This window comes from Diceros bicornis, chromosome 1, assembly GCF_020826845.1.
Source record: "Diceros bicornis minor isolate mBicDic1 chromosome 1, mDicBic1.mat.cur, whole genome shotgun sequence".
In the NCBI taxonomy this organism is placed as follows: Eukaryota; Metazoa; Chordata; class Mammalia; order Perissodactyla; family Rhinocerotidae; genus Diceros; species Diceros bicornis.
Window position 1 is genome coordinate 75,818,924 of NC_080740.1, and position 70,577 is coordinate 75,889,500.

Genomic DNA, 70,577 nt, shown 5'->3' on the forward strand with positions numbered 1-70,577 from the left:
CGAGGATGCTTTGCCACTTTGTTTGCTTCAGTTCAATTTATTTCACAGTTCCTTTCAAATCTAGAGAACATGCCCAGCGTCGAACGAGAGAAGATGAATGACATTATGACCTTGATGGCCACAGAGAGTTTACAATCTGGCAGGGGCAGCCATGTGCCAGCTGTGGTAGATTGGCTTGTTCCACATCTGTTCAAACCTCTCTCAGGTGTGCCTTCCGATGCTACCAAGGCTGGAAAGCTAAAAACCCATTTCCTAGACTCCTCGCTGGGGTTCCCATTGTAATTTAGGTTCCACCAGTCCTGTGCACTTGTGCAAGACCTGAGTTCAAAATTGAGTTAGAAAAAAAAAAATGAGTTAGATGGAGAGGAGGCAGCAGCTTGGGAGGAATCCATTTGCTGGCGCTGACCCAAAAGGTGCAGTATGGCTCTGGAGTTCTGGCTGTAGCTCCTGGTCCCCAGATTACACCTAAGATGGTGCGTTCCTGTAGCCGGAGTCTGAGCCAGTCTCTCCTTGAATTCCTAGCTTCCACATTGTGGTAGAAATAGTCACTCCCTTGGGGCGTCAGTACCGTGGTGGTGCCCTGGGAGTCATGCCTGGAGGCCCAGGCCAGCATTTGCTCTGCAGTGATTCTGAATTCACTTGATTTTCTGTATTAAATCTTGTCTGCTTAAAATCGCTAGAAGGGTTTAGCATCTTCACTTGAACCCTAATTGTTGTCATACTGTGAACTATAGGTGCTGTGAAAGTCAGAGAACGGAGATGAGTGTGGGTCAGAGCAAGCAGGGAAGAAATTCAGAGGACTGCCTTCCCCTCCTCTTTCAATTCCCCCTCCTACCCTCAACCCCTCTTCAATCCCATCATCAACCTTCAAATTAACTAATCGATTGATTAAATGTCAAACAACTACAATGCAAAAGGCACTCTGCTTGATGTTGGGGTCACAGTAATGAACAGATAAGCAAGGTCTCTGTCTCCATGATGCTTATGAGAAGACAGATGTTCAACTAGCGCTCAAAGAAATATGAAATTCAAAGTTGTGCTTTAGAGTTATGAATGAAAAGAAGAGGAAACTGTGGGAGACAATGATGGTCTGGAGTCTGTGAGAGAACTTGTTTTGATTGGGAGGTCTGGGAAGATCTCTTGAGTAGGTAACATGTAAGCTGAGTCGCAAAGGATAAAAGAGGGCCAGCCATGCAAAGGTGGCAAAGGAGGCGTGGAGAGGTGCCAGGCAGAAGACACAGAGAGGATAAAGGCTATGCTTTCTCAACATCTTTCTCATGCTCCCCTGTGCAACAGTTATAGGATAAATCCTAAATTCCTTAGCTTTTCTGTAGCCTCTCTAACTGAAAGCCCTCTTTGATTTGACATCTCCCCAGCCACTTCTCTGTATGGCAGTGTTTCTCAACCTCAGCACTACTGACATTTGGGGCTGGATAAGTCTCCATTGTGGGGACTGTCCTGTGCATTGTAGGATGTTTAGCAGGATCTCTGGCTTCTGCCCTCTAGATGATAGTAGCAGCCCTCCCATCCCCAGCTGTGACAACCAAAAATGTCTCCAGACATTGCCAAATGTCCCAGATAGGCAAAATTGCCCTCCATTGAGAACCACTGCCCTGTGGGTAGCCTTGCTTTGGTCAGGGTGGTCTTCTTGCTGGCTCCCAAATGCACCTTCAACTTCTGTGTTTCTGCACCTCTATTTATGCAGCTCCCTTTAACTAGTCCCTGCTCTTCTGCCTCGCCACAAAGCCTCATCCATATGTCTACTAGAAACTCATGGCTTTTATCTGCCTAGTAACCCTCTGTCCATTGGGGAATTCCATTTGGATGATTCTCCTGTCTATTGCGTGGTAGGGAAGAGTGGTCCATCCTAGTGCTCTGCCTGCCCTCTGGCTGCAGGGGCAGGGCCTGTGGACCAGGTACTCTTTCCTTTTATGCCCAGTTAAGAGCCCAAACAGTGGGCATGAGACCCAAGCAGAGCCAATCAGAGTCTTCCCATGAGATTTCCACGAGATGGCATTGCTTTTCTTCTGAATTGTTAACTGTGAGGATATAGCCCTGGGCTGCCACTAGCCGTATTTCCTGCCACTTGGAGAGAGCCTGCTTGTGGCAGGAGACAATGACATCAATACACAAATAGAAGCAGATTCAAGAGGAACTGAAAGATGGAGAGAGAGTGCTGTGATGATACTATTAGAGCCCTTTGTTCAGATACTTGTGTAAAACACTCACATTCTCATATTCTTTCTCTCTTTCTTTAAGCTAGTTGGAATAGTTTCTGTCAGGTACCATGGGAAGAGTATTAAACCAGTATCCTTCAATGCCTACTTCAAGTCTCTCCTCTTTCATGAGGTTTTCTCAACACAGAACTGAAGGAAATACTTTCTTTGAATTCCTAACTCGTGGTTTGCTGAAGCCAGCAGCCAACTCTGTGCCTCTCTTCCCAACTCTGAGTTTAGTGACGTCATGTTGGCAGGTTGAATTATCATAGTGGGAATAATGACACTACAGAAATCAGCAAATGCTACAAATCAAGGCTCTCTTTCCCCGAACCCAGCTCCAGCCTGGTTACCAGCACACCACTATCTAAATTCCTTCTTCATTGTACCACCCATTTGGATATTAATAACGTAGTGATTTGTGACATCTCTTGCTTTTTCAATATGGTGAGGTTGGGAGGACAAGTGCCCCTGACCTATGCTGCATCCATAGCTTCAGACTCTCAAAGGAGGGAGGGTCCTGAGAAATAATTTGGTCTGTGGTCTTCATTTTGCACAGGAGGACAAAGAAAGTCCAGAGACCTTCAGTGACTTGGTAGTTACTTGTGGAGTCAAGACAAAGAAAGTCCAAGATCTTGACTTACATCCATTATTAAAATGTAGGTCTTCCTGGCCTTCTTCTTTGCCTTTTTTCAACCCTTTCCTTTCTCCAATTTTTATACAAAAGAGTGTTTAAAAACAATTGTTGAATCATTCCAAACAGCTAATGGCTGAGACCCAAGTTGTCAATGTTTATTTTCAACGGGGGGCTTTGGGGCTGTGAAATTCTCCAGAATGAGATCATTCTAGATGGGGTCTCACTAACGTGGCAGCACTGGGGAGACAGTTGTTGACAGAAAGGACTTGGTGCCATTCCACAGAAAGACCATGATGTTGGAGTGAGTGTTGGCTGCTCTGTGTGTTATGTCACTTAGAATGAAACAAGATGATAGTTGAAATGCAAGGAAAGCTTGCAGATTTATAATAATTAAAAATACGCAATTTATTTTTTGACATAGCTGTTCTATTTCCAGTAACTTATCCTGGAAGTGAATGTAAGGACATTCATTGCAACCTTGTTTGAACTAATACACGACTGGAAACAATCGAAATGCTTAGCTATAGGGGACTAATTAAATAAATCGTTTTACATATATACAGAGAGGCAGAACTCTATGTACTATATGGAATTATCTCCAAGATACATTGTTTAGTGGGAAAAATAAGGAGCAGAACAGTGTGTATAGTTTGCTATCATTCAAGTTAAACAAAAAGAAGAGGTGAGGAAAACGGCACACAAACACATGGATGTATGAGTACAATCTGTCTCTAGAAGGATATACAAAAAATTGTAACACAAAAAGTTGTGTGTGGAGAGGGGAACTGGAAAACTGTGGTAAGAGGGAGACTTATTTTTCACTGTAGGTCTTTTGCAACAATTTGATTTTTAAAACCATGAGTATCTATTACTTATTCATCACCCTTCCCCTCAATAAAGTAAAAAATAAAGGATATATTGTGTTGCAGTTCTTGGAAATTCTTCCTTTGCTCTTATGGATGAGTTGGATCTGGGGATATGGCAGAGAATTAATAGAAAATCCCCTACGATTATATACTTTCTTTTTTTCCCCTATGTAAGAGTATGTTTTTCTTTTCTTTTTTCTTTGAGGAAGATTAGCCCTGAGCTAACATCTGTTGCCAATCCTCCTCTTTTTTGCTGAGAAAGATTGGCCCTGGGCTAACATCTGTGCCCATCTTCCTATACTTTATATGGGATGCCGCCACAGCATGGCTTGATAAGTGGTGCATCGTCCATGCCAGGGATCCGAACCTGTGAACCCTGGGCCACTGAAGAGGAGTGCTCGAACTTAACTGCTACACCACTGGGCCGGCCCGTAAGAGTATTTTTTTAAAAGGTCTGGAAGAATACATATAAAACTCAGGACAGTGGTAACTTCAGGGAGAGGGATTATATACTTTCTTTTAAAAAAACATTTCAAAGAGCAGTCTGTTCCAATCTTGCAAGTTTGGGACAAGTATTTCTCCCATTATACAGCCAGAGGAACTGAGGCACAGAAGCAGGCCATGTCCCCAAGGTTACACAGTGAGTGAGGGGCGGAGTTGGGCTCAGATCTTGCTCAGTCATATGTTCCTTCGACTAGAGCATATTTAGCTGGGCAGAGGGCTTCAACTAGTAGTTTCCAGGGGAAGGAAAAGAAGACCCAGAGAGTTCTGAGAGGCTCTTCTGGCCTAAGGTTTGAGGAAAGTTAGAGCCCTGAGCCAACTAGAGTCCCAGAGCAAATGAAGTCAGACCAAAATAGACACCACTTATATTCAACGGGAAATGACCCAGAAAAGAGCCAATCCGTTTCCAGATGTTAATTGAAGGGCCTCAGTTGGAGAGATGTCATTTTGGAATCTGAAACAAAAGCCCTTGATAAGCTTTCTCAACTCAGTGTGTGGATCAGAAATGAACAGACATTTGATTTCAGGGAAATGCCCTGCTAGGAAGGTCGAGAGGCTTCTGTTTTATAGAATCAAGCTTTGAGAAAGCAGCCTATGAATGAGAAACCAAGGCTTTGCCATGTTTTGTCAGCATAATTTTGGGAAGGAATATGAGAAATAGAGAGTCTATTCCTGCCTTTGGCTGGGAAGAAAAGCGGAAATCCCAGGTTGAGGAAATGAGGCATGATTAAACTGTGTAAATGAGATTTAGCTTGTGGCTAAAAAATTTTTTATCTGTTAGCTGTTGTGAAGTAGAAAGAGACTAAGTTCTCTAAATCTTGTATTTCAGACTTCTACAGATTTCTTTTAAATAACACTTAGAAGAAACTTAGCTGTACATGTCCCATCCACTTAATTTATGATGGGTATAATAAAAAATTAAAAACCTCAAAGCATACAAGAGTGTGTCTAATGTGCTACCGCTTATGAAGCAGAAAGGTTACACACACAAACACACACTTGTTTATGTGTACCATCTCTTTAAAGATATGTAACCTGGTAACAGTGGCTGCCTCTGGGGAGGAGAACTGTGGAGCTGAGAGATGAGGTGGGAGGTACAGCCTTCACTGCACTGTTTCAATTTACCCTATGCCTGTATTACATATTAAAAATAAGACATATTCTTAAAAAGGCTGAAAGGGAAAAACATACCTTTACAATAGAGAGATTTGGTGGCCACCCCGTTAACCAAGTAAGGAAATTTAGCATTACCAAGGGTATAACAACCTGACATTATATGACGCATTAAGGGTTTTAACCTGAATTTCATCAAGCCTTCAGCCCTAACCTCTGATTAGCAGAAAACATACAGAATAACTAGTTTAATGACACAGGAGAGGGGGCTAGCCCGGTGGCGTAGTGGTTAGGTTCTCTCGTTCCACTTTAGTGGCCTGGAGTTCGCCGGTTCGGATCCTGGGCGCGGACCTACTCACTGCTCATCAAAGCCATGCTGAGGCGGCGCCCCATATAGAAGAGCTACAACTCTACAACTATGATACACAACTATGTACTGGGGCTTTGGGGAGAAAAAAGAAAAAGAGGAAGATTGGCAACAAATGTTACCACAGGGCCAACCTTCCTCAAAAAAAAAGGACACAGGAGAAAACAATCAATTCAGAGAGTGGGATGTTCTTCAAGATGTCAATGTCAGAAAAAGATTAAAAGGTGGTTCAAAAAAATTAGGAATAAAAGATATTTTGGGGACAACTAGAGAAACTTTGAATATGGTCTGAGTATTAGGCAATATTAGAGAATTATTAATTTTCTTGGGCGTGAGTAATGGTTTTATGGTTATATAGGATAATGTCCTTATTCTTAGGAGATGCACGCTGAATTATGGAGGGGTAAAGAGATGTGATGCTGGGAACTCACTTTCAAATGATTCAGAAAACACACGCTAAGATATGAAACACACACACACTTGATTATTAAGCTATAGTCTCTTAGCTTCAAACTAGGCTATGTGATGCCAGGGCTGGAACTTTGCAAATCACCTTTCTCCTTTGCCAGCTGGCCTTCTGCTAGTCTGCCAATAGGGGGCACTAGAAAGAGGCTGGAAGTCTAGAGGAGTGGAAAGGAACTTTGTTCTGTTTTGCTTCCTGTTACTGTCAGCCTCACTTGAGCAACAGTTCCTTACCCTGGCAATGACAGTTATTTCCCGTAGGAGCAGCTGGTTCAAATTTACATTTTTTCCACAGTCTCAGAAATAGCCTCATTATACTTCTTCAGACATACCGGTATCAGCTGGCAGAGGCCTTCTCTGTCCCAGCTCCACAGGCCCCTTCTTTCAAGCTTCTAAATTGTATTAATCCCAAGCTCTTTGTTCTCCCAGCCCTAGGATGGTAACTGCCTTCTATATTTACTACAGTATTCCTTTTGCCTTTCCAGTTCTCCAATACTTGGTTAACAATTCCTTACATTAAATTCTGAGAAAGTAACTGGTGTAGTTTGTGTCTCCTGACTGAACCTTGACTGATACGGAAATTGGTACCAGGAGTCTCAGGAAACAGACCCTCAAAGATGGAATTTTTTCAGGTGCCTGGGTTTGTCTTCACAGTCGAATGCAATGTTGAGCTCCTTGTCATGGGAAAGGGATGCTAGTAACCCATGGCATGGAGTGGCACTGATTAATCAAATTATTGACTATAGATTATTGTGATAAAGAACCTCCTGAAGCAGATGCCTGGGGGGACCAAGTGGCTGCTGGGAAGAATGATGACTACAAGGACTGTGGGGTGGGATGCCTTCTACTGAGTGCACTGGAGTGCTTACAGAAAGAAAATGACACACTCAGCTCTTTAAAGTCTCAGCTCAAGTCCCAGTCAAAGAACTAGAGAGATTCTACGGTAGTTCTAAAATATCTCAAATCTTTTGTAGCTGCAAATTCAGACACAATATTTAATTGTGAAAGTTGCAGAGTTAAATGTAAATTGAATTCACAGCCTACATCTTTCAGTGAAAGTTAGGATGAAGATTGGGAAGTGTCCGCAAGACTTGGAATGAGAACATCTGCGTGGACTTGGATGAGGCTGGAAATTTTTAACCCTAAGTCACTCTGAGCCTTCCTTGACTTCACCTTCCATGTCTAAGATTAGGTTTCCTTTGCTTGAAGTCCTTGTAATAACCTCACCTGAGGCAGGTGAGATGCCTATATTCTTCAAGACCTACCCAACTACTCCTTGTTGCCACTAGACACATAACTAGGGTCAGATCCACCATATTCCAAAGGGAACAAGTACAAAGTCTGATTCCTGAAGGACAGATTTTATCATCCAAAAGAACTACAAGATGTTTCTAATCTATATAGGCAGAAACCTGGTGACTATGTGTGGGAATGGGATTCTAAGAGCATTAGACCAAAGAACACAGAATATAACAGGCCAAATTCACTGATATGGGCATACTTATCAGCGATTCTGGGTTTAATGTGTTAGCTTGCATTAAGAATTTGTTTACTTGGATGACAGAAATTTGGACTCAACAGTGACCTAAATATAATGAGTTTGAGATCCCAGAACTTCCCTGGCATGATGCAGAGAAAGGAATTCAAAGACTTAGGGAGACAGAAATGTTGGAGAAAACTTACCATGTGTGACCTTCAAAATTCCCTCACCCACTACTCCCCACTACTCTATGGTTCAAGAGGGCCCAGAGGACACTCCTTCAGTAGGTATTTAGCAATACATTAATGAGAGATCACCAATATCCTTGACAATCTCTGTGGTGGCTGTTCTCTGTAGGCTGGTATGATGGCAGAAGATGCTGCCACTGAGATGAGTTCATTGACTGCAGCGGGGTTGATGGGATCCTAGAATGGCAGAGGCCAGCGGCAGTATCCTGTCATTAGAGATAAGATAGATGCATTTAACATAATGCACAGCAGGGACAAAATGGTAATTAGAATGTTGTAACCCACAGGGATCATTGATAATAGCTGTGATGGTTAATTTTATGTGTCAACTTGGCTGGGTCACCATGTGCCCAGATATTTGGTCAAATATTATTCTGAGTGTTTCTGTGAGGATGTTTTTGGATAAGATTAACATTTAAATTGATGGACTTTGAGTAAAGCAGATTGCCCTACAAAATGTGGGTGGGCCTCATCCAATCAGTGGAAAACCTGAATAGAATAAAAAGACCAATCTCCCTCAAGCAAGAAACAATTCTCTAGCAGACTGTCTTCAGACTGGCTCTCCCAGCTCTCTGGCTTGCTGGCTCACCCTGCAGATTTTGGACTTGTTAGCATCCATAATTCTATGAGTGAATTCCTTGTAATAAATCTCTTTCTATATATATACACATCCTATTGGTTCTAATACAGTAGCTAACTGGTACAGTGGACCTAGGAATCAAATAGATGGGCAGTCTACTAAAATATTACTTGATCTATAAAACAGGAAAAACTCTAGGTCTGGTGCTCAGAAATCTGACTAAAGTTGCTACAGAGAGAGTCACAGCCTGTCCTTTAGTTTCCAGACCTAAGCCAGTTGTAAGATCCAGAGCGCCTTGATTGACGGACATGCTGAGTTCCCTTAAGAACTCCACAACACTGCCACAAGTATATAGTATAAACCTTCCTCCAAGACTTCCCCAGAGATCTGCAGTCTTTAATAGAGTGACTATGTATTGCAGAAAAGAGAAAACCCTCAGATCTTTCGGGGATTGATTAATAGGCGCTGGTCCTGAATTAATGCTAATTCCTGGGACCCTAAAACACTACTATAGTCTACCAGTCAAAGTGGGGGCTAATGGTGGTCAGGTAATGAATGAAGTATTGGTCCAAGTATAAATTACAGAGAGCCTAGTAGGTCTAAGAACCTAGAGGTTATATCTCCAGTTCTTGAATGTGTACTTGGAATAGACATAATCAACTACTGGCAGAATCCCCAAATTTGCTCTCTGATCCATGAAGTGAGGGCTATTGTGGTAAAAAGGGCCAAGTAGAAGCTCCTAGAAATTCCCCTCCCTACCAAGGTAGTAAACCAAAAGCAATACCACATTCCTAGAGGACATTGCAGATATTAGTGCCACCATCATATCTTAAAATCTATCACATCCCCATTTAAATTCACCTGTTTCTCCTGTGCAGGTTGATGGATCTGGAGAAGGACTATGGATTATTGTCAAGTTTATCAGGTGATGACTCCAAGTGCAGCTACTGTTCCAGATGTGGTATCTTTATAAGAAAAAATCAACATAACCCTTGGTACCTCATATACCATTAGTGACCTGGCAATGCTTTTCTTTTCTCTATACCAATTGGCAATGCCACCAGAAGCAGTTTGTCTTTACCTCGCAGAACAAAGAGACCAACTTCACAGTCTTGCCTTAGGGCTACATCAACTTACTGTCTGCCATAATACAATCTGCAGAGATCTTGATCACCAGACATTTCACAGAACGTCATACAGGTCCACTTCACTGATGACACGCAGATTGGATCTGATAAGAAGGTAGTAGCAAGTACTTCAGATGCCTTAGCAAAATGCGTGTGAGTCAGAGAGTGGAAGATAAACCCTAGAAAGATTCAGGGACCCATCGGCCTTAGTGAAGTTTCTGATGTGCTGATGGTCTCGAGCATGTTTCAATAGTCCACTCTTTTTATTTTTTTAATTGAAATATATTTGACATATAACATTGTGTAAATTTAAGGTGTACAACATGTTGATTTGATACATTTATATGTTGTAATATGATTGCCATGTAGTGATAGGTAGCACCACTATCAGGTCACATAATTCTTTTTTGTGGTGGGAATAATTAAGATCTAGTTTCTTAGCAAGTTTGATGATTATAGTACAATATTATTGTCTATATTGCAGTAGTTTTTTCAAGGTGAAAGATAAGTTGCTGTACCTCACATCACCTACACTACAACAGAGGCACAACGCTTCATGGGCCTTTTTGGCTTTTGGAGGGAACACACACATTTGAGTGTCTCAGTCTGACCCATTTACCAAAACTGCCAGTTTTGAGTGGAGACCAGAGCATGAAAAGGCTCTGCAGCAAGTCCAACTGTAATGCTAGCTACTCTGCTACTTGAGCCCTAAGATACAGCAGATCCAATGACTCTCGAATGTGGCAAATGGGGATTCTGGATGGAGCCTTTGGCAAATGCCAATAGGAGAATCAAAGCACAGACCTCTAGGTTTTTGGAGCAAATCTGTACCCTCTTTTGAAAATAACTATTCTCCTTTTGAGACATAGTTTCTGGTTTGCTACTAGGCCCTGTTAAAACCAAACACCTAAAAATGGGACTGAGTGCTATGTGATCCAGCAAGCCATGAACTGGAGTATGCACAGTAGCAATCTATCATCAAGTGGAAATGATATATAAGGGAGAGAGATCAAGCAGGTGTGGAAGGCGCAAGCAACCTGCCTGAGTAGGTGACCCAACTCCTTTGACACCTACTCCTGTGCAAGGCTTCTTTTTCTCAATCTATAACTTTGGTTGCATGGGGAGTTCCTTATTACCAGCTGACTAGAAGGAAGAAATTTAGGCCTGGTTGACAGTTTATTCTGCCCAATGTGCTAGGACTAGATGGTTGCTGTAAAAACTGCTGCAGCATTACAACCCCAACCAGGTATGTCTCTGAAAGATCTCAATGAATGGAAATCTTCCTAGGGAGCAGAACTTTGAGCAGTACATTTGGTTGTCTCCTGTGTCTGAACTGAGCACTATCCAGAAGTATGCGTCTAAACTCTAGTGTTCAAGGGCAGTTACTAATGGTTTGATGGATGGTCAGGGATTTGGAAAGAACAGATTCAGAAGACAAGTGACAAGAAGGTCTGGGGGCAAGGTATGGATGGACCTCTCAGAGAACTGGAGATGATTGCACTCCAGGTGAATGCTCACCAAAGGACACTGTGCAACCACGAGAATGTACTTTGCAGACAGACAACTACAGGGAACATAATTAACCAAGAGCTCTGGCAGCTGCACTCTGAAGTTCGTCACTGCACATGGGCTGACTCACACTTCCCATGGGCTGCTTCCAGCAAATAACTGAGCATGACAAGAATACTAAGGCATGCATGTTCATGGGATATATGGCTCTCCTGTGACAGCAGACTTTGGCTTGAAGACTTCCCCATGGCCCTGCTGAACCTAAATTAACACAGAGGAGGCTCTCAATAATTAGGAGGACACGATGACATACATTCTAGCTATTAGTCAGCCTCTTTCTCCAGCCATCCTAATGATTGCCCAATGGGCCCATGTATGCGAGTGGCCGTGCTGGCAAGGATGCAGGCTTTTACATAGAATACAATATGGTCTTCCCCTCACCAAGACTGACCTACTGAGTGCTCGACCTGCCAAAAGCAGAGACCAGAGACCAACACTGAGCCCCTGATATGGGCACTTGGTGGCAGATTAATTACATTAGACCTCTTCTATCATGGAAGGGGCAGCAATTTACTCTCATTGGAAAAGACACATCACCTGGATATGGCTTTGCCTTTAGTACTTCTGCCAGCCTTATTAACTGTCATGGTATCCTGTACCACATTGCACCTTATCAAGGAATAGCAAAGGAGTTGTGTTATTCTGCTTGGGCTGCCACACCAAAATACCACAGACTGGGTGAAAATTATTTCTCACAGTTCTGGAGGCTGGGAAGTCCAAGATCAAGGCGTGGCATGGTAGGTTTAATTCTGAAGCCTCTTCTCTTGGCTTGTAGGTGGCTTCCATCTCTCTGTGCGCTCACATGACCTCTTCCTTGTGCACCAGAGAGAGCGAGCAAGCTCTGTGCTGTCTCTTTTTATAAAGGCACTAATCTCATTGGGCTACGGTCCCATCCTCATCACCTCAACTCACCCTAATTACCACCCAAAGGACCATCTCCAAATATCATGTTGGGGTTTAGGGTTTCACCATACGAATTTGGGGGTGGACACAAACATTCATCCCATAACAGAGTGTGGCAACAGACTGATGCCTATAGAATTTATTGGTCTTGTCACGTACTTCACCACCAAGAAGCAGCTGGTTTGTTGGCATGACAGAATGATCTACTTAAGACTCAGTTGCTCACAAATGGGAGAAAATAACCTAAAAAGCTAAGGTCCTATTTTATAGGATGCAGTATGTGCTTTGAATTGGTAACCAATGAATACGTTTTTTTTCCTAAGTCAGAATACATTGGTCTAGGAATCAAGGGGTGGATGTGAGAGTGGCTCCTCTTACTATTGTACCTAATAACTCACAGAAATTTTGCTTCTCATTGCTGCAACTGTGAGCACTGATAGTTTGGGAGTCTTGGTTCCCAAGGAATGCTTTCCAGAGGACATAACAGTGGTTCTACTGAATTGGAAGCTGAGGCTTGGGCGTGTGCTGTGAGGGTTAATGCCAGTGGGCCTGATATTGGCCTGGTCAAGGTGTGACATGTCATGATGAATAGCGTTGTATTGTAATCATATGTTTGAGGAGTTTCAGGGTGGTTTGTACCAGTTTGTCATCACTGTTTATTGTTGCAGTGAGACGGATGATTTATACCTGTAGACCTCCTCCAAATCCACCCCCCTCACCCTTCCCGCAAACTTGGTTGTTGGGGCTGGTTTTCAGGCAACAGATAATTAATGGGACTGCTACTAAATTGGAGAAGTGAGTTGAGACTTTGTGTCTTCTCATTCTGGGGAAAAGGTAGAGCGTCTTTATTTTACAAAGGGTAGTTAACACCTTAAGAGAACCACAAAGCTATGTTTATTGTATAGAAATTCAAACATGGATAAAGGGTAGGAAGGGATGCTGAATAGCCAAAGGGGTGAAATGTGCTGGTTATTAAGCTATTGTCTTTCAGCTTCAAGTCCATCCTTCCATACTTTCTATAGTCTGCTTTGTGATGCTGGGGCTGGGACCCCACAAAGTATATTTATCACCTAGGTTTTTTAGGATCTGCAAATAAGGGGTGCGAGAGAGAGTGGAAATCTAGAGGAAAGACCAAGGACTTGCTCCTTGCTCTTTTCCTTCCTATTGCTGTCAATTTCATCTCTGCAATGATTCTTCACCCTGGCAGTGAGAGTTAGTTCCAGTAGCAGCAGCTGCTTTAAGTTTTCAGTTTTTTCACACTTCCGGAGCCAGCTTCATGATGCACTCTCAGAGACGGCAGCACCAGCAGCCTGGCACCCCTTCTTCAGACTTTTGAGCTCTTAAAATACCAGTCAAGCAGGGCCCCTTCCTCAGACAACTGAGTCTCACTTCCAAGGGATGCCTCGTCCAAGCTTCCAAGTTTCAGTAATCGCAACTCTTGTCCTGTTCACCCAGCCTGGTGATGCTAGCTGCTTCCTGCATTTACTGTCTCTGTGACCCTTCAGTACCCCCTTTTGCCTTTCCAGTTCTCCAAGACTTGGTTAATGCTTCTTTATTGTAGAGTCTATTTCTTTAAAAACTGGTTCGGTTTCCATTTCTTACTGGACCCTGTTTGATACATGAATACCTATACATTTATAGAACAGATAGCTACAGCAAAATGTTAACAAGTTTTGAATCTAGAAAATAGGCATATGGGTGTTCATTTTATTACTCTTCCAACTTCTTGGTATGTTTGAGATCTTTCATAATAAAACACTGGGGATAAAGGTCTCCTGGAGATTTGAATAAATATCAGTTCCAAAATAAAAAGGTAAACCGATAAAGGGTGAAAGTCTCCTAAATTATAGGTTAGGGCTTTTGTTAGTAGAAGGAAATGATAAATAAAAACTATGCTTGCTCCAGAAACCAAGCTGGTGCCATTACAAAAACAAACAAAAAACCCAAAACAAACAATAAAAAGTCTAGTTTTCTGTTTATATCTAGGAAAAATTCTTTATACTGTCAGCACCACCAAAATTCCAAAATCAAGCAAATAAAATACGGTCTCTGTGGAAAAAAATGAAAACGTTCTCTAGAGAAAACCTGTCCAACTGTTTCATCTTATAGGGGAGAAAACTGAGGCCCAGGACAGGTAAGAGCTGTCCAAAATCACATAAAATTAATGGAGTCAAATCTTTCCCATTAGTCATTCGTAACAAGTCTGGAAACCAAGTATGTGAAGCAGGTCTCTTGGTTGCACGTGTCAGGAAACAGACTTCAGCAAAAGAGGGAATTTGTTAGCTCATGTAACTGAACGGAAAAAAGCATAACTGCACTCAGGTGCTGAAGCAATGTCATAGAGAATCTGCCTCTTTCCTTTTCTTGGCTCTGTCTCTGCTGGCTTTCATCCTCCGGCAGGAAAGTTGGTCACTGGAAGCTCCAGACTCACATGCTGCTAGTTTAGCACGTATAACATCTTTCCCATTAAGTCCAACAAAAGTACTGGAGCTGCCTCCAATTAGCCAGGATGGGGCCATACATACTGACAGGGGTAAGGACAGTGCCTCAAGGAAAAGTCAGGGTGCTATTATTTAAAGAAGCAAGTGAATGAATGAAGGAATGCTAAGCAGGCCAAAATAAGAGATGATCTGTATTGCTATATGCTGAGGGGTATAGAATTTACACAGCTAGTACGTAGCTGAGCCAGAACTGGAATCCATTTCTGTATTAGAGAAAGATTTAGAGTAAAACTGTAAAACAGAAGAAAAATAACCGTAGGTCTTTCTTTATTCTCAGAAGATAAATAAAGTACAAAATACAATGAATTAGACAATTACCTTATATTGCCCTTCAAATTAAGGTAGACTGCAAGCTTCAAATTGGACTTTTCCAAATGCTTGGTAGACATTAAAGCCAAGCTTACAATATTTTGATATAATTTAGTGCTAAAAAGGTTCTATACTCTAATTTTTTAAAAACTGAGATATAACTTACATATCATAAAATTCACCCTTTAAAACTATATGTCTATTTGGTTTTGATTCCCACTGGATCATGTCTGAAAATGCTGACCCATCCGCTCACGTCAAGCAGCTTTTGGTAGCTTACAAGAGCAGCCAAGAGGTCAAAAATCCACATGTTCAAGTCAGTTGTAGAGAAAAAGCCCCTTATATCTTCTCTTTCCCATCCTTGTTTCCCAATGATTTCTTGCAGTCTGGTAGTTACTGGCTCCACCAGAGTTCTGCCTGCTAATTTTGTAAGAGGCTCAGGTGGGGCATTTTAAATCTGAACTAATTCTTTTCCTAGTGATGTTTAAAATCAGAAATTTGGCAAAATCTGTAATACAAGTAAGTTTGCTTTCAACTAATCATGCACAGAGAGTGACATCTGCTGGTCATAAAGATTACAACTTTATCCTGCCTTGATTCCTTTTTGCAATTGATCAATGACCTTAATTACATAGTAAAAATATAAGAAAAACAATGATCTCTTCCTTGGGAGAAAAAGAAACCTACATATAAGACGTACATGTGCCAATATTATGTACCACAGTGGGAGATTATTTAAACTAAAAAAAAAACATCTAAGTTTCTTCTTCATTCAGCAGACACTGCACCCTCTTTCATTTGATCAGGGGAAAATAAACTGCTGTAGAATTTGAAAATGAATTAAAAACTCAGTTAGCCATGGGGCTGGCCCAGGTGGCGTAGTGGTTAAGTTCCCATGCTCCACTTTGGTGGCCTGGGGTTCATGGGTTTGGATCCTAGGCGTGGACCTATGCACCGCTCGTCAAGCCACACTGTGGCAGCGTCCCACATACAAAAAGTAGAGGAAGATGGGCACAGATGTTAGCTCAGGGCCAATCTTCCTCACCAAAAAAACAAACAAACAAAAACGCTCAGCCGTTTCCTACAAAAACCTTTGGATTTTTGTTTCAGACCAGAAATTAATGAATTTAGTCTAAGAGAGAATTCTAGTGGACTTAATGAAAGACTGGCTATCACAGGTCATTTGCTTCTGGCATTTCATCCTAGTCTTGCTGTTGTGTTCTTAGCTCCCAGGCTGCACACACGCCCTTGCTCCATCCCTACTTCCTTCCCATCTTCAGATATGCATACTCATCCAGATTTATTCCTACATTAGCTCTGGAAATTTTCCCCACTGCCCTTGATGTTAGATTATACTAGGAAATCTTACAATTTATATGCTGTAACTACATTTTTAAGTGAAAGGCATATATTCGTATTTACTGATAAAAGTATTCGATGGTGATAAAACTGAGTTTTATGTAGAAAATATAAACTTCAATTTGCGGTACTCAAGTAGCATCTAAATTTGGTAATCAGATTCCATTCTCTTTCAGGTTTTTTCAGTCTTTCACTATTATAAAAATGCTGTGATTACCCACCTTATAAATAAAACTTTGTGGACATCCCTGCTTCTTTCCATGTGATAAATTCCTAGACAAAAAAATCCTCAATCAAAAGGCTACAAACAATCAATAGAGGAACTAAACTTAGTACTATTAATAAAAAATTGGTAATAGCAGGAGAGGAGATGTTTTACAAATTCAATCCTTGTCTATTATCTAGGGAAGTAAATATATAACTTCTAAAGCTGATAAATCAAAACTGGTATATGTGTTTGGTATGAACATATTACTTAGAGATGTGGGTGGAACCACAAAAAGTTAAAGCAGAAATAGTTAAGGTGATTGGTCAGGAAGGGGACTGTGGCTTTTCATCATAGGACTCATTTTTTTCCCAGCCTTGAGGATACAGTACTTTGATAAAACATTAAAGTTTTGAAATAAAAATGTAAACTTATTTAAATTAAAAAATTTATTTTGCCAAATTATCATCTGGAAAAAGTATATTCATTTTGATTTCCATGGGGACTTTTTGATGGCCCTGACTTACTCTAGTGATTTCTTGTCAATTTATTTATTATTTATATTCTGGTCCATTCAAAAGTTTTGAACTATTTTAGAAAAATACATACAGTATAAAATGTAAAATAAGTGAGGAAACTGGGGTAAAGGAAAAATAAATGTAGGAAAAATAAGATGAGGCCAGCGAACCAAAGAATCCATCAGAACCATCTGGAAACGTAGTTAAGAATGAAGATCTGTGATCTTATCCCAGACCTGCTGAATCAGAATCTCTAGGACGAGGCTCTGGGATCTCCTTTTTAGCAGCCTCGATGACTTGGAGTCCTGATGTAATTTAAAAGACGACAAAGAGTGATAATAGGATGTTAGGATGTTTATTAATGTCATGGTATTTGGAGCACGGGAGCTAGGAGAATGGACAGTCTGAGACTGACTCCAAAGAATGCATTTAAAAATAAACATGGGGGGGGGCCCAGCCCAGTGGCGCAAGGGGTTAAGTGCATGCGTTCCGCTGCGGTGGCCCGGGGTTTGCCGGTTCGGATCCCGGGCACGCACCGACACACTGCTTGGCAAGCCATGCTGTGGTGGTGTCCCATATAAAGTGGAGGAAGATGGGCACGGATGTTAGCCCAGGGCCAGTCTTCCTCAGCAAAAAAGAGGAGGATTGGCAGATGTTAGCACAGGGCTGATCTCCTCACAAAAAAAAAAAAAAAAAAAAAGGAAAAAAATAAACATGGGGCCGGCCAGGTGGCATAGCAGTTAAGCGCGTGCGCTCCGCTGCAGCAGCCCGGGGTTTGGATCCCGGGCACACACCATCGCACCGCTTGTCAGGCCATGCTGTGGTGGCGTCCCATATAAAGTACAGGAAGATGGGCACAGATGTTAACCCAGGGCCAGTCTTCCTCAGCAAAAAGAGGATTGGGACGGATGTTAACTCAGGGCTAATGTTCCTCACACACACACACACACACACACACACACACACACACACACACAATAAATGTTATACAAACTAGAATCATCCCTTCTCCTGCTCTAACATTTCATGATCCTCTTCTGATGTCATTAACCTCCCATAACAACCCTCACAGAGATGGGAGGACTCAGTCTGTCATTCTGTCCTTTGACTTTTACCCTTAACATGATGATGTGTGTTCTGGGAGGTCTTCTCTTTTCTCTAGGCTCCATTCCTAGCCTATTGCACCATTTAGCTGCCTATTCTAGTGCTTGGGTGTCTTTTTCACGTGTTGCATCAACAGGTTAGACAGATACTTAGAATTAGAAAAATCCTAGGTATCAACTAGGCAGTGGTACTTAATCTTTTCTGCTGCTTGTGTTCTTATTCTCAAAATCTGTTTTCACATGCCTCATTAAAAGTTAAAGTTGCTAAATTTTTAAACATAGGATTCGGCAGACCATAAATATAAAAGGAAAGACACAGAATTATAGCTTAATTTTACAATGGAATTAAGAATATATTAAAAATTATACATTAAAAAAGTTCATCAGCTTACAGTGACTTCTGCTGTAGCTGTAGCTTTTGTTCAATGATGTCTGAGAAACGAGGAACTTTTTTTGAAATAGCCACACGGATGTCATCACTCATATTAAAGCAGCTTCTGGACTTTGTTTTAAAATGTAAAAGTGATGAAAATCCCAATTCACAAAGATATGTAGTTGCAAACGGCATAAGGATTTCCAGAGCTGTCTTTGCCAGGTTTGGAAACGCTGTGAATTGAGCACACCAGAAATCCTCAAGCTTCATTGTCTCAAATTCCATTAGGATTTGGCCACTAGCTCGTAATTCAGCAAGATCATTTTTCATTAAATAACCATCGTCGACAAAATCCAGGTTAAAAAGAAATGGGTCCAGTATCCATTTACTTGCCTCATCAAGATCTCCGACGGAAAAATACCCGTGGAAGAAGCTGCTCAACTGTTGCAGATGCAGTGTTATGTCAGCGGCAATGCATACTGCTTCCTTATCTGAAACGATTATTTCTTCAAGAAAGGGAAAGTTGGTAAAATTCCTTTTCTCAATTCGCTTTAGCCAAAATGGAAACTTCCTAACAAAAGCAGATAACTTCTCTCTGGCTGATACTGTGTTCATCCCAGTCCTCTGCATAGACGCGCTAAGTTCATTTAGGTGTTTGAATAAATCTGCCAGGTATGCTAGGTGAATTTTAAACTCTTTGTTTTCAAAGCCATCAACTAAATTACTGCTTTGGTGGTGAAGAAACTGATTTATTTCTTCATACATTTCAAAAATATGAGTAAGTATTTGGCCTCGGGAAAGCCACCTCCTTTCAGTATGGAAAAGGAGGACACTATACTCTATTCCAATTTCTTCAAAAAAAGCCTGAAACAGGCGATGATTTGGAGCTCGCCCTTTGATGAAATTTATTACCCTCACCACAGTAAACAGAGCATCCCTCAGTTTTGCAGGCAATGTCTTTGTGACAAGTTCATGAGGGTTTAACAAACAATGTGTGATCACGATATGAGGCACCTCTTTTTTCACATAAGCAACAAATTCTGAATTTTCTCCTAGCATAGAAGAGGCACCATCAGTACAAACAGAGCCACATACTTCAAGTGCTATCTTATGCTTCAAAAAGAAGTCTCTGAAGAGATTGAACACATCTATTCCTTTCATTGTTAACTGCAAAGGTTCACAGAATAGGAATTCTTCTACGATCTCTCTTTCTTTTATGTATCGCACAAATGCCATTAGCTGACTGCAGTCATCCATGTCAGTTGTCTCAGCAAGCTGAATACCCACTTTAAGAGGACTGGCTTTGATATCTTCTAGAACTTGCTGTAAGATATCCTGGCTCATTTCATCAATTCTAGAATGGATCACATCATCTGATAAGGGTACCTGCTGAAGCTTCTTTTGTGCATCTGGTCCCAAAACTATTTGCGCTATTTCTAATGCACAAGGTTTCACTAATTTTTCAGCTATTGTATGAGGATTCTTCTCCTTGGCACATAAATATGCAAACTGATAAGACGCTTGTAACAAGGCATCCTCATGAGATGCAACTCCAAATGCTTTCAAGGTTTCACTCTCATCAGAACGTGCTGGCATACGCTTCAGGCTATTGAGATCATGGCCACCTACACCACCATGCTGTCTGTTAAAATGGTCAGACAGTTTTGATGGTCTGAGGTCAGCATTTGAAAATATCGAGTTACACAATACACATTGTGGGCGCTGAGTTCCATCAAGCTCCGTTGAACAGGTGAACCAGTAACGAACATAGTCGTCATCCCATTTGCGTTTCTTCGACATGGCAACCCAAAATTCACAGGTAGTATTCCAGAGATGCTGCAGAATTTTGCTTTGGGAGTAAAATATAACCCACACATTAAAAATCAGTGGCTAAGCAAATTAAAACAAAGCCACATCACATGCCATCCTGTCATCTGTGTACATTTCAAGAAATATCCTGTAACATGTCAGTTCAAAGTAAGCCATGACAGCATGACAGTCCAACTTAAAGATAGCAACTCACACAGCTAATGCCCTGGAAGAAATGACTTGTCAGCAAGTTATATATGAGAGATTTGGGCTTATGCAAGTTATGAATACCCGTAAGTCCTCTATTGGTGAACTGCAGTTACGGCTTAATTTGTTTTCAGTGATGTATGTTCCAAACAAATCTGGTACATTTTGTATCTAGAAAGGGCATCTCACTACCATACCCTCCTTCCATCCTGTGCCAAGAAGGTATGCACACCCCAAGTTATGCACCAGTGAACAGAGAAGGGGGTAATTCACTAAATACGGAAGGGCAGAGTTGGACACGGTGGCTAGTTCTTTGTTAGTTAAGGATTAATCAGGTCTATAAAACTATTTGATCCTTGCACAGCTTTGACTCCAACTTGAGAAATTCAAACAGGTCTGATTAAGCCACCCTTGACACTGAAGTAGGATACAAATTTGGCTCAGAGCTTTCCTGCTGCTAAAGTGTAACACACATCAGTCCATGATTCATACGGTCCATACAGAAAAGCAAAACAAGTTGCTCAGGGGAAACACAACTATTCTTATTACCAAGACTTCAGAAAAATTTCTTTCATAGGACACCCTTAATTACAATAGGAATTTCAGGATGCTTTTTCATATAACTACCCCTCAGTAAAAGCAGTCAAGAAAGAAGCTGAAACAATGGAATGAAAATAAGCAGCATTCCTAAGATTTGGCTTAATCCAAGGACAGGATGTAGAAGGCAGTGGTTCTCTAGTTTAGTAAATGGAGGAATCATCTCACTCTCTTGCTAAAATACGGATTCCTGGGCCCAGATATTCTGATTCTCTAGCTGTGAAGGGCCCAGAATCTGTATTCTAAATAAGCAATTGAGATAATTCTTATGAATCCTAACTAGAGCAGTAATCTTTAACAAGATGCCCATCACAATCACTGGGAACCTCTTTGAAAGTACACGTCTCTGTATTTCCTTAGAAGTAATAAATCATCTTTTCCAGAAGTAGGACAAAAGAATCTAAAATAATGCTGTCCAGGTGATTCTGATACATATTCTAGTAAGTAGTGGGATTTAGAGGAATGAAACATATCCTTCAGGCCAATCCCTCGCTTGCAGGTATTCTAGGTTGCTAAGTAAAAAGTCTAGGCATTTCAGTTTTCTGAGTTGACGACAACCTCCCATGAAAGCTGAGGGACCTAAAAAGAAAGGCATGCCTTTTTTCCTCCCTTCTTAGCAAGAGCAAAGGTATAATCCACAGGAAGGCTCCAATACACCTTAGAAAACAATTCTATCTCCCAGATAAATAAGTAATCCCCAAAGTTTCCAAAGTTCTATGCCACAGAATGTGGCTGAAATAACAGGGGCACATTTAAACCCAAACGCCCACTTTAGCCATAAAAAAAAAAAAATCACAATAAGCAAGCCAAGAATATTTACTTAAAGCACTAGTTTTCTAGCCACTCTGCCAAGATTAACTAGTTGTAAAATGTACTACTATGTACCTAATAAGTTGATCTGCCATATGGTTGTTAGGAGCCAGTTAAAAAAATGGGAAGATGTCTGCCAATCAACAAAGACGATTTTAAGTTTAACGAGTTGATCTTAAGCCTTCTTTTGTCAAGTGATGAGACTATAGGGCCAACTGTGTTTAGAATCTCTCCTAATTGAAAGCAATAAAATGATAACATCAGCATCAAACATGCTTATCTTTCTGTATTCTGTTACGTAAATTTACCATGTATATTTTGAGGGCGAGAGGGAGTGAAGGAAAAAGCTTTGTTTCAGTCTCATTAGAAATCATTATAGGACCAGTTAAGAGTCTATTCCTATCCATCTTGACTATGCTACTGAAGTATACTTTGATTGAAGATTTACCTGTTTTGAACAAAAGAATTTTTAGAAAAAGTCATTTATAGTTTTCTTCTCCATCCCCCTCAAAAGGGAGAACAGACAGCAAGAATTTTCAAGATCCTCAAAGATGAACTTACCGCCCAAGAGGCTTTCTTGTGTTTTAGAACCTCACAATTTTCACTTGCTCCTTTGTGGTATTTAGCAATCACAACATCCTAAAATATGTAAACATTAAAAAAAGCATCATCTTATTAAGGAATTATTGTTAATCTAAACACGTGTGAAAAATGGTATGGCTGTGTTAAAAAAAGTTCTCATTTATTAGAGATACAGACTTATTTACAAGTGAAATGATAAGATGTCTGGGATTTCCTTTGAAATACTGTACTTCAGCACACACACACACACACACACACACACACACACAAAGTGGGGCGGAGACAGAAGAAATAAGATTGGCCTTGACTTGTCACTGTTGAAGCTGGATGATGGGTACACATTTCATATACCATTCTCACTTTTTTCTGTACGCTGAAAAATTTCCATAATAAACAGTAAAATAAAAAGCATTATCTTATTAAGATAGACACAATTCGGTTTTAGAATGATTCTTTTGAATTCGTTGAGAGATCTTAAGATGCAGAATAAAAGATCTGATAGAACAACGATCTCATATAACAAAGTAAAATGTTTTTGCAAGTTTTTGAAGTATAAGGGTAGATATGAAAAAGGATCACAATTGGGAGACAAAAACAGTTAAAAGTAAACATTCCCATAACAGAAATATTTGGAGAATGCTAAAACATCTATTTCAGCAGTGACAACACAAAAGTGCAGTTGTAAACCTAAACTCCAAACCAAATGCAATTCAGCTTACATCTAGCCACCGCCTATGCCAGCCCACGGTAGGTGCGGTGTCTGGGGAGGCAGAGGATTTAATCATTACATTTTACAGTTAAAAAGCAATAGCCAGGAGAAAACGGACGGGACTGCAGCAGCAGAGGCAAACGCCTGAGATCCTGGCTTTGTCACTTAGAGGCTGGGACCTTTCCAAGCATCAATTCGGCAACTGGGGATGACAATGGTACCTACCTGACAGGGTTGTTGGGAGGTTTAATTATGAGCATGCATGTAAAGAACACCAGCTCGTAACTGGTAGGACTGTTGGTGGATTATTAAGGACGGAACGTTTACCAGGAGGCCCGGGCGAGAGGAGGGCGCCGGCGGCGAGGAAAGAAGACTCTGCTCCGTCTCCACCCGCCCGTCGCCGAGCCAGGGGCGCAGGCCCAAGGGATGCTCAGGCTTCTTTTAGGCGCCCGTTTCAGGCTCCAGTTCGCTCCGTGCTCAGGTTGGGGCTTAGCCTGTAGGCGCCAGAACAAGTCTAGGCAGCGGTTCCTCAGGTCCGACCCCAGAGCAGGAACGTGGGGAGCAAGGTAAGACTGTAGCGCCCGCAGCGACCTCCGCCCAAGCCGCGCCGGGGCTCCATCCGGGTTCTCCAGGCGGCTTCCCGCCCGCAGCCCGGGCGAGGTGGCTCCCCGCACGCAGGCGCATTAACAAAAGGCTGGAAGCCCGGCCGGCTCGAGTACGGAGCATGCGCGCTGGCCCTCCCCAATTTTTTTTTTTTTTTTTTTTTTAGATTTTGTACGCGGAGCTGGGAATTACTTGCTTGTTGTGTCTGCCAGAAACGATGAGTCGTAGACTCTCAGGAATGGAAGGCATTGTGAAGTCCACATAGTTCTACACTTTAACATTTAGAGCACTGGTAATAAAGTTTTGTGTCAGGCTTTTTGCTTGGAGATTATAATGCTCCAATAATCACCATTTTCTATGAGGAATCAATGAGGAAAAAGAGAAGGAAGCTCATTCTACTCCCAAATTAAACATTCAGGCAAATGGGACAAGCTGTACATTCCATTCAGATATTAACGGTGGAGGATGAGCTTGCGTCCGCTTCCCCATGCAGGTTGCCCCTGCTTCCCATGAATCAGCATGTGGATGAATTTCCTAAGAATCATCCTCCATCTTAGAGAGATTTTAAATTTTATTTAAAATTCTTTTTAACAACAGGATCTTATAGTAATAAATCCATATTAGAGAGAGTTTACAGAAAAACTCCAAAGTAGAAACTAGAAAACATTATTGAAAGAAACAAACCCAAATATAGCCCTCTTTCCTATTTTGGGGATATTTTCCTCCAGAATTCTTATAAACTTAATGAAATGACATTTTATTCATGTTTGTATAGTCACTCTTGTGAGAAACATCCTACAAGGCTGGGGGAGGGGCAAGTGTCCAAGAACGTTGGTCAGGTGCAACATTTTCAGGTGTTGTGGGTGAACCTGATGAAGACGGAGAGTCTGCTTAAGGTTTCTGTCAATGGAAGAAATGGCAAAAGACCAGCCTTCCTGGTCCACAAACCTGGGCCTTAAATACCAGAGAAAGGAGTAGGCTTTAGAGGCAGAGATACTTGGCTTTATGTCGGGGCCCCAACACAAGTTACCTGGACTCTTAAGCCCATGTGCTTATTGTAAAATACGAATATCGTCCATTACTCACCCCATGAAGCTCTTTTGAGGAGATAACATACGAAAATTACAGCACATAGTTCCAGCACTCAAACGGCAGCTATTATTGAGATAATAAAATCAAAGCTCAAATCTTGAGTAATGTTCTAGATGTTACCTTTTTTTCAAAATGAAACAGAAATTAGACATGATTTCAGATATTACAGAACTCTTCCTAAAATCAGAGTAACTTAGGTTTCACAAAAGAGAGAAAAGAAGCCCAGAACGGTTAGGTGACACGTTTTTCGAGTTAAAGAATCCTGAAATTTTCTAGTTCAAACTCACAGAAGCTAACCTAGGCTCCCTGCCAGTCCTATAAACTACTTTTCTGCCAAATATTTGAAATAATGCTACAGACCACTCACAGTTAATTCTCAATTATGTCTTTATTAACAAAAGATAAATAAAATACAAAATAGACACCAATGTCAGACTTTATGTTGAACCATCCTATGTTATGGTAGGAATCTGAAAACATAAATTTGTGACATTCTTAAAGTAGATAAGAATTAGACCTATTTCCATGGCTGTTTTAATTTCATAGTAGTCTGAATCTAGATACCACGTATATCTATAATACTTCACAATTTGACTCATTTACTCTCCCACGAGCACTATTTCTGAGATGCTAACTTAAGACAGTATCCTAGTGGGTTTTGGTAGCTTAGAAAAGCCAGTGAGCTGTTGAAAGTCAATGTACGATGTACAGGTTTCACTGATCCCACTCTCACTGTCAGTGTTATCTTCACAATGTTCTTAGAAGAGGCCTGAAGATCATGGCAATCTCAGTTACTAATATCCCTATAAGCTATCCTTATAATTCTTCAAAGAAACCTTCCATTTGAGGTCTTTTTGCAAATTTTACAAAGTGACACCTGCTGGCTATAAAGATTAGGTGCAATGGATATTCTACAATCTTATAAAATCCAATATTCCTGATTGTTACATAAAGGCAATCACAATCAAAACAACAAACAGTATCAGAAACTATATCCTCTGTGATAAAGGAAAGGATTTCTGTATCTAAAGACTCATGCCCAGAATGGTAAAACACTGAGTACTGATCAATCAACACTGACTCAAGGAAGACAAAAGTTATTTTTCCATTCCAAGGCTAACAGATTTAGTTCTGGGTGTAAGGTATGGGGAAATATTTAAAAAATCAAAATTTTATAACCAAGTAGAAAACAGAATTATTACTACACAGATTGACATTGGGGATAAAGTTATTCACACGTTCTACAGATTTCCTTTCAGTAACCCAAACCCCAAGATAGAATAATTTTTTTTGCTTCAGACCAGGAAACCCTTAGAAGGCAAAAACAAATGACTATCAAATAACTACAATTATAGTTACTAGCAATTAAAAAAAAAATGAAGCCCTGGTTTTAAGAAAGAGTAATTAATCTGTCTTCAAGATGTGTGCTAACACTAGATAAAGCGCCATAAAAATTGAGGAAGTAAAGTTTGAGACATAAATGTTGAGTGGAAGATATTCTTGATAGGTAGAGAGACAAGGTCTCTTTCCACACAACTAATATAAAATTGGAAATGAAATCTTAATCTGCATTAATATAACTGTTTTTCTTCTTTGTTTCTTTTGTGTGGAAAGGAATGAATTTACTATGAGACTTCTGGAAGCTTTATTGTACAGTCAGGCAGCAAGAAGAGTAGACAGAGATTTTCCCATCCATAATCACTGGCAAGAAGCTAAAAGAATCTATCAGCAGCGTCTATCTTGGGTGACTGTCTATGACTAGTTACTACTGTCCAAGGAAGGAGGCCATGGGGTCATCTGGCCTCTGACGTTTCATTCTATAGGCCTCCATTTCCTCTTCCGTGGGTTCCCGAGTTTCATATATGCTATTGTAGGGCCGCTTCCTCTCATCAATCTGCATGATCTCCTTGACATGAAGAAGGCGGGCCTCCTCTGCATTCAGTGCCTACAGTGAGAGGAAAAACATGAGTACCATGGCTCTACATCAGATCTCTTTTGTTCAAAAGTGGCAGAGTACCAAAAGACCTCACTGAATACAAATTGCCGCATCAAAAACCTAGATTGCCTGAGACAGTTGGGAGTTAGCCCTTCCACTGTCAAGCTACAACTACTCACTATTTGGCTCATATATTTTCATAGAGTACAAAACATTCTATGACATTTCCAATGTGAAAGAAATTTTATTTAATAACAAAAATTGAATGAGGTCCATTTTACTGACAGAAGCCAGCAACTGATAATTCTGGTGGAGACTGCAATTCTGATTTTTCCCCAAGGACTTGTTGAAACTTACAAATTATAGAGTTAAAAGGCAATTCTTCCTGGGCAACATGTCAATAACTCTAAAATAACAGCTTTCACAAGCACAATTCTTCTGTGCATTAGTGATATTTAACAAATAATCCACGAAGCAGGCAATACCAAGACACACAAAATCTCCATTTGCATTCTAGACCAGATGGATACAATGTGACCTGAGCAAATCACCCAGACTCAAGCTCGTTTCCTCATTTTTAAAATGAGCTTGGAGACAGAACCAGATAATTTCCTAAGGTCCCTACAAATAAAGAATAGTGTTGTCACTTTAATATTTATTTAGACTTCACAAAGTACCTTTTTTAACTTTTCATGTTTGTTTTCTTCATCATCACTATCTGAACTGCTCTTTCGATGCTTCTTCTTCTTCTTTTTCTTCTTTTTCTCCTCTTTTAGTTTTTCCTGGTGAATCTGACAGGGAGGATTCAAATATAGTGTTATTAATGTAAAAACAAAGCGCTAGTGCAAGTTTTAAAGTCCTCCCTCCAGGACTTAAAAATTTAGGACAAATGATTATAGACTTACCTCCATGAGGGTCTGAGGTTTTTTCACAGATTCTTCTCCAGTGATATCATTTATAATACATTCCTCTGAATTCTGTGGGAAAATAAATGTAATTTGACTTGAGTATCATAGTTACCAATCATCTAAGAAAAAATTAAAACTTGAAACATGAGAAGATATGTTTCATCCAGACTTTGACTTAAGAGCTTTGGCTGTTTTACATCAGTAAGAACTAGAGGACAATTACTTACAGCAATCTCCTTCCCAGCTTCTCCAGTACAATAGGAATACTTGAAAAAAGAGTGACAGCATTTGTATCCCCATCGGCCTTCTTTCCAGTAAGATCCCCAGATATGCTGCAGAGAGAGACAGAGGTTACTTAAAAAGGAACCTGAAACTAGGGACTCTCATATACTGTTAAGAGTATAAAATAATACAGCCCTTTTAAAGGTGATTTGGGAGGAAAATTATGAGGATTCTAGGGCTACCTAACAGGGAGAGGGTGGCCTGACCTCAAGTGTGAGAAGCAGGCATTACAGTTATAATGGTCTAAAAGAAATATTTAGGATATCTGATTTCTCCTGAAAGATTTAGAAGGACTCAGAAATTCTGGGTCCACATTCCCACTTGTCAATAATTGGCTGTTGCTGACGAGTGGATGCCCCTATTAGACAGGGTTTGTCTTCACTAGTCGACACAATTTGCCCGGCTCACTTCATTCATATACGATTAGTGGCCTAGCTCCTACAGGTAGTTAGGTTTTTGATCCCTGACTTGGAGAGACAATTGTCTGGGGGCATCAGAGTACAGCAGGTGACATTATATGCTTTTTGAGGTGATGCAATATGAAGTATAATGCATCACCTGTGAAGTGTTCTTGTCAAAATATTTAACTTATATTCAATCAAGCCTTTAGATCTGAATTCCTGTTTATAGGAAATACAAGGGACAGAGGAATAAGTTATACGATATCACTAGGAACCAGTCAAATACAGAATATGAGACAGTTTACAAGATAACTGGCCTGATCTGTTAAACAGTCACTGTCATGAAAAAGGAGAGACACACTCTAGAAAAAAAGAGATATAACAACCAATAACAATCAAAATAAACTTCAACTGGATTCTGACCAAAAACAAAAACAAAAAATAACCAAAACCAAACAGCTAGTTAAAGACATTTTTGCGTATTTTTTGGAAAATGTGATTACGGACTAGAGCTTAAGGAGTTAACATCAATTTTCTGAAGTGTGATAATGGTACTATAGTTATAAAGGAGAACATCCTTAATTTTAGGAGATACATGAGACGGTGTTTATGGGTGAAATGTCACGATATCTGTAATTTTCAAATGTTTCAGTCAAAAAATATATAATATATAAAATATATATATATCAGCACACATACACACACATATACACACCTAGACAAAGCATATATGTCAATATGTAAAAAATTTTTGAATCTAGGTGGTGGGTATATGGGTGAACATACTAGTATTGTTTCACATTTTTTCTATTTTTTACACAATTTCATAAAGTTAAAATGTATAACAAAACAAAACAAAAAAGTTCAATAATGATTTGCTAATGAAGTTGTAACAGAAAAATACAATCTAGAGCAAAATGGTTCTGGTTCAACACATACTGTGTGATTGTGGATCTTCACATCCTCCTCATACTTAGAGCAGGCGACAGCCCGCTCCTGTCCCTTGATGACTGTCCCATGTCTTGAGTACTCCACATAGTCTTCGGTCTGAGCTAACAGCAACTCAGCTGGAGGGGCATCCAAGTGTTCTTGGCCACCATACTAAAAGAATATTCAACATGATTAAATACATTTTACAAAGATTTGCATTCAAATCTCTACCGAAGGGTTTATTTCCAATCAGAATGATTAAAGGAATATTCTTTATGGGCTTTGTTATATAAAACACAGTGAAAAAAAATGTCACCAAATTTTCACAGGCAAATAAAAGATGTCTCAGTTGCTATTCATCTGTTTAGTGTGGTAGATTACAAATTGGCCATAAATTCCTCTTATCCTTGTATGCATGCTCATTTGCTACATGACTTTGCTGCTCCTCCCCTCAAGAGACAGAGTCTGCTTCTCCATCCTTTGAATCTGAGCCTGGCCATGTTACTTGTTCTGGCCTATGGTAAATCGGCAAATATGATGCAAACCAAGGCCTAAAAGCACTTGTGCACTGGAGCATACTTTTTGTTGTTAGTCTCTGGTTTCCTGAGAATGCCATGTAAAGAAGCTGGGCTAGACTACCAGAGGATGAGAGCCCATGTGGGGCAGAGATGAGCTGTTCCAGAGAAGGGCTGCTAACTGACAGATACCAGAGTGAGGCCATCCTAGATCATCCAGCCTCAGATGGGCAGGCTCAGACCAGGAGACCCAGCCGACATATAAAATGGTGAGAAATAAAACATGTTTATTTTAAACTACTAAGTTTTAAGGTGGTTTGTTTTGCTGCAAAAGCTCACTGATACAGCTATACTGATACTGTATACCAACTGATTAAGCCAACAGAAGGAATGCATATTCCTGATGGATTAAAAGGGACTGTATATTGTATTCCAAATGTAAACTGAATGCTTATTAACTGGTAATTTCTCTTTAAGGAATGTTCTTTAGCATTAGGGTCAAAACTACCTTTTCCAGGATGCTTTCCTTCTGCTGTTCTTTGAAGTCTTCTTTTTTGACTTTGAAGGACTTATACAACAGCTCAAGTTTTGTAGGATCAGCTTGCAGATGCACTTCAGATCCCTTGTCATAGGCTTCCCAAGCAAACACTAGAGTAATTAAAAACATCTTAATGAGCTGTCAGCTACATTTATTGCATGCGTCCTGAAAACAAGCCCCCAAATTTCTTATGAGCTGGTATAAAATACCTTGACATAGAGCAAACACTTACATTGTGTCTGAGCCATTGAAATGGTATCACCTGTGTATCTAACAAAGTTATCTCCTGCATAGCTCACTCTGTAAATACAAATTAAAAAAAAATTGTTTCAGAGATTGATTTCTTTAAGGAAAGTTAATTCTTTTCTAACCCAACCATAGATGATGCTCATTTTAATTCAGATTCAGTTTTATGATTACAAACCCCTCTCCCCCATCTTGAAATCTACACATTTAACTTGATACTTACTCATCTGGATTCTTTCCTGCATTGGCATAGGGATTCTCTCTCATTGCTCTAGTTTTGGGATCATAGTAAGCAGAATTTGGATCTAAATTCCGCAAATACTAGAAGGGAAAAAATGTTATAAGACTGCATGAATTTTTACTTTCATCAAAAAATACTTGAGCAAAGTGTAGGAGGAGTTGATCATGATCAATTAAGTGCAAACGTGCACTTGTCGGTTACAGATGAAGAGAAAAAAACAGAATGGTACTTAATCTTGGAATGATTGACTATACTACCCATTTACTGCCCAGATACCAAACGAGTAGACAAAATTTAGGGTGGGAAGACAAATATTTTTCAAATATGTATGTCAAGTGCGCAAGGCTTACTTTTGCAATATCTTCTCGAATCCTGAGATTCCGGACAGTAATTCGTCTCTTAGAGTCAAAGTTCTGTCCAGGCATGTCAATATCATCTGCATATTTATCTTCATCCTCATCTTCACTATTATGATCTTTTTCCTGAAAGAGGGAGGAGGGAAAAAAATTGTAAGGAAAAAAGAACAGCATCTAGTACTTGTTTGCCTTTCCTTGCCCTTTAACCAAACCCGTGTTCACGTGTGTTCTTTAAAGCTACTATTATTAATTATATATTATTATTAATATTAGCTATAAGAAATTTAAAAATTTAATGTATGCCCAGATAGGGCAAATATTTATTACCGTCTGAGAATTTGGTTCCTCTTCTCCCCACTGGTGTTTTGGAGAATTCTGAGTCATGAAATAAGGAAAAGAATTTGTAATTTTATTTCACCAAATCAACTGATTATTTAACACTTTAAAAACATGGTTAAGATAATATAACTTCCATCCAACAGAACAAATTCTCATATTTCTCACTTGTAATGAGCACATAAGTTCTGAATACAAGTATGCCATTGTGAATAGTTAATTTTACTAGACTGTCTACAAAGCCAGAAAATTTCTAGAGAACTTGCACTAATATAGGATTATAATCACACAAAGGTAACAGGAAGATGAAGCTGACCAATGTACCCAACAAATATTCATTTCACATGTGTTCATCTTCAGACATACCCTTTTCATTAGACTTCACTAGTTTTCTATCAAGGCCAAAAAGAAAAAAGTTACTAGGATCATATAATAAGTATCTTTAGAGCCAAAAGAGCCTTTGTAAAATTTGGGCAATGAAGAAATCTACTCAGGTGACACCATATTGTGATTTAAGGAGACTCTGAAATCCTTGTCACAAAGCCACTCTTTCTTCATTAGCAATTGGTCAGGATATTCTCTAACTCCACAAAATGCTTAGAGCAAAGTGGTCAGTACATCATGTCCCTTTAAAAAGACTTCAAAGGTTAAAAAGAATACCTTACAGTATTAGTGGGGGGATGTGGAAATGCATGTCTGTGAAAAAAATATATATGTTGGGGGGTGCATAAATTTGTATAACCTTTCTGAATAGCAGCTAAGTGATATGTCATCAAAACTTTACATATACACATTCACTGCATTAACAATTACACTTTTAGGAATTTATCCTAAGGAAACAGTATGTCAATTATATAAAGTATGTGCAAGAATGTGATTTACAGTGCTGTGTATAATATAAAAAAATTGGGAAAAAAATCAAATTAACAATAGATGATTGGTTATATAAATTACTGCACTCAATGAACACTGAATAACCACTAAAAGTAATTCTATCCAGGGCCGGCGCCATGGCTGAGCGGTTAAGTGTGCGCGCTCTGCTGCTAGCGGCCCGGGTTCGGATCCCGGGCGCGCACTGACGCACCGCTTCTCCGGCCATGCTGAGGCCGCGTCCCACATACAGCAACTAGAAGAACGTGCAGCTATGACATACAACTATCTACTGGGGCTTTGGGGGGAGGAAAAAAAAAAAATAATTCTATCCAAGGTGCAGAAAAATACATATAATTTGCTACCTTTTTTTGTTAAAAAAATGAGGGAAAGATGGGAATAAGATTATATATTTATATTTGTTTGTATTTACACAAGAAACTCTGAAAGGATCTACAAGAAAAATAAAAAAGGTTATGGGATGGTGAGGTTTAGAGATAGGACAGATGGAAGCAGGGGCAGGAGACTTTTCACCACATATCTTCTTAAATTGTTTTGATTTTTGAACCATGATGCATTAAATATGATGTGAACAAGTCCTCATTGCATTATTTATTGTTTAATTAAAAAAGTAGGTGATAAATGAGTATGTAAAGATGAATCCATTTAAAAAACATGTTGTATTATAATCACGTGCATATATAGATACATGTGGGGAGTGGAGTGGGACCCAGGAAGGCCTACTTCAAAATGTTAACAGTTAACATAGGGGATATTTATTTTCTTCTTTATAATTTTCTAAATTTTTTTCTGAATATGTGTTAACTTTCAAAATCAGAAATGTTTTTTAAAAATCAATTTTTTTCAGAGTTCCCACAAGTTGCTAGTTCAACAAAGGACATTTATATTGCTATATAGACAGCTAAATCTCTACAGTAGAGACTGCTATACTATATGTAGTTAATCTTCATATCCAAGTGGGCAAAATTCATCAGTCCCCTCTATACATTTAAGTGTGTTTACTGGGGAAATAAATTACACTATGTTTACAATAAACAACAGAGAATATGTTGGAACCAGAGAAACAGGCCCTCTTCCTTTTGCCAGGGTTAGTAATAATTAACAATAACCAACAGTAGTTACCACTTACCAAGTGTTTATGTGATACATATGCTAAGCCTCCTGGGGAGTAAGTGGTGTTATCTCTACTTTAGAGATGATAAAATAAGGCTCAGAGACGCAAATTAATTTTTCACGCACTACCTAGTTAGCCAGGGGCAGAGCTGGATTTTAACATCTATCTGTTAACTTGTGCTGTGAACCTGCCTGATAGGTGGCCTCAGTGACTGCTTTCTTGGTGATTACTTAGTTCTGTTTGCTATATAGTGTATATATATATACATACTATACTTGCTAAGAATCTCTTTTAGGAATTTAAACTCGAAAACTCCAAATGTTTAATTTATCATTTATTCATGCCATGAATTTGTTAAAAAGGAACTTTCACAGCTCTAATAATCATAATATACTTTAACTGTTAAGTTGACATGATTTAAAAAAAAACAAAAAAACTCTGGCTGCAACACATCTTTTTTTAGTATGAAAATTTTTTTGCCCAGCTATAAAATTATTACATGTTCATTATGGAAAATGTGGAAAACAGTAAAAAAAAATAATAATAATAATAAAAAGAAAAATTCACTAATTCTACATTAAATGAGAATTGGCGTTCTGACATTTTTCCTATGTGATAAAATACTTTCTCCTGTGTCATTAAAATATAAGTCCAGTGTTGTTACTAAATCTTGATAAAAGTCATTTTAAGAGCTAGGCAACATTGTATTACGCAGACACAGGAAAGCTTACTTTTCCAATTCCTTATGAGGCTATTTAAATTTTTTGCTACTGTAAAAAGTGCTGCAATGAATATCTTGGGACATAAGGATTTTTCTGAATACTAGAAAATTCTTTAGGATTGATGGATCTACTAATTTAATTCCAGAAAAGGTATATAAATGTTTCATGGCAATATTATTTCCAAAATAACCATTTTATATTATTATTTATATTATTATATAATAATCAATTTATATTCCCATGAACTGTATAAAAGTGTCAGTTTTACTCTTTCCCCTCAATAGCACTTCTCTCTCCTTAAAATCTTTTCTAACTGGAGAGATATAAAATGAATTCTTGTTTCAATCTTCATTTACGGTTTACTAAGAGTTTGAATTTTTTTACTGATCATTTTTATTACTTACAGCCTGTTCCACTAATTTTCCTGAGGCCAACTCTTCTTGGAGTTTCTGGGCTTTCAGTGTTCGTTTTGCCTAACAAAAAAAGAAACATTTGAAATTTACTTACAACATTCAAATGAACCTTTAATTTTTAAATATTTAAAGTGAGTAAGTTTATCATTTTCAGAAAAGGTCACTGGACAAGGTCATGTCTTTGAGATTTCTTGTAGCTCTAGACTTATGGCTCTCCAAAGAACAAGAGTTACAAACTCCTGTTTGAACCAGGCATCAACGTGAGCTGAACTAGCCAGCACTAGTGGTAAAGCGCAGAGAGCAAGCCTTGTCTAAAAGGGGCAGCTGCCTCCTGACTCCAGATGACTGACTCTTGCCAGCCAGGCCCACGATTAGCATATATTTCATTGTTCAAGAAAAGATGAAATTCAGATTTTTATGTTTAATTCCATGATTTTTTAAAAATGTTAACTCTACTTAAAAAAATAAAAAGGAAGTGTGACTATGGTTTTTAAGGAACAGGGGTGAGTAGGTGAAATCACAGAAAAAATTGAGGTCGAATTAAAATAAAATGCAATTTCCTGCAACGAATTACCCTATTCCCCTTCCACCACCCTCAAATGCTATGTGAGACAACTATAAAACAGGCAAGATATAGTCTGTGGGCCAAGAGTTTATAGCCTCAAAAGGCCAAAAGCTCGGGGCCGGCCTTGTGGCGTAGTGGTTACGTTCATGCACTCGGTGGCCCAGGATTTGCAGGTCTGGATCCCAGGCGTGGACCTACGCCTCCCTTATCAAGCCATGCTGTGGCAGGCATCCCACATACCAAGTAGAGGAAGATGGGCATGGATGTTAGCCCAGGGCCAACCTTCCTCAGCAAAGAGGAGGATTGGCAATAGATGTTAGCTCAGGGCTGATCTCTCACCAAAAAAAAAAAAAAAAAAAAAGCCAAAAGCTTTTGATACTAATCTGTTCTGATGCTTCCACTATTTCTTGCAACCTAAGTCAGGGAGTAAAGGACAATACAAGAATCAAATAAAAAGAAACTGCTGCCTAACAGGGCTAGCACACTGTTTGTTTTCACTATTCCATTAGGTTATTGCTACTATAATAAAAATGCACCATTTTTATACTGCTGAAGATTCAAAAAATAGAGTTGTTAAATTAAAGATACAGCAAAATGTACATTCTTTAAGGATAGTAGCAAAGCAGGGAATTTTGCTCACCAGATCAACTTTCGCATATTCTTCTACAATTTTCATGTGTTCTTCTGGATTGTAGCCATTCCACCGATCCCTCTTCCCATCATAGTCAAACGTCAGCTGAGGCTGGATATGTTCATCTGGAGCTATGTTAGTACCTGTAAATTTTGCTCCAACTCGCCTAGGTCTCTGGAAAACAGAATAAGATTAAATCTTTTCCTAAGTATCCATAGCCCAGAGGAAAATTTCATATACTCTTTACAGAGTGGGTATGAACACACCAGGGGACTTTATGTTCTGTTCAATTATCAGTTGGTCTTCCAGCAGAAAATTTTGATGGTGCTAAACAATTTCACTCAGATTAATTTTTATTTAACTTGTACCTAAATACAGTAATTTTAGAAAAATAGAATTAACTTCTCTGACAAGGATAAAAAAAGACTCTCTGACAACAGTTTCCAAAATTCTCAAAGGTGAACTTACCTCAAAGCAGTCTTTCTTTTTGTGTGTCATGGCTCCACAATTTTCACACGCTCCTTGGCGGTACTTAGTAGTTATGGAATTCTACAAATGGATATAACGAAAAACAAAGAAAATGTTTTATTTATCTGAATAAGTTAGAAATAACTTTGGCTCCCATTACTATATTGTCTAGTGAAATGATTTATTCATTAAGAGGAAAACCAGTTAGTCACACTTTTATAAATGAGAAAGTTTAAGGACTTCAGCAATATAAAATTTATAACAGAAAATATAGAAGCTAAAGTAATACGTATGGTGAATTTTAATACCAGATAAAAGGTTATACAATCTGTTTCTACTTTATAGACTACTGCATTAAAGGTTCTCATATTAAGTCTTAAAATAAAATCTCCATTTCCACATGGATATATACAGGTTGCCTCCATACCTCTTTTACACCCCTCTTGTACCATTCTCCAGACGAGCTGTACTGCTTTTGTTTCTCTGGTTGTGGCCTCTGGTGCTTTAAAGTAGGTCTTTTTGATGGATCAATATACCATGGCACTGAAGAAATATACTGAGGAATATGAGGGTTGATGTCTCTGTAACAAAATTAAAAAATTTTTTAAAAAATGAAGTTTGAAAATAATTGATACTATAAAGGCAGTCTATACAGAATCTAAGAATAGAGTTATTGCCGTGGGAGGGGGGAGGGAGAATATGCTTGATATTTCTAAAATATAATAAAAAATAAGTAAAAATAAAGTAATTTATATTAGAGTGAAAAAACTTCCAACAAAGAAACTAAGAATAATGCTATAACTGAAGGGGAAGGAGAGATGAAGGAAGATTGGGATGTACGTTAGTGAGATAAATCTTGTATCAGAGCAAGAAGTTAACTAATAATGTCTAGAGTTGATTAATGGTGTAGGTATATTATTTAGAGGTGTGGCGATATCAACCAGAAAAACTCAAAATAGAAAGATTTAAAAGCAGCCACTTTTGCTGAGTGGGACACAGAGTGGGAAGGGCTGAAAGGCACTGCAGCTGTTCATTATAGGCCCTTTGATATTATTTGATTACTAAACCTTACACACAAGAGTCTGATAAAATTAATAATAAAAACAAAAAGGATGTAAATGGTAAAGATAGCTTCCTGTCAAAGCAAAAGATGAGAAATTGATGAACTAAGTAGACATAACTTTGAATTTTGAGTGAACAGATCATGCAAATAATTAAAGTACTTACTTCCCTTCTTCATCAACTTCTGCAGGAGCATTACCCAGTTTTCGCTGTTCTTCTAGCTCCTTCTTCTTTCTCCAGTCCTCTCTAGTCATCTTCTTTGGTTCCTCCAAACTCATTTCTTTGGACCCCGACAGGGAGGCAGCATTAACTGCATCCACAGCTGCAGCCGACATGGTTATCTGGCCTCCTCTATGAAAAGGAAGAAATATGTATTAGTATAAACAAGGCCTTCATGAGTTTATCAGTGAAACTATCAAAAGTACGTCCTAATAACACATACTGTGGGTTAAATATAATGCTTCATACGTTCTTACTCTTTCATAATATCTGTAAGGGAAGCATCTCTTTCCCCTCTATATACTATTGCAGTTTCTCCCTGAACTCTCATTTACAAATGGAGAGAGACATATACACATGTATTTAAAATTTCATAAGACTCTTTCTGTCATATATATTCCTGAATTCCTCTCTTTCTATGTACGTGTCTCAAACTTTTCTACCACACTAACCCTTAATGAGTAAACGGGGTCCTATCTCTGTTTCTCTTAAAGACTGAATGCCTTAAGAGTTATATTGTCTCTATTTCCTCATCTTCTCCTTCCCTCTTCAATCACTCTAATTTAGCTTCCATCCCTTAGCACTTCAAAGAGTCACCAGTAAGTTATCAATGATCAATGTGCTAAATCCACTGGACATTTTTCAGTTCTGTTCCCTCTCATTTTGATATATTCTTATCCCTTGGCTTATGTGACACTATACTCTCCTGGATTTTCTTGTACCCCTTTCCCTGCTCCTCCTGTCTCCTTTGCAGGTTCATCTGTTTCTGCCCAGTTATTTAATTTAGGATTCCACAAGGCTGAGTCCTAGAGCATCTTTCTTTACTCTGAACTCCACCAGTGGACAAGCTCATCTATTTCCAAGGCTTCAATAGCCACAACATACCACTGTTGGCTCTCCAACTTATTTCTCTATTCCAGATCTTTTATCCGAGCTTCAGATACACAGGTCCTACTGCTTACTTCACAGCATCTCCACAGAGGTCCCAGAGACACCTAAACTCAACAAATTTTAATTCAAATTCATGATCTTCTCCAAGAAATCTAGTCTCCTTCCACTGTTTCCTCTCTTAACAAAAGACACCACCATCCATCCTTTTACATAAGTGTTCCAGCAAATCTCCATATCTATTTTATCATTAAGAATTGTTATTTTCACCTTCTGAATGTCATTCAAATTCATCTACTTCTCTCTTTCTCAATGCTACGAGCTTCACGTTATTTTTTCCTTCTAGTTTCCTGCTAGCCCATCCAATCAATTCTCCACACTGCAGCATTATTTTTTCAAAACACAAATTTTAAATACAATCATAGCACATCCCACTACCCAAGCTTAAAACCCTCCAATGCAGCGCTGTCCAAGAGAAATATAACGCCAGCCCTATATACCATTTAAAATATTCCAGTAGCCACAGTAAGGAAAAAGAAACAGGTAAAATTACTTTTGCACTATCTAACCCAATATATCCAACATATTATCATTTCAACATAAGAAAAAATAAACTAAGTCTTTAATATCTTATCTGAATAAGTGTAAAATAGATATTTTACACTTATTCAGACTAGCCACATTTCAAGCCCTTAAAAGCCACAAGCAGCTAACAGCTATCATACTGGGCAGTGCAGCTTCAATGGCATCTTATAACTCTTACTCTAAAAACCGCTGAGACACAGTCCTGGTCTGGCCGGGCCCAAGTACCATGTCTGAGGCCTAGGACGGCGGCTTCTTTTTCGGTCCCTGGTCCCCGGTCCCCATTCCCTCCTCAACCTGGCGTTCATCACCCCCGTGACCCATTTTCTGAGGTTCCCCAGCTTCACCTACCCCCCACCGCCAACTTCTCACAATATTTCCTTACCTAGCGCGCCGCAGCCAGCCCCAAACCCACGGCACAGTAACGAAGCCGATCTGTCAATGTTTACTTCCTGGCTTTCCGCCCCCTCCCGGCAGCCACTGCGGTACCTTCCGGACGATCGACACATGCGCACTAACAACTCTTTGAGTGGCTCCTTTGCGACGTTGGTCTCGCGAGATCTCAAGCGGTGCCTATTTCTCTGCCCCGGGTCTGTAGGAGGGGCTCAGCTTGAGCAGCTTCTTTTGGATTCCCTGCTTCTCCGCTCGTGTTTGTTTTAGAATCGCAGAGACTTATGATGTACAGAAAAAAAGAAAAAAATTGGCACCGAGAACGGACCACAGCTTAAGCCTCACTAGAGCATTATGAAATGAATGGGGAAGTGCGTTACGCGTTAAGTTAAAAAAAGCAGTTAAAATTAGTATTAATTAGTAGCCAGGTACTGTGTTACACGCTGGGGACGTGGTGAACACCGTCTCTTTCTCTCCTCGAATTTACATCACACAGAGTGAGAAAGACACTAAAGTAATTATTCAAGTAATTTACAGTTGTAGAGAGTCGCTATGAAAGGAATGCCAGGTGCTATGAGAACGTAAGGCTATTTGGTAATTGTGACACCTCGCCTTGAAGTGATCTTGTATTTTATGATTAGGGAAAAAAATACTATAAAACGATCTCCATTTTGGGAAAACACTGGTATCCATGACATCCCAACCCTCCTTTTAAAGAATACTTATGAAATGAAATACTGGAAAATAAACAGTGCTTTTGGTAGTAGAATTTCCTCTGATTTTTTTTTTCCCTATCTGTTCTGGTGACTTTTTTTTTGTTTTTCAAAATAACATGCGTGAAGATATCTACCGTTTTTGTCTCAGTAAGAGAGCCCATCATAATATAATCTATTTTTTTCTTAAGAATTTGCAGTGCCTAGAGTTTAGGAATGGTAAATATTAATTTTGATTTTTACAGGGCAATAGATGAAGGAATAGAAAGTGTCAGGAAATAGCCTGAAAATGAATAGTCTACGAATCACCCACAGTTTGTTTTTATCTCCTTAAAACAATTCCTGAAATTTGCTTGGAAGTGTTGAGGCCTATTTGGTTAAAACCACCAGGCGCAAGCCAGGGAGCACATCTCCCAGAAGAATCAAAGAATGTGCTGGACAAGCGGGAAGAATCTTTTGTAAGGTTTGAGTTCCCCGTGAGGATTCTGATGAGGGTCTAGGGAAGCAGGGATCAGTTCTGGAAGGGTTGCTGTTTGTAAATAGGGATTAGGATAAACTGGGATTGATTAGGATCTAGGTGCTGTCATGAGGTGAGTGTGGTTTTGCAACTGGGTATCCCCAGTAATAGTTTGGAATAGCAAAGTGGGTCTGGGGCATCATTAGTTAGAAAACAGTGGTCACTCAAAGAGGGGGTGGTTATGGCATTTTACACTTACTGCATGACCTAGGGAGACACGATGCTTCCTGTTGTAAGGGGAAGATTTACCCTAGGGAGATACAAACCTTGCACCCAAAGACTTAGAAGATAGAGCATCCCCACTTGGAAGCTGTAGGTGTTGTACAGATTTGGTTTCGAAGTGAACACTTCTTCACTTTGAACTGATGGTGATGATATAATATGGAGCTGAGACATATAGAAGGGGACACAGAGGGAAAATAAGGGGAGAGGTGGGAATAAAAGAAAAAGGACAGAGAAGGGGCAATAAAGGTATGCATGATTTTTTGTCCTCCCTCTTTTCTTCGCTTTCTTGAGTAGGATCTTTTCTTGATGCCTAGCACAGTGTCCAGCATGTAATCGGCATTCAATAAATACTTGTTCAATGAATTAATCATTCAATCAATTTTGGTCCTGAAATGCCAAGGAAGAAGGGGCAATGAGCTGGCATATAGTAAGAACCATGTCTGTGCCAGGTGTAGTGTTAAACCTTTTGTGAAAGAGTAATGCGGAGTCAACTCCTCTGTCTTGATTCATCTGCAGGTTAAAATCTATCTGGTGACCTGCGGGGAGTAGGGTTTGCATGACACCGGTCAGCTTTGGTCTTTTGAATTTATTCGTTTATCGTGTATTTGTTCAATATATTTCCATTTACTATAGAAATAGGCTAAGTCCATCAACTTTTTCATAATTTCTTTTCATATCTTGAAATTGGAATTCCTTTTCTATATCTTTATTATTCCTCTAATCTTCTCTTGTTGATCCATCTGCCTTTCCGCACCAGGGCCTTCCAGGTGGCTTTCATGAATATGTATATTGTTGAGATGTTAGATGTTTAAAATAAGTCCCTATTAAATGATACAATTTTAAAGGAAGCCTGAATTATGTATTCATTAGGATCATCATTTTGTTTCTAAGTCAGATTCCTGATGCTGTAGTAGAGACAGCATCCTAGCCTGAAATGTTGAGGATAGTCCTGCAATTAGGGAATAATCAGTTCATTCTTAATCACAAGCACAACAGAATGACTCGAACATTGCTGTTTGATCTATCTGTACTTACATTTCTTCTTAATTCCTCCCTGCTAGTGTTCCTTAGACCTAATATGGATTGTCCCCACCTGACTATATATGTATTTTTTCATATCTCTAATTGAGATCCAACTATTAAATATCCATTTTTCCTCAGTGATGACAGTTTTCCAATGACTAAAATGCCTTTCCTGCAGTCTGTTTCTTCTTTTTGTTTGATTTGATCTGGTCTATTTATTCTCTGGACGAATAGTTCATTAGTTGAAGACTTTAGGAAAATAGTTCTGTTGCCACCTTGCCTTGACCTTTTTGAACCTCACAATCTTTTCATTTAAGCACGTCTTGGTCACCCAAGTGTCTCGAAAAAACCCAAAACTCTCTGTCTTGGTATCATAATAATCATAATAATAATTTATTTCTTGGAATTGGAGACCATATTCACTCCCTTTTTATCTATATGAGGAGCAGATTAAAAAAACACCTACAAGTCCACGATCAAGGTGTCAGCAGGTTTGGTTTTTTCCTTCCCAGCAAACAAGCTACAAACTTTCCGGGAAAAAGCTTTCGGGGGCGGAACCCAGGGAGCTTAGAATCCTCCCATTGGTTCTTCCTGAGCCCACCCCGGTCCCGCCCCCTGGGCGGATGAACCAATAGGGGCGTGAATTGTGGTTTAAACACGGATCCTGGCGCGACCGCTGGAGACCGAGTCTTGGGTGATTTTGGCTGTTGATCCCAACGTGGGTGAATGGGAAGGTGGCGAGTGGTTGGAGGAGCGGGGTCCGGCGAGGAAGGAGCCAGGGCGTTGGGGCTTGGGGCCCTGGGGGCCAGGGCTGGCGTCGGGGGTCGGGAGCCGGCAGCCAGGGCGTTGGGGCCTGGGGCCCTGGGGGCCAGGGCTGGCGTCGGGGGCCGGGGGCCGGGAGCCGGCAGCCAGGGCGTTGGGGCCTGGGGCCTGGGGGCTGGAGGCTAGGGCTACCCTGGGTTGTCTATGGCGCCAAGCCGGGTTGAGCCGCGGCCTCGGACTGCATCCGCTACCCACGGCGGTTTGGTTTTGATGAGTACCAGCGCCTGTGCCAGTCCCAAACCGCCAACTCTTCAGGGTCTTAGAGCCCCTGACGCAGGCTTCAAGAGTTAACAGCTGGATTAAGTGCCTGTTCGCTCCGGATCGGGCTTCTCCTTGCGCTTAGCTCTCGTTTTTGCGTGGACGAGCCCAGGGTAGAAAGTCTGGTCTGTGCTACACCATAGCTTCTCTCGTCTTCCCTAACCCCTCAGGGTCTAATATGTATTTCACATCCCTAGCTTAATCCAGAATGGCTACTCTGATCTTTGTTGATAAGGAAAATGGAGAACCAGGCACCCGTGTGGCTCCTAAGGATGGGCTGAAGCTGGGGCCTTGTAAGTATACAGGCTGCAATCCGAGACACAGGTATTGTGAATCAATTGTGAATGCGGCCTGGAGCTGGGGGAGGCATTTAGTGTACTTGGTTGGCCGTTGGAATTAAGTTTACCCAATACTGTTATTGTAACATGCTTGTTATGGGTCTCTTTTTCAGGTTCAGTGTCTTAATGAGATTATTTAAGAGGATACTGGACTGCAGTACTATTAGGCATATCATGGCCATGCCACTGTCAAAAGTGGGGGTTGGGTTTGGGGGTAAAAATTAGGCCAAGTTTACATACAGTCAGCCTTCGAGTTGCACAGGTGTTTACTGTCTGAATAATCTTATGGTAAGACTTTTTCTTCAGCAGTCAAAGCCTTGGATGGGAGATCTCAGGTTTCAACACCACATGTGGGCAAAATGTTTGATGCTCCACCAGCCTTACCTAAAACTGCCAGAAAGGCTTTGGGAACTGTCAACAGAGCTACAGAAAAGTCAGTTAAGACCAATGGACCCCTCAAACAGAAACAGACAACCTTCTCTGCCAAAAAGGCAAGTGTTAGCTATAAAGACATTATTGAAACACTTCACTTCTGACTCATAAAATGACTATTAGCATCCTCTCTGGCTTTCTTCCCTGTGAGCAGAAGGAAATATAGATAAACACAGATAGCAGAAGAGAGTCGTACTGTTTTTGTGGACTTCCTCTGTACCTCAAAACCAGAAGTCTCAGAAGCAGCTGGTGGGGCCGGCCCCGTGGCTTAGCGGTTGGGTGCTCGCGCTCTGCTGCTGGCGGCCTGGGTTCGGATCCCGGGCGCGCACCGACCCAGCGCTTCTCTGGCCATGCTGAGGCCGCGTCCCACATACAGAAACTAGAAGGATGTACAACTATGACTATCTACTGGGGCTTTGGGGGAAAAAAGGAGGAGGAGTGGCAATAGATGTTAGCTCAGAGCTGGTCTTCCTCAGCAATAAAAAAAAAAAAAAAGGATTAGCATGGATGTTAGCTCAGGGCTGATCTTCCTCACAAAACAAAACAAAAAAGAAGCAGCTGGTGAATATTTTTGCCTCACCTGCCTTTAACTAGTATCTTGAGGAAGATTGGTCGGTAGTGTCGACTTACGGATACATGAAGTAGTAAGAGCAAGGGTGTGCTTTGCAAGAGGTCACGTTCCTAATGTAATAGCTCAGGCGCTGCCATCCTCCTCCCCGCCTCCCAGAGCAAGCACCAGCTTGTTGGGTGATGATTTGCTAAAATGTTGACCTTTGTGTGCACGAGCTATAGGTCAGTGCATCCCAGAATAAGAGGACTTTGCTGTGAAAGATGCTTCAGCATGTAGATTAACACTTTATTTGAATAACTGTTTTAATGTGTATTAGGAAAAAACAGCTGCTACTTTACATCAAACCCATGACTTACGTGTAGTGCAGCTTAGGACAAGGATGTCTTTAAAAAACTGAGTTGACTTAGAAACGTTAAATACATGTATTGCAAGGATATGGCAAAAATAATGAGAATGTGACAGAACCGAAGTGTAGGAGACGCTGCGGTAGGGATTTGCTCTAGGCGTAAGATTAAATTCGGTGTAAGATTAAATTTGGAATACACAGGCTTTAGTTTTGGCCTACTACTGTCGTAGATTGCCTACCTGTCAGTTCCAGACTAAGGATTTATCCACGGTGGGCTTCTCAAGTCCTTGACTGTCTTTTGCTGCCTCTCACTCAGTCTGTGTATTTGAGAAATACAAACTTGTTTTTAATATTAACCAAGCAAATAATGAAGGTAATACTGATGGAAAAAATCACACTTCCAAAAGCCAAAAATGGCTTCTAGGACTAGCTACTATTGTGGGTGACTCATGCCCATTTTTTCCTCTGTTAGGTTGAGTGACTGAGTTGATTAGCTCTGAATTAACTCCACTCTGTGTTCTTGATAACTTATGCTGACAGGTGCCAATACTTAAATTTCAGACTTAACTTTTGAGCCACGCTACTAGAATTGCTTGCTGAATTGTATTTGTATGTAATCATGAGAACTAAGGATTATGGTTTCTTAGAAGTCAGCATGAAACTGAAAAAATTTAAACTGTGGCGAAGTGGTCACACGTCTTGAAGAAGCCCTGTGATCTCTTGTACTAATCAGTTGACAAGCCTTCCACTCTCACTAATCCATATTTTCTTGGGTTGTTTTAGATGACCGAGAAGACTGTTAAAGCAAAAACCTCTGTTCCTGCGTCAGATGACACCTATCCAGAAATAGAGAAATTCTTTCCCTTCAATCCTCTAGGTAGTATCTTTTGGTATAACACAAATGCTTTAGCCTTGAGTTTCTCTTAGAATTCAATTCAGCTGTAACTTGATATGGATATGACCCCAAACTGTAAGGAGACTGTCTGAATCTGGGGGTCTTTGAACAAATATAATTGTTGGTGGAATTGTTTGTAAGGTATCATCTTTAGGTCAGGAGGGGGAGTTGGAACGAAGATGAGGAGAACATTGTTCCTGTCCTCAAAAGCTAACCACCTGGGGGAGATATGTTCACTATCATTGAACAAGTCTAAAGTGGACAGTGTTCCTGGCAAGCCTTTTAGATAGTGGGCTTTATGTCAAGTTGAACAATGTCTGAAAAAGCTATATAGCCAGTGAAAATGTTTTTTTTACTCCTTCAACCTGCTACATATATCTGAAATATTTTCTGTTATAGAACCAGCTTCTCAAACTTTGACTCACATTTGAGGAGAGGCTACTGTATGCCAGGTACTATTAGGCCTTGGATGAAGTGGTTAACAAGTCAGGCCCCACCCTGAGGGAGCCCACGATTTGGAGGGAAAGTTAAGCACTGAACAGATCATCTCACTGTGAGTGTGAGCCAGGAGAAAAACAGGGCCTGTTAGGGGGCACTGAACCTACCCTGGAAGAACAGGGAAGCTTTCTTTTAGGAAGTGACCTGAGGTTGTCTTTTTTTCTTTTTAATAGCATTATTATTTTTTTTAGGGTAGTAACATTGGTTTATAACATTGTATAAATTTCAGGTGTACATCATTATACTTCTGTTTCTGCATAGAGTACGTCATGTTCACCACCCAAATACTAATTACAATCCATCCCCACACACATGTGCCTAATCATCCCTTTTGCCCTCCTCCCTGCCCACCTGAGGTTGAGCCTTGAAGCATATAAAGAGGTAGCTAGGTGAAGAAGGGGAGGGGCAAGGCAAGAGCATTGTACATAAGTGTGCGAAGATCCTGAGGCAGAAAAAAGGCCTGGAGTGATTCTGGGAGGCTAATTGAAAGCCCAAGTGAAAGATGATGCTGGTGGTTGGGGGCAGATTATGCAGGGCCTTATAGATTTCTGAGCTGGATTTTTTTGCCTTTTTATCCAAAGAGCATTTAGTCGTTCTACTAATATACATTTCTAGGTTGTTTCTGGCTTTTATATATTACAAACAATTCTGCAATTAGTGTTATCGAAATTATATTGTCCAGAGTTGGTGAGTATATCTGGAGAGTAACCTTGAAGAAGGATTGCTGGGTCTCAAAGGATGTGTAATTAAGTTTTGATAAAATGTGGTGCATCCGTTCTAGTGATTACTATTCAGGAAAATGAGGTAGATTTATGGATATTGAGACCAGGGAAGAGGACTACAATATGCTGTGTTTGAGGAATGAGATGTTGCTAAATTGCCCTCCATAACAGGAGCATAAATGAGCAAACCCACCTGCAGTGGCTGAGGATGTCTGCTTCCCCCGTGTTCTCTAACTGCAAATGTTTTAAAACGCTAATCTTTGTCAGAAAGGCGGTGGATATCTCATTGTCTTAAATTGGGGGATGTATGTGTGTCTGAGCATGTTTGATGGCCATTTATAGTTTTTCTTTTTTAACTTCCTGTTTGTATCTTTGTTTTCCTTTGATTATGTGGCTTGCTTATGGATTTATTTATTTTTTTAAGAGCTCTTTGTGGATAAAGGAAGTTAGCTTTGTAATGTGGCAGACTTCTTTCCTCTTGAGTCTTTGTTTATGGTTTCCTTTACAATTCAGTGGTTTTAAACTAAGTAGTCATGCATTACTCAATTTCTTTTTGACTTTTGGGTTTGAACAGACTTGAAAAAGAGCAGACCAATTCCTAGTATTTAGGCCTTAGAGAACTTGCACGCTTCAGAAAATGATGGTTCTCCCTCCATCTTTGTTCTTATCTTGTGAGAAGACACTTAACCTCTTTGAAAAGAGGAAAGACTCAATATTTAAATACTACTTCTGTTAAGAAGAATCAGTTGTTTTAAATGATTTCTGAGAAGTAAGGCACTTGCTTACTTAATAATTTCTTCAGAAGTAAGGCACTTAACATTCCTTAAGAAGGAATGTTACTTAACACAGTGGTTCTCAAATTTTTTGTTTTAGGACTCTTTTACACTCTTAAAAATTAGCAAAGACCCCAAAGAAGTTTTGTTTGTGTGTTCTGTTTATATTTCCTGTATTAGAAATTAAAGTTGAGAAAAAAAAATTGATTAAAAAATAATAAGGCAACTACATTAATATAAATAACTTTTTTTTTTCCCCTAAAATAACTCTTCCAAAACAAAACTTATGGAGAAGTCTGGCATGGTTTTATATTTTTGAATATTTGCTTAATTTGGCTTAATTTAAGACAGCTGGATTCTCATCTGATTCTGCATTCAGTCTGTTGCATCTGTTTTGGTGAAGTATGAAGAAAATTTGGTCTCATGCAGATACGTAGTTAGGAAAGGGAGAAGCATTTTAACAGTCTTTTCAGATAAGTCTGGATAGTTTTCTTTGATACTACACTAAAAGTCAACAAGTGGCCGGTTGGGAACCTGTAGTTGCAAGGTGGAATCTGAAACCATATGTGAACATTTTATACTCTGATGATAAAATCCATTGGTCTATTTTGCACTTCCAGTGTATCTTTTATCCTTGCATTGGTCATTTAGAAATATTGGTTCACTGAGAAATATAGATCATCCAAATGTTGCAATGTTTCATTCTGTGATATCAAAAACATGTATCACCACTGATCTCATCAGAAAAGTCTAAGTATTAGGAAGCTGTCAAGCTAATGATTGCAGATAATTTTTCTAAAATTCTAGTTTTTTGCCTTGAAATTGTGAATTATATCGTAGGCAACAAATACTGTTTTCATTGAAGTGATAGACTTCTTTCATTCCTCTGAGAAAATGTGTGGCAAATACCCAAGTCTGAGTAACTACGGTTTCTTTCCGCTGTTCTTTCATCTACATAGTGTTCCAGGAGAAAGGCCTCTAGTTTAGCTTGCAGATCAAATCATTGCACAAATCCTTTTTCTTTGAGATCACTGTGGCACTTCAGTATGTGGCAGAGGTGCTTTATGGCATACTTCTCATTTTATCATTACAGAATACTAAAAAGATATGTTTTCAAAGGTCAAGAGCTAATAAAATTAATAACGTTTACTGCATATGGTAAAGTGATATGTGAAACTGGCATTTTTTACTGCAAGTGAGTGGTAGTGAGGAATAAAGTGACTACTAAATATAGTTTATTGCCACTGCCTTGATCCGTGCTAAGGCACAGCAGTTTTATCCACTGTTGCTTTTGTACCATCATTGTAAATATCAACAGTGGGAAAAGGTATAAATATTATTATGAAAATAGTTTGACCTTGTGGACCCACTGAAAGGGTCTCAGACCCCTAGGGGTCCACTGACCACCCTGACAACCACTGCCCTGACGAAACACTTTCTCTGTGACAGATTTTGAGAGTTTCGACCTGCCTGAAGAGCACCAGATTGCACACCTCCCCTTGAATGGAGTGCCTCTCATGATCCTCGATGAGGAGAGGGAACTTGAAAAGCTATTGCATCTGGGTCCCCCTTCACCTCTGAAGATGCCCTCTCCACCGTGGGAGTCCAGTAAGTGAACTATTGACCTTCTAGAAGGGCTGCAAACAATTTGTGTCATAACACTTTCATTACTGTGGGCACAGAGTTGTGTGGAAGGTTAGCCTGCAAGTAATTTCTATCCTTCAAATTTCAGGGATAAGGTTTCAGAATTTTGAGTCCCAAATGCCCAGGTAAAATTAAGGCATTCTGGAATCTGGACAGTCTTAGATACAGCAAAACAAGATTAAATTTAGCATATAGCTTCTTAGATTATAAATTGAAATACAATAAACTTGCTTGGAATGAGAATTCTAAGTTATATCCAAAGCTAATATAGGATCAAGACACCTGTGTAATAGCATAGAATAACAAAACCTTCTTACTCAGAAGGTTTGAGGATTTGGTTCAAACTGGTGGTCAAAAGCCATCATCAGTATGTTTTCTATTTATTCTGATGGGATAACTTACACTATTTTATAAATTACGTTAGTGATATTGTTGGTTCTTATTTAGGTCCCTAAGAACAATCGTTGCAGGTACTTCTAAGATTTATTTCCTAATGAAAGTTAATTCTGGGACCACAGCCACATTCCAAGAAGTGAGAGAGAATGTATGTGCATATGTGTATGTGTGTGCATATGTGTGTGTGTGGGGCGGGGTAGGGATTCATTAGACAAAGGGAAAACAAGAATTTATAATTAAAAGTGACAGCTAATGTCTATGTTGAGATGGACAATGACTCAAGGATTTGCGGATATTGAATAAGAAATTCCTGTTTTCTAGATGCGCTGCAGTCTCCCTCAAGCATTCTGTCCACCCTGGATGTTGCATTGCCACCCGTTTGCTATGACTTAGACATTTAAATTTCTTAGCACTTTATAGTTTGTGTGTATGTATTAATAGTTTGTGTTAATAAAGCAATTCTTTGTTTAACAGACTCTTAATATTTTGGTTGGTATTCTTTGGAATCTGCTTGAAACAGTATGAAATCTAGTGGAAGTATTTAACAGACAAGAGTCTCTAATCTGACAATAGAAGTTTGTCTGATTTGAAAAATTTACTTTACAACTCTTTGGTTTGTTAACAGCTTATTTTAGAAGCTACCACTGTTTTCCCTGAAATATATACCCCTCAATGTGTACTTTATTGCCTTTTTGTAGCCATTAACTAGTGACAGTTATTAGATCTCTTAATTAGAGGAGCCGCTTCCAGCTCATTAAGTATCTATTGCTGGGCGTTCTTTATTGCTGGTTCTGTTTAGTTTCTAATGACTTGAATACTCAGTGTTCAGTAATCAGAATTTGAAAGGCTCTAAATCTCCTGAGAACTCTACCGCCCTGGGATCTTCAGTTAGGTTCTTTGAAGATCACACCAGATAGTTTACTGATAGTAAGATCCACTCTTCACCTGTAGGAAACTGTTTACTTGCTTACCCTGTGTTGGACATTATTTTAAGTATTTGATAAGCATTGTGTTTCATGTTCACGACCCTATTTTTCAGATGAGAACAGTGAGGCTCAGAAGTTCATTGAGGGGGCTGGCCCCGTGGCTTGGCAGTTGAGTGCATATGCTCCGCTACTGGTGGCCTGGGTTTGGATCCCGGGCGCACACCGATGCACCGCTTGTCTGGCCACGCTGAGGCGGTGTCCCACATACAGCAACTAGAAGGATGTGCAGCTATGACATACAACTATCTACTGGGGCTTTGGGGATAAAAAGGGGGGGAAAAAAAGAGGAGGATTGGCAATAGATGTTAGCTCAGGGCCGGTCTTCCTCAGCAAAAAGAGGAGGATTGGTGTAGACGTTAGCTCAGGGCTGATCTTCCTCACACACACAAAAAAAGTTCATTGATATACTAAAGACATGAAGAGCTAGAAAATGATAGAGCTGGTATATTTTGATTCCAAGTCTGAGACTGGAATCAAAATATCAGAGATTGCAAATGGTTGCCCATGGATTTTCTTTTTTGGGGGGCAGGGGGTGGATGATATTAAAAAAAAAAAAATTGTTACTACCATTTAAAATTCCAGAGTTTCACATACTTTTGGTTTTGAATCTTGTCTTGGAAAAGCAGACCTGGCAAAACCAGACCTGGCCCTGGTTTCCAACAGTGGTGGACTGGTGATGGGGTGCTGGCTGCCTTTTAGGTGGAATGTGGGTTTTCTGTCCTACAGACCCTACCTGAGATGGCCTGAAGGGAGAGCTGAAGTGTCCTTTTACCCTTTGTCTCTTCTCTGACCCCGCCTACTTCACTCACTTTACTTGCCTGGGCCACGCAGTCAATTGAATTTGATCCTTGCTCAGTACTAACCTATGTAGGAAGCCTTTCCCCGAAATATCTGTAGCATCTATAGTCAAGTCAGAAGGTGAACCCTTTCTTTTCCATCATTATTAGACGAAGCCGCAGATATTAGGCTTGAAGTACTAGGAGCACATACAGACACTGATCTTGACTTTAAGATTTTTACCCTCTAAATATAACTGAATCAGTCTGAATTTGTGGAATTAGTAAAAACACTTCTAAGAATAAGATGACAAGGGCACTTTTCTGTAAGGGCGAGTATTAGATCTAGCATCCTTGGGTATAACTGGGCTACTTTGAAAAGCAAAACATAATTCTGAATGGCTCTTATACTCTACGGAAATCCAGAAACTTTGGAAGGTGGTCTCTTGTGGTGGAGGGAACAAAGGGCTGGGAGCAAGGCAACCAGTCAGTCCTTTACCATTAGTTACTGTCCTCGGCCAGACCTGAGCACGGAGTGATCTCTCTTCATCTGCTGTTAATCTGGATGCAAAGTGCTTCATGTTTGTTGAGACTGAGAACTTGACACAGATGCTTCTACATTAATAGAGATAATTTTCCATTTTGTGGGCATTGTTGCTGTTTGTATACAAGTTACTAAGTATAATGTGTTTGGCTTCATTATTTAAAAAAGCTTATGAGAAGCCCCATTTGGAATTCTAGTCTGTCCAAGTGATAATACTCTGGGATTAAAGTTTCTTTCAGGTCAGACAGTTGCCTATGCTGGACCTCGAGGGTGCTCTTGTCTGTAGGTTCACCCACACCTAGCTTGCTCCTCTGATGGCATTTTTCAGGCTTCAAATTCCAATTAACCTTTTCAATATATTAATGTTAATATTCTCTATCAGACCAATACTAAGCAATAGTACCAGGTCACAAAAGGGTCAGCACTACCACAGAAATTCCCAAGTTGACTTTGTTCTTTCATTAGTTTAATTGTAGATCCTTCACTGAGGCCCCACTGTGCCAGGGACCAAGCCTACGATGGTTAAGGCACGCATCACCCCCATCCTCAGGTGCCTGTGGTCCAGTGGAGGAGGCAGGCAGGAAACGGAAAATGAGTGCAGGGGCGGGAAGGACCAGGCACTGGGGAGTGCTCCCCAGCCCAGTGTAGGGAAGGGCGGGGAAGGCTTCCTGAGGAGGGACGTGTGGATGGAGACCTGGTGGAAGAGAAGTGTTCTGGGCAGAGGGAACGGCTTTTGCAAGTTTGAGGAAGCAAGAGAACATATCTTGTTAAATGAAAATGGCCTTTTTTTTTTTCTGCTTTAGGTTTGGGCAAGGAGTGTGGTTGGCAACAAAGGAGTCTGGTGAGTTAAGCAAGGGCCAGATGGCTTTGTAAACTATGTAAGGGGGTTTAAGTCTGTCCTAGGTTCAGAGTCTGTCCTGTGGGTGCCGTGGAAAAGTTTTGAGGAGGGAGTGACAGGGTCAGGTTGCGTTTCAGAGCCTCACTCGAGAGGCAGGGAGACCGATTTGGAGTCTGCTGCAGATGAACTTGATGAAATGACCTTGAGGTGACAGTGGAAAAGAGTAGGGCTTCAAGAGGAATTTAGGAGTTGGAACATCAGGGTGGCAAATGATGGGGAGAAGGCACAAGAAAGAATCAAGGATGCAGGGGAAAACCCCTCACACGAGGGTCTCCATGTGTTTACAAAGATGTTTGTTGCCACATAGTTTATAAGGGGAAAATATGATACAGATATACAGTGGAATAAAATGTATTCTTTAAAAAGGACAAGGTAGATCTACATATGTGGACGTGGAAAGGTAACCACAGAACTTTTTCAGTGTAAAAAGTGGGTTATAGAACAGTATTCAAGATCACTTTTATTTAAATACATATATACTTATATGCCACAGAAAAGCATAGTGGTGGGGAGTGCAGCCTCCAGACTCAAATCCTGGCTCAGCAACTTAGTTGCTCTGTGACCTTAGGCACGTTGGTTAACCTCTCTGAACTTCCATTTTTTCATCTGTGAAACCCATAATAGAATTTATCTTGAAAGGTTGTCAGGAGGATTATATGAGCTAGTGCAGAAACACTCAAAACAGGCTTGGCATGTTACTATTATGCTTAGGTTTATTTTTGAGTATAAAAATATCTGTAAAGCTATACGTTTGTCTCTTATCAGGGTTATCGTGTGTGTGCATATGGGAGATTAGCATAGTTTAAGTTTATAGGGATTTGTATATTAATAGGATTATACCATTTAAAGAGAGAGAAAATGCCCTTCCCTCTGGAACCTTGAGAACCTGGAGGTCAAAGAGATGGCCTTCCTCTTGCAGATTTCCCGCAGACCTCATTGTGGGGTTGGGGGCATCAGGTGTAGCTTACCTTGATAACCGCTCCTAAGGTTCTGGGATGTCCAAACATCCTGTTTGTGACTTGGGTCCAGGCTGGTGCAGCTGATTCTGCAATAGCCTCAGAAGAGGCTAGGGGTGGGCTGTGGTCCTTTGGTATTAGTGCCTTTTGGGAACTGAAGATCATTCCTGGAGAAAATCACCCAGTGGAACCAGTTGACATCCCTGAGGATTCAGGATTGACCAACTTTGTGAGTTGAGCTGGGCATGCAAAACTGTTGACAATTTTACACTAATACTCATTCTCCCACTTTGAGTCAACTGTTTTCATACCATCTCTGCTCTAAACTTCTCTCCACCACCCCTGCCTCTCAGGTCCTGTACCTCGTCCCTAGTGGAGGATGTAGGAGCCAACAGTCAGGAATGCCCTGAACTTGCTACCGTTTATCCTACAAGCTTCCTGCATCTTGTGACAGAGGTGTCCCTCCTGCTGTCATGGGCCAGTCCCTCCACACGTGCTCTGGGTCACCTCCCCTCTTCAGTTCTCTCCTTCCTCTGTCTCTTTTTTTTTTTTTTTTTTTTTTAGTCTCTCTAGTCTCCACTCCACCATCACTAAAAATCCTTCCTTGTCTCCACATCTTTCTTAAATGTCAGGTTGTCTGTTGCCAATCTTCCCCTCCTTTTTTTTTGCCTCCCCAAAGCCCCAGTGCATGGTTGTATATCCTAGTTGTAAGTCCCTCTAGTTCTTCTATGTGAGCTTCCACAGCATGGCAACTGACAGACAGTGGTGTGGTTCCGCAACCAGGAAATGAACCCAGGCCACTGAAGCAGAGCACACTGAACTTCAGCCACTAGGCCATCAGGGCTGGCTCCAGTGTGACATTTTAAAATGCAAATCTAATCGTCAGTCCCCTGCTTAAAGCCTTCCAGTAGATTCCCGCTGTGCCTCGGGTAACATCTGAACTCATCTCCCTGGGCCTCAAGGCCCTGCATGATCTGGGCCCTGCCTGGTGCTTCAGTGTCACTCTGTTCCACACTGCCTCTCCCCAGAAGCCAACTGTACCTGCTTTTCATTCGCGATGCACTATTCCTGCCCGTGGGTGGCACCCTGCAGGGAGCATGCGTCTGGTTTCACGGCTGTTGCCTCCTGAATTGCATTTCAGATTCCTCTGCCCGTCACTGAGTCCACTTAAGGCATCGGTTGGTTCTCCTCGACCTCACCTCAGGTTGAGGAACTAAGGTGGCTGTCTCACCTGGTCATCCTCAGCTCCCTCACCCCACACGGCTGAGCAGTCACCTCGTCCTGCCAATTCCACCTCTTCAGTATCTCAGCAAGCCCCGATTCTTCCAGTGCTAGCCATCCTGTTGCAGGCCACCATCATTCTCACCTGGGACGTTCTACAGCTTATTCTTCCTGCTTTACTATTATCTCCCCAAAGCCGTTCTCCAGGTGGCAGCCAGGACGGCTTTCCCCTTCAGCGAACGTGATGCTATCGTTTTATTTGAGACTGGAGTTTTCAACTCGAGAAGTTTGATTTCAGTCCTTTTTCATATCTCCATGTTTCTACTCAACTTTTTGAACATATGAAATACAGTTATAATCTCTGTTTTGCTAATTCTGACATCTATGTCTGTTCTGGGTTGGTTTCAGTTGGCTGTTTTTTTTTTCCCCTCATTATAGGTCATGTTTTCCTACTGCTTTGTATGCCTGACAGTTTTTAATTGGATGCCAGACATGTATTTTACCTTTTTTTCATGCTGGGTATTTTTACATATCTAGAAACATTTTTTTTTTTTTTTTGTGAGGAAGATCAGCCCTGAGCTAACATCCATGCTAATCCTCCTCTTTTTGTTGAGGAAGACCGGCTCTGAGCTAACATCTATTGCCAATCCTCTTCCTTTTTTTTTTTTTTCCCCCAAAGCCCCAGTAGATAGTTGTACGTCTTCGTTGCACATAGTTGCTCTATGTGGGACGCGGCCTCAGCATGGCCAGAGAAGCGATGCCTCGGTGCGCGCCCGGGATCTGAACCCGGGCTGCCAGCAGCGGAGTGCACGCACTTAACTGCTAAGCCACGGGGCCGGCCCTCTAGAAACATTCTTAAACTTTGCTCTGGGATGTAATTAAGTTACTTGGCCACAATCTGATTCATTTGAGTCTTGCTGTTCAGGTTTGTTAGGGAGGACCAGAGCAGCCTTTGGCCTCAGGCTAAATTTCCCCTTCTCTTGAGGAAAGACTTTTTTTCTTCCAGTTTTATTGAGATATAATTGACATACAGCACTGTATAAGTTTCAAGTTTATAGCATAATGGTTTGACTTACGCATATTGTGAACTTTTCTTTTTTTTACACCGTATCTTCCATTTATTTTTATGACAATCAAATGAATCCCTATCTTACAGATGAGGAAACACGCTTCCAAAATTTAAATGATGCAGCTGGTAGGTTGTTGGAGCATGGACTCAAACCCATGTCTGTCTGGCCCCAATATCCAGGCTCTTTTTTCTTTTTTCCAGCTTTATTGAGATATAATTGACATATAATATTATGTAAGTTTAAGGTATACAATGTGTTGATTTGATCCACTTATATATTGCAAAAGGATGACCATCATAGCGTTAGCTAACACCTCCATCATGTCACATAATTACTGTCTCTTTTTTGTGATAACATTTAAGATCTACTCTCTCAGCAACTTTCAAGTATATAATACGGTGTTATTTACTGTAGACATTATGCTGTACTTTGGATTCCCAGGACTTACTCGTCTTATAGGTAGAAGTTTGTACCCTTTGACCATCATCTCCCCATATTTCTCCCCCTCCAGCGCCTGGTAACCACCATTCTACTCTCTGTTTCTATGTGTCGGCTTTTTTAGATTCCACAAATAAGTGATACCATATAGTATTTGTCCTTCTCTGTCTGACTTATCTTACTTAGCATAATGCCGTCAATGTCCATCCATACTGTCACGAACGGCAGTATTTCCTTCTTTCTCATGGCTGAAATAATACTCCATTGTATATATAACCCCATTTTCTTTATCCATCCATCTGTTGGTGGACACTTGGCTATTGTGAATAATGCAATGAACATGGAAGTGCGGATATCTCTTTGAGATCCTGTTTTCATTTCCTTTGGATATGTATACCAGAAGTGGGATTGCTGGGTCATATGGTGGTTCTATTTTTAATTTTAATTTAAGGAACGAGGTAAGACTCTTAGTTCTCTATCCACTGTTCCCTGAATTATGCAGTTTTCCAGTCTGGCTGTTGGGGATGGACACTATTCCTGCCCGTGTGTGGTCTGCGGGTCTTCCCTCTGATCCTTTCGGGCGGTTTTCTCGCGTGCCTGTAATGAGCAGTGCTCTTCTGAATACTAGCGGGAGGCCCTCTGCAAATTTTCCCGGTTCTCTCTCTGCTGCTCTCTCCTCTCCAGGGCTCTGCCCTACAAACTGGCTGCCTTGGTCCCCGCCCACTCTGCGGTCTCCTCCTCTCAGGGAGTCGGCTGGCTGTGCTGGGGTCCCCTCCCTTCCCCACTCAGTGGCAGTCTCTGGGCTCAGCTCATTCATTTTCCATTCCTCGGGGATCGCTGTCCTTGGTGGTTTAACATCTGTTCTCTCAGAAACCATCATTTCATGTTTGCCCTGTTTATTACTTGTTTCAGGCAGGAGGGTCCAGTGGTCCTTGTTAGTCCATCGTGGTTGGAATTGAAAGTCCTCTCCAGGTGTCATTTACTATTTTTTTTTTAACTGAGGTAAAATTCATGAAACATAAAGTTCACCATTTAAACCATTTTAAAGCGTACAATTCAGTGGCTTTTATTATAGTCACAATGTTGTGCAGTCATCTATCTAATTTCAGACCATTTTATCACCCCACTAAAGAAACCCATGCCCGTTAAACAGCCATTCCCCACTTCATTTACTTTTCAGTGACGCCCCACTGCCCTCGGGATAAAGTCTAGTGGCTCCCACGGTGCGTGGTGGCTCCCAGGGAGACGACGTCTGATTCACTCCTGGAAAGCTCTTCTGATTTGCCTGACTCCTACCTGCCCATCCTTTAGCTCTCCGCTGAGACTCTTCTCTTGCCGGCAGCCTTTCCCGAGACCCCGAGGTTGGACTGGCTGCCCTCCTATTTGCTCAGTTAGCCCCAGACCCTTCAACTTATCCTGGCACTTACCACGCTGGGCTGTGTCTGCCTGTTGGTCCAGCTGTCTCTTCAGCCACCCTGGGAGCTGCTGAGGCCTGTCCTGTGTACTGTTGTATCTTCATGCCTGCCATGTGGCAGCTACTCGGGTATTTGCTGAAATGAATGAGTATGTCATCAGTCCCTGGGGACCCCGTTTCCTGGACACCCAGGGACTGCACTGTGCCCACTGTTACATCAAGCAGAGCCAGGCAGGGGGCCCGTCTTCATCACAGTTTTCCACAGAGAGAGTGGTGGGGGCAGAGCATGAGCAAGGGGGCCGGCTTCCCGCCTCCCCTGCTAGATAGCGCTGGTCCTATTAGCGGTTTTTCTTACAGCGCCCCTTGCCTGTTTACTGAGATGACCCAAGTCGCCAGGGTGGAAAGTGAACTGGTTTTCTTTCTGCAGTAACTGCTGCCTAACGTGTTTTGTTGACCTCTCCTCCCTGCTGGGTGGTGGGTGATGCTTCACAGCATCTCAACAGATTGTTCAGCTTTCCAGTTACTTTGGGTTAAAATTCAGTTTTGATTTGGAATATAAGCCCCAGTCCTGTTCATTTTAGAGCTTCCATCTGAAACTCATTGCAAGCTCTTGCCTGCAGATGTCGGGTCCTCGTGGGCCTTACCACAGCCCAGTGCCAGGGAGGACAGCTGGAGGACGGAAGGATTCTGCTCAGGGAGCAGGCCACATCTTGGCTATGGGGAGTGTCCTGGCTTCATTCTGGGTGTTGGGCTCTGTGATGCTGGTGGCCAGTGCTCTGTGTAGGGTGTGTGTGACCACCCCTTCCTCTATGGCTGCAGACCTCCGTTCCTCCTGAGAATGGCAGCTCTGCCTTTTCCCACACCTTTCCCAGGTGGGGCCTCCTATTGCTTGATCCAGGGGCCATCCGTGGCCTCTGCCTCTCCATTAATAACCATTGGGGTCCTTTCCAGACCCTGTAAGGGCCACAGAGAATGGGATGGGGTGAAGGTTTCCCAGGTACACCACGTCAGAGGATCTGCAGGCCCTGCAGATCTGGGCTACTCCGGCAGGTGAGAAATCCCTGGACCGGGAGCAGGCACCAGTGTTTAAGTTCAAGTCCCACATGCCGGTGATCCCCCTTTTCTCTCCACAGTGTGTTAAGAAGACTGAAAAGGACACACACCGTATTCTCAGGCTCCCGGAATGCTCCCCCAAGAGCCCTCTCTCTCACCCCACTTGGCTCTGTTGGTGGCACCAGAGTAAGCCTACAGTTTCTGAGATGCCACTCTCCCATCCTTGCAGGTCCATGTGGTTCGTTTAGAGCTACTCCTGGCTACAGGAAGGGGAGGAACCACTCTCTCCCACCATGGACGTGGCTTTTCCCTGCAGACACCCAAAGGCTAACCACCTCCTCTCTCAGGCCTCTTTCCTTTCCCAATGGCTGATGCTCACAGGGCTAGTTCTGGCATCTCTCGACAAGCCCAGAATTAACTAGAGAACATGCTGTGCCTAGTGGCTTTTGGAACCTTAGCCACATGTACTCAAGGAATAGGAGCAATCAAATGGCAGATCTTCCGTCCCTCTCCTCCAGCTAGAGTCAAACCCTGCTGAGGGGTTGTTTATCTTTGTGGTCTCCAAGTTTACAGCCTTGCCTGGGGTAGACAAACAGGCAGTTTGTAGAATTGAATCACAGCAGGAAGTACCACAGGCAGATGGCTGCCTGTGGCCCTGTGTGCACAGGCTCCTGGGAGGATTCATGCCTATACTCCCTGTGAAGAGGCCTCTCTTTCCTGCAAGAGGAGCCCAGACTGACGAGCCACTTCTCTTCTTGGAGCACACAGTGGAACAGACTGCAGGTCCTGCCTTCCTCTGGAGCTCGAGGATGGAGGGGGTTTCCATGGCGATGGCACGCACCATCCCTCCCCTCTGTCTTGCAGCCCCACTGCAGAGGTGGTAGCTGCCTGCTGTTGGTATGCTGCTCAGAGCCCAGGCTACAGCTGGCTTTTATCTTCCTGAACACTTGCACTGATGCACTGGAAGGGACAGCCCATCGGGGCCACTAACCCAGGGGTGCGGTCAGGGGCAGGGCACAGAGTTAAGAAGCATCTTCATCTTCCAGAAAGATCAAAAGCTAATTGAGCACAATGTTCTGCATTCCTAGGTTGAAAACTGGGTATGTCACAAGAGCAGTAAAACAGATTGTTTTTCAGTCCTGCACTGTAGTCAGAGGCAGAGGGGTGAGGCTGGCATGGAGAGAGGCTGAGGGGACAGTTGTGTGAAGAGGGACAGAGAAAGCAGGCGTGGATTCATGCCTTGAGAAGGAGCCAGAAAGAACTGGGAGCTAAGAAGGCAGCAGACAACACAACACAGTGCTTGGCACCTCGCAATACTGGAACACAGGATTGTTGAATTTTACGGGAGGGATGTATTCCTGAAGACCTTGCATAAATGCTAAAAATTTACATAATTTAGGACTAGTCCTGACACGGATACTGCATTAGTGTGCTCGGGCTATCATAACAGAACACCACAGACTGGGCGCTTCAACCACAATACTTTATTGTCTGACCATTCCGGAGGCTGGTAGCCCAAGATCAAGGTGTCAGTAGGGTTGGTTGCTTCTGAGGCCTCTCTCATTGGCTGGCAGATGGCTGCCTTCTCTCTGTGTCCTCACGTGGTCTTCTGTGTCTGTGTCCTAATCTCTTCCTGTGAGGACACAGGTCACACTGGATTAGGGTCTACCCTACGGACTCCATGTTAACTTTAAAGGCCTTGTCTCCACATAAGGTCACATTCTGAGGTACCAGAGGTTAAGACTTCAACATATGAATTTTGGGGTGTGGGCGTGGGGGGAGGTAGGGTGAGGAGAGACACAATTCAGCCCATAACAGATGTCATGTATTTCTGTTAAAGAGGCGACGCTGTACAGAAATGGCATGAATATAACTTCTTTTAAGCCTGTTAAAACATTGAAAGATAATTCTTGATAAATTGGTAGTGGTTTGTTGTTTAAAATTTTATGTAAATGACTTAATAAACATTTTTATTTTTATTGTTTCAAATCTGCATAATCCAATTTCCTTCATTCATGCAGAAAATATCTATTGAATGGTCACTATGTGCCAGGTGCTGTTCTAGGTACTAAGGATACATCAGTGACCAAAACAGGTAAAAATCTCTGCCCTCATCTTTGCTGGAAGAAACAGACTGTCTACAAAATAATAGTAAGTTATACCTTACACTAGAAAGTGACAGATGCTGTGGAAAAGATAAAGTAGAGAAGGGAGTATGGCCCGTGGGTGGGTGGGTTGAAATTTTAAATAGAAAGGTTACAGGGGGCCTCACTGATAAGGTATTTTGAATAAAGATTTGAAGGAGGTGAGAGAGGAGCCCTGAAAACATCCAGGGCTAGGACTATCCAGATAGAGGACAGAGCAAGTGCAAAGGGCCTGAGGCAGGAATGGACTTGGTATATTTGAGGAATTGCAGAAAGGTCAGCAGGGCTGGAGAGTAGTGAGTGATAGGGAGAGGGTTGGGAGACAAGGCCAGAGAGGCAGGCAAGGGCCATATCATGTAGGATCTTGAGGGCCATGGAAATGCATTTGGATTTTAAGTGTAGGTCCTTAGGGGGCCAAAAAATTGTTGGGGACAGGGTAGTGTTGAGCTGGGAAGATGGAGAGTGGGGTGCTAGAATATCAGGTTATGGGGAGTTTGGAGTTGTTGGTAGTGATCATGTCTAGGAGATGACCACAGGAGTGAGTGACTGAGGTAGACGGATGACAAGCTCATTGGGGAGAATTGTCAAGGAATTTTGAGAGTAGGGTCTTGGAAGGAATAGACAGAATGAAGAAGTGGTGGTGGAGAGAATGGTAGTGAGTGAGGAGCCAAAATCTTCAAGGAGGGAAGGGAATGACCCGAGTGTTTGCAACAAGACGGGCAGTGTGTGGCGTAGTCTGATGACATGAGATTCCGAGCTGGAGTTTTAGGGCAGAGAGGGGAGTGTGGTTGGGAAGCAGCAGCGAGGATCCCTGTTGGGGATGGGGTGGAGCAGGGGCCCCTCTTCATGGATGCTAATGGGAGGCCAGGGGAGAGCTGGCGACCAGGGGAAGGATGGCACCCAGGGAGCCAACGTTCCCTCTAGGTGGGAAATGTGACTGTCTTTTAGGATACTGCAATTAATGACTCACATTTATTTATTTTAATGAAACAGGAGTATCACTTCTTAATCCTAGGTTTCTTAGTCTAGATGAAATTGAGTGAGGAGTTTTCAGAAGTTCCTTTCCCTAGAAATGGAGTAGTAGTTAGGAATTAATCGTTTATGCTCCTTGGTCTTTATACAGAGGCATCTAGGACTGAGACAGCGTCCCTCTTTATTGCTTGTAGGGTTCTGTCTCAAGGTTCCTCGTTGCCCTGACAGGCTGCATCCAGAGCATAGAGGAAGAAAAAATTGACTTAGAAGACATGCAGTTGCCAGGAAAAGAGCAAGAATGGAGGGAAAGGGAAGACAAGGCATTTGAGGAGTCCATAGGAATGTTTCAGGTGGATTAACTTCCCCAGAAGTGACTCTAGGAAGGCAGGGCCCTTGTTCCTTCGCCCTGTGGACAGCATCTTATAGAGCACTGGTTCTCCAAGGGCGTCTGGAGACCCCAGGCGTCCCCAAGACCCTTTCAGGGGTGCATGAGCTCAAGACTGTTTCAGTGATAGCACTAAGATGTTATTTGCCTTTTCCACTCTCATTCTGTCATGAGTGTACACTGGAGTTTTGCAGAAGCTACATGAAGGGTGATATCAGAGCATATTGGATGCAGAAGTAGATATGAGAATCCAGCTGTCTTCTTTTAAGCCAGATATTAAAGAAATCTGCGAAAATGTAAAACAATAACAGTTTTCTTACTAAATATTTTTTTTATTTGGGAAAACAGTTAATTTTCATGAAAATATGTTGATTATATTAACATTAAAAGGGTTATTGCAATGTTTAAATTAATTAGTAAATTTAAAAATTCCCATTTTAATTTCGAATACTGTAAATATTGATAGATATAATCCTTGTAAACAAAAGCTCTTTGTGGTCATTAAGAATTTTTAAGAGTGTAAAGGAATTCTGAGACCGAACAGTTGGAGAACTTGTGGTCTAATGGATAAGAGGCCAGGCTCTGGAGTTAGTGTGCTTGGGTGCAAATCCAGGCGTTGTGATCATAGGCGAGTTACTTAACCTCTCTGAGACTTAATTTCCTTATCTGTAAAGTGGGCTACCTCATACTGTTATTGTGAATAACAAATGAAATAATATATTAATGGCACTTTGCACAGTTCTGGGCATAGAGTGATCGTTTCATAAATGTTGATTATCATCAAATAATTGGTTTGATTTCATCAAATAATTGATGCATATATTTTTATGCAAAGTGCCATGAAGGATGTCAATGCATAAGTCACAGCTCCTAGTCTGAAAGGGTTTGCTTTCCATCATGGGAGAGATTTCCAGATTTGTAGTTGGCACCTTTGGGTTCAATTGCCAGCTCTACCCTTGACTAGCAACCTGACCTGAGTGAGCCACTTCCTGTGGGGTAAAGTCAGGTGATAAAGGCATCCATGCTAGTAAGTTCCCACTTATATCTTTCAGTCATCACTGCCTCCCACCTCAGTCTAACACTTGGTTTTGTCCTCCTTGAAAATTATGCTAAATCCTCTGCCTTCTGTTTCCAGAATCCACTTTTCTTCCTGAGATAATGTAACCATGCCAGTAGGGGGCACCTCCTGCCTTCTTATTCTTTCATCTGCTGCTTTCTCTAATTTGGAAATGTTCTTTTAGCTGAGATGGGTGGCAAGTCCAGATCTTATGTCTTCAGGACACCCTCAGCTTGATGAGTGTGGTAAGCTTTGTTGGAGAATCCTGACTCTATCAGTCAATACACATTTACTGAGACCTTTTTAAATAAAACTGGGTTGGAGGGGAGATTGGGGGTGTCACCACCACCATCTGACATTTACCGAGCATCTACCTCATGCCAGGACCGTGCTAAGTGCTTCACGAGCATCATCTCATGGGATCTCAGAGCAGTGGCGCAGGGTGTGGGTAGGGGTACTCATTTTTACTAGCTGGAGACCTAGGCTCTGCCTGCTTGAGTAACGCATGCGAAGTCCAGTGTGGTGGGGCTGATTCAAACCCAGGAGAAGTGAGCTGACTGCAGAGGAGGGTGTGATGGCTGTGAGCTGGAGGGAGGCCTGGGCCTGGTGGGAGGCAGGATTTGGACAGAAGGAGAAGACCAGAGAGAGTTTGGTCAGGTGGGGAATAACACGTCGTACTATGAAATGCTCTCCATAGAGGCTCATCCTGCCCTGGCTGTCAGCCTTTAAAGCAGGGAGCAACAGTGGTTCTTAACCTTATTAGACACAGAAACCCCTTCTAACAAGTATTTTGGAACACCCCCTTTACTATCGTGAAGTGAAATTCAAAAGCAGTACATATCTATGTTTACATGTGGCACAAAGGCAGGTACATTTTAACAGTTGAGTATCAAGGTTGCCCGTTTGACAAGAAGCCTGAGGCACAAATTTCCAAACTGTCCACCAGGGGGCGGCATACCTCTTCTGCTGGGAACAGCTCACACAGTCCCTCCGCGATGACATTGGGCTGTTTCTCTTCCTCGTTGTAATTGCCTCGTCTTAGACTCCTCCTAGGGTGGCATGATTGTGTCCCTGAGGTCCCCTGAGTGTTAAGGGGGGTGGGGAGTGAAGAGAGGAAGTCACAGAGTGTGGAGCTGACCCTCAAGTTAGTGTGATAAATTTCTAGTCACATGAACGGGCCATGATTAGAGTCATATGCTTTCAAGTTTTCAGTTTTGTGATTGAGTCATTTGCTTAAAAAGTGATTATAAAGTAACATGTCTGTTGTATTTTCTTTGAAATTATTTTTGAGGTTACTTTGTATTATAGCAAGCAATAAGTATTCATCTGACAATTTTCTTTAAATTGACTCATTTTTTCTTTAACGTAAATACATATATTTAAATGGAAACTTTAATGTATAAATGGAAAACTTACATCGCTTGGCATAATTACAGGGTAACCCCCCCCCCCCAAAAAAAAAGAACCAAAGAAAATAAAACAATGTTACTACATTCTTACTGGTACTTATACGGTGTCCACCGAAGGTCTGTTCTCTCTCCATAAAAAGAGAGTTGAACAGGGTTAAAGACATATTCTCACTGAACTGAGACTGTCCTTAGAGTAACCAGAACGACTAAAAGAGAAATGAAAGGGAATATTTTTCTCATTATTTAAGAGAAGTCACTTTATTTAAAGCTTTCTCTGTGTACCCCTAAAATCATCACTCATACAACAGTGGACAAAATGTCTCTCACTCTGGAGACATTGGTTCGCCAGATGGCTTCCTGGACTTGGAGTCAAGGGACCGACCACTTACTAGCTGTGTGTCCTGCCCATGTCACTTGCCCTCTCTGGGCCTCTCTGTCTGGGCTTGTACAATGAGGAGGTTGGAAGACATGGTCTTGAAAACTCTTCTGGCTCTAATAGTCTCAGACTCTCTCAAGCCCTGATTCTCATTGGAAGGAGATCTAGGACTTGAGGAGGGCATCCTCTTGTTTTGTGCTTAGAACCTTTGAAGGGGACCAGGGAATGGTATGGATTCTCGGGAATCCCAGCCAGCACCCTCTCTTCCGAGAGGCATTTTAGGCAAACATAGCAGAGCAGCTACCGGTTTAGAACCTGGAGTCCAAGAGACCTGGATTAAAGAGTTAGCTCTGCCTCCTATAGTTTTAGAACTTTGAGCAAGTTACTTAACACTCTTTTGCCCCAGTTTCCTTATTATAAAATAGGGACAATAGTAGTATTTATCCTTACTGTGAAGATGGAATTATAACTTGGTGTCCAGTGCTTAGTACAGTGCCTGGCCCATATGTTAGCAGTTACTCCTGTTTGTGGTGGTCATCCCTAAGATTTTTTTTTTTTTTTTTTTTGGTGAGGAAGACTAGCCCTGAGCTAACATCTGTTGCCAATCCTCCTCTTTTTGCTGAGGAAGACTGGCCCTGAGCTAACAACTGTGCCCATCTTCCTCTAGTTTATATGTGGGACGCCTGCCACAGCATGGCTTGCCTGGGATCTGAACCCTCAAACCCCAGGCCACTAAAGTGGAGTGTGCAGGCTTAACCACTAAGCCACCAGTCTGGCCCCCTAAGATTTTTTTTTTTTTTTTTAAATGAAACTGGCATATCCTGGAAGGAAACCATTGGGAAAAACTATTTGGTGGCCCCGTCCCCAATATTTTTAAACTGAGGAAATGAAATGAATATTATAGGCACCCAGGAAAGGGAGGCCTTGTCTGAGAAAGGTGAATGTGAATGTGAAGGCCGTCCCACCTACATGTGGCCTTGGTGGTAATGTGAGGGCCCAGTCTGTTGTGTGGGTTTTGGGACTTGAAAAAAATATTTTGTTTTAAAGCACTAGCTGAGTGACTTGTGGCTTTCCAGCCCACAGGTTTCCTGCGCCTCTGCCTGGCCCCGAGGGGCAGGTGCCTGCAAGTGTGAGCGTGGGACAGGGGAGAGAGGGGGGAACAGTGGAGGGACAGAGTTTGCCCCTGGCGGCTCTTGATCTGCTCCACCACCAGAGCTGGCCTGTCCTCGCCCGGGTGGGGCTGGGCCAGATGGCCAGAGCAGTGGGAGCCTGAGGTTTGGAAAAGCAGCACTGCTCATGTGGGGACACCTGTCTGTGAGGTCTTGCTGCCGCTCCTGGGACATTCCTGACCAGGTAGAATTCTCTTGATGAGGAGATCTCGGCATGATCGTGTGACTGCTGCCTAAGGCATGAAAAGGGTTCTGTCATTTGAGCTGTGGACCTGGGTTTTCATCCTGGCTTGACCACTAATGAGCTCTGTGACCTTTCGGAACATCTGTTTCTTGCTTTCCTTATTTGTAAAATAAAAGGTTAGATCATACCAGTGGTTTTTAAGTCACAATTTATTTGCGTGTGTGGTAGGTAGATCACGGAGCCTTTAGACAAACTGATGAGAGTTAGAGACCCTCTCTCCAGAAAAATGTAAGTCCTCACAACGTTTTATATAAAATTTCTGGGTGCTTTGGGGCTGGCCCTGTGGCCTAGTGGTTAAGTCCAGTGCTTGGGCGGCCTGGGTTTCTGGGTTCGGATCTTGGGTATGGACCTACACCACTCATCGGCAGCCATGCTGTGGCAGTGACCCACATACAAAATAGAGGAGGATTGGTAACAGATGTTAGCTCAAGGCGAATCTTCCTCAAGCCAAAAAAAAAAAAAAGGAAGATTGGTAACAGATGTTAACTCAGGGCAAATCTTCCTCAAGCAAAAAAAGAAAGAAGAAAAATTTCAGGGTGATTCAAGACCCTGCTGGAAACCTATCCATGGATTCCAGGTTGCAAACCACTGATTCTATGCTTCATTCAGCTTATAACCTTCTACAAAGCCCATGCTTTCCTCCTGAACCTAAACCAAATGAAGATTCTGTCCCTGTGTAAACTTGTGTTTAGTACATTCACCCTCCCCGTCCAGATCCCTCAGCCTCAGCCCAGCAGGACCGTGGAAAAGATGACTACCAGGGCCTTTAGATGTGGCTACGCAGGTTATTCCCTGCACAAGGTGTCCCCAGCTGATGGCCAAGTCTTTTCCTAATCTACACAAAGGTGGGACATGGGCCAGCAGCAGCCTGTGCAATGTATACTTAGCGCCAAAATATAAGGTCCAGCAGGAGATTGTCCATCCTAGGGCTTGACCTGAGGCTAGGTCTCCCTGTGGGGCTCAGTAGACAATATTAATTAGTGGCTGGGGAGAGGGGTCATCAAGGGGCTAGAAATATACACTTAAAAGAAGATTCAGGCAAGGCTGAGCTCCTTGAATTAGTTAGGACCCTTTGGTGGGAAGTAACTGGATCTACTGGAGTTTCTGCGGGCAACAGAAACCAATTCAATTAAACCCATTCAACCAAACCAATTCTGACTTAGGCAGAAAAGGAATTGATTGAAAGCATGTCAGGTGGTTCCTAGAAATGTCAGGAAAGCTGCAGAACAGGCCCGAGATAAAGGGCAATGACAAGGGAGGTCAGGCCTCAGCCAGGGTAGCAGGCTGAGTGATGATGCAGCCCCAGCCTGGCACGGATGCCACCGCCATCAAACAACCCAGCTTACGCTGCCGCCACTGGTGGTGTTGGGTGGAGGATGTTGCTGTTACCACCACCGTTAAAATGAATTCTCTCGAGCCTCCTTTCATTGCATGTAATATCTAATTGGTTGAACCTGGGTCATGTGGTCAACCATCCCAGCTGCAAGGGACACTGGGAAAGCCAGTGACTGACATTTGCCACTTCTATTGTGGGAGGTGCTCTCTGCTTCCCACCAAGACTCTAAAGTAGGGGAATTCCCCAAACAATGGGGGCCAGTCCTCCAAAATCAACAACATTCTGCAGGAAGGGAAACCAGCTACAGCTAGCTTTGTAAAGAAGACTCTTATAGGCCATGGGGTGTTTCATGAAACCAAGGGCAGGAGGAGTGCCAGACCTCTGGAATGGCCTGGAACCAGGTGCTTGAAAATCAGCTTAACTCTTTCTCAGCTCTTGTCTCTGCTTCTCTCTGCTCCTCCTGCATTCTCTCTTCTGACAGTTTATTTCCTCAGTCCAGGAGGTGGGATCATGTGGTAAAAACGGGGTCTTTGGATGCTCCCTCTCATGGCTCTAAGGGTATCTTCCAGGAAGGAGAGCTAGGCATTCACTATAAGGGGTAGCTTCTGCCTCTTTCCTGCCTCCTTCTGGCCACCCAGGTTGGGTCTCTGCTGTTCCATACTGCTTTGACCCAGTGCCAAGGTCCCTTTCAATAACGTGAAATTCCTCCTGTGTCTCTCTGAGGCTGCGGTTAGCTACTGAGATATTCCTAGAATGTTAGATCTTCTTCATTTTACTGATGGGGGGTCTGGGGTCTCAGAAATTAAGTGACCTACTCAAGATTCTGACTGTGCCATGAATGAGTTGGTACAGGTACAATGTTTAGAAGAGTGCTTAGCATGTGGACAACTCTCAATAGATGTTATGTCACTAGGATTTCCTTTCCTCCAAAGTATATTTCTTTCCTCTTCTCTCTTTTTCTTTCTTGGCTCCCTCTGTCCCTTCTCCATTTGTTCTTTCCAAAAATATGTACTGAAGGCCTCTGTGTGCCCAGTACCTTTCTAGATGATGAGAACTCATCCATGAACAAGATAGACAAGATTCCTGCCCTTCCAAGGCTTTTATTTCAGTAGAAAGCAAGTAAACAAAAAAGATAATTTCTGGTGGTGATAAGTGCCCTGGAGTAGCCAGGGCTGGCTCTGGGGGAGGGCTACTTTGAAATGGTGATTCTGGGAAGATGCCTCTGAGATGGTGATTGTTAACTGAGATATGCAGGATGAGGGCTGAGGGAAGAGGGAATAGCACGTGCAACAGCCCTGAGGTGAGAACAAGCTGGAAAGAAAGGAAAGAAGGAAAGAAAGCAAGCCAGCCTTTGCGGCTGGAACACGATGGAGGTGAGAGTGATGGGAGGTGAAGGCGTAGAGAAGGCAGAGGCCAGATCAGGAAAGGCTTTGTATTGCCATGGTAATCTAAGCGCAAGGGGTGGGGAACCCGTGGGAGCCATTTAAATAGACAGTGTCGGGATCTGATTTATCTTTATCAGAGAACCATAAATCGAGGGACACTCCACAACCAAACAAAAGAAAACAACCACCACCACCACACGGGCCTGTACTCTTCAAAAATGTCGAGGACAAGAAAGACAAAGAGGAGGTGAGGCACAGCCCCACAGTAAAGAGACATGACAATTAAATGCAGTGCGTGACCCTGGAATGAGAAAAAGTTGGTCTAAAGAACCCTACTGGGGCAACTGACGCAATTTTGAAATGTACTGCCTTTCAGACAGTAGTATTGCATCGTTGTTAAATTTCCTGACTTTGATAACTCGGCTGTGGTTATGTAGGACAGTGTCCTCGTTCTTAGGAAATACATGCGGAAGTGTATAGGTGTAAAAGGGCACGAGGTCTGCAATACACTCGCAAAAAGTTCAGAAAAAGTATGTAGAGAGAGTGATAAAGCAAATATGGAATAATATTAAAAGTTGATGAATTTGGGGGAAGAGAATACTTGAGTTCTCTGTACTATTTTTGCAACTTTTCCGTAGATTTGATTATTGATATGGTTAAGTTGAAGTCTGTCATCTTGCTATTTGTTTTCTATTTGTCTCATCTGCTCTTTGTTCCTCTTTTTCTGTCTTTTGCATTTTTTTTTTTTTAATGAACTTCTTTTTGGCTTATTAGCTATAATTCTTTGGGTTGTTTTAGTGGTTGCTGTGAAGTTTCTAGTTTCTTTATCTTATCACAGTCTACTTTCCAGGGGTATTATATCACTTCACATACAGAGTAAGAACCTTGGACGGTGTACTTCCATTCGCCCCTCCCAGGCTTTGTGCTCTTATTGTCACACATTTGTACTTTCTGGTACGTTATAAACCCCATATTACATTGTCATTATTTTTGTTTAAACAGTCAACTATCTTTTAAAGAGATTTAAATAATAAGAAAACATCTTTTCTTTTTTCAGTGCTCTTCATTCCTTTCTGTAGATCCAGATTGCC

The 70,577-nt window shown here is 41.5% G+C and overlaps 3 protein-coding genes across 11 annotated transcripts; 1 reads left to right on the plus strand and 2 right to left on the minus strand.

Moving 5' to 3' along the window:
• Positions 1-15,076: 15,076 nt before the first annotated feature.
• On the minus strand, positions 15,077-23,760 carry FAM200C (family with sequence similarity 200 member C). 6 transcript variants are annotated; one of them, XM_058545259.1, is made up of 4 exons: positions 23,479-23,760; positions 22,422-22,499; positions 18,457-20,286; positions 15,077-16,511 (listed from the first exon to the last, which is right to left on the minus strand). In XM_058545259.1, the coding sequence occupies exons 3-4, from the start codon at positions 20,235-20,237 to the stop codon at positions 16,421-16,423; spliced, it is 1,872 nt and encodes a 623-aa protein (XP_058401242.1). In that variant the 5' UTR covers positions 20,238-20,286; positions 22,422-22,499; positions 23,479-23,760; the 3' UTR covers positions 15,077-16,420. The 6 variants fall into 6 exon arrangements, 5 of the variants coding, with proteins under 5 accessions (XP_058401242.1, XP_058401233.1, XP_058401214.1 ...); XM_058545250.1 differs by lacking the exon at positions 23,479-23,760 and adding an exon at positions 23,377-23,441; XR_009220768.1 differs by lacking the exons at positions 18,457-20,286; positions 23,479-23,760 and adding an exon at positions 23,377-23,441 and having other exon boundaries at positions 15,077-17,266.
• A 1,455-nt stretch (positions 23,761-25,215) lies between these two features.
• On the minus strand, positions 25,216-39,579 carry SLU7 (SLU7 homolog, splicing factor). Of its 2 annotated transcripts, XM_058545283.1 has the most exons (17): positions 39,476-39,575; positions 38,506-38,615; positions 37,567-37,752; positions 36,767-36,920; positions 36,340-36,420; positions 35,881-36,045; positions 34,667-34,735; positions 31,527-31,574; positions 31,194-31,325; positions 30,826-30,923; positions 30,589-30,656; positions 30,327-30,466; positions 29,313-29,474; positions 27,918-28,022; positions 27,688-27,759; positions 27,460-27,573; positions 25,216-26,791 (listed from the first exon to the last, which is right to left on the minus strand). In XM_058545283.1, the coding sequence occupies exons 3-17, from the start codon at positions 37,734-37,736 to the stop codon at positions 26,612-26,614; spliced, it is 1,758 nt and encodes a 585-aa protein (XP_058401266.1). In that variant the 5' UTR covers positions 37,737-37,752; positions 38,506-38,615; positions 39,476-39,575; the 3' UTR covers positions 25,216-26,611. The 2 variants fall into 2 exon arrangements, with proteins under 2 accessions (XP_058401266.1, XP_058401276.1); XM_058545293.1 differs by lacking the exon at positions 38,506-38,615 and having other exon boundaries at positions 39,476-39,579.
• Positions 39,580-42,585: 3,006 nt separating this feature from the next.
• Positions 42,586-50,129, plus strand: PTTG1 (PTTG1 regulator of sister chromatid separation, securin). Of its 3 annotated transcripts, none has more exons than XM_058545323.1 (6): positions 42,586-42,676; positions 43,236-43,331; positions 43,686-43,867; positions 45,509-45,602; positions 49,063-49,221; positions 49,975-50,129. In XM_058545323.1, the coding sequence occupies exons 2-6, from the start codon at positions 43,247-43,249 to the stop codon at positions 50,052-50,054; spliced, it is 600 nt and encodes a 199-aa protein (XP_058401306.1). In that variant the 5' UTR covers positions 42,586-42,676; positions 43,236-43,246; the 3' UTR covers positions 50,055-50,129. The 3 variants fall into 3 exon arrangements, with proteins under 3 accessions (XP_058401306.1, XP_058401288.1, XP_058401297.1); XM_058545305.1 differs by having other exon boundaries at positions 42,587-42,676; positions 43,683-43,867; XM_058545314.1 differs by lacking the exon at positions 42,586-42,676 and having other exon boundaries at positions 42,937-43,331; positions 43,683-43,867.
• The last annotated feature ends 20,448 nt before the right edge of the window (positions 50,130-70,577 follow it).

What these genes read in the sequence shown, in the direction of transcription:
- FAM200C (XM_058545231.1), bottom strand. Translation starts at nt 23,411, where the DNA reads ATGCTCATAATTAAACCTCCCAACAACCCTGTCAG. An exon ending in CCTCCCAACAACCCTGTCAG is followed by an intron (nt 20,287 to 23,376) that starts GTAGGTACCATT and finishes TTACTCCCAAAG; the next exon opens with CAAAATTCTGCAGCATCTCT. An exon ending in CAGCTACAGCAGAAGTCACT is followed by an intron (nt 16,512 to 18,456) that starts GTAAGCTGATGA and finishes TTTTTTGTCTAG; the next exon opens with GAATTTATCACATGGAAAGA.
- PTTG1 (XM_058545305.1), top strand. Translation starts at nt 43,247, where the DNA reads ATGGCTACTCTGATCTTTGTTGATAAGGAAAATGGAGAACCAGGCACC. An exon ending in TGGGCTGAAGCTGGGGCCTT is followed by an intron (nt 43,332 to 43,682) that starts GTAAGTATACAG and finishes CTTTTTCTTCAG; the next exon opens with CAGTCAAAGCCTTGGATGGG. An exon ending in CAACCTTCTCTGCCAAAAAG is followed by an intron (nt 43,868 to 45,508) that starts GCAAGTGTTAGC and finishes GGGTTGTTTTAG; the next exon opens with ATGACCGAGAAGACTGTTAA.
- SLU7 (XM_058545293.1), bottom strand. Translation starts at nt 37,736, where the DNA reads ATGTCGGCTGCAGCTGTGGATGCAGTTAATGCTGCCTCCCTGTCGGGG. An exon ending in GAAGTTGATGAAGAAGGGAA is followed by an intron (nt 36,921 to 37,566) that starts GTAAGTACTTTA and finishes ATTTTGTTACAG; the next exon opens with AGACATCAACCCTCATATTC. An exon ending in TTCAATGGCTCAGACACAAT is followed by an intron (nt 30,467 to 30,588) that starts GTAAGTGTTTGC and finishes TAATTACTCTAG; the next exon opens with TGTTTGCTTGGGAAGCCTAT.